Source organism: Rhincodon typus, chromosome 13 (assembly GCF_021869965.1).
Source record: "Rhincodon typus isolate 14 chromosome 13, sRhiTyp1.1, whole genome shotgun sequence".
NCBI classification, from domain to species: domain Eukaryota; kingdom Metazoa; phylum Chordata; class Chondrichthyes; order Orectolobiformes; family Rhincodontidae; genus Rhincodon; species Rhincodon typus.
In genome coordinates this window covers 60,938,236-61,004,832 of record NC_063344.1, presented here as the reverse complement: position 1 = coordinate 61,004,832, position 66,597 = coordinate 60,938,236, and the positions used below count along the sequence as shown (strand labels likewise).

The following is a 66,597-nucleotide window of genomic DNA, read 5'->3' as shown; positions in this document are numbered from 1 at the left end:
TTAACTGTTCTGAGGAAGGGTCACCGGACCCGAAACGTTAACTCTGTTTTCTCCTCCACAGATGCTGCCAGACCTGCTGAGCTTTTCCAGCAACTTTGTTTTTGTCCATGGAGAGACAGCAAGTTAACGTTTCAAGTCTAGATGACTCTTCAGAGCTAAAGTGAAGTGTAGAGACTTGAAAGACTTGCAGACTTGAAAGTACAGACAGTCCCACTGGGTGGGGCAAGGGAGAGAGATGGACGGAGAATGTAACAAGCAAAGCTAAAAGAAAGCGAAGGAATGGGCTCACAATTTGAAAGTGTTGAACTCAATATTAAGCCCAGAAGGCTGTAAAGTGCCTAATCTGAAGATGAGATGTTGGTCCTCCAATTTGCGCTGTGATTCACTGGAGCACTGCAGCTTGCAGAGGACAGACAAGTGAGCATGTGAGCAGGACGCTGTGTTAAAATGACTGGCTGCGGGAAGGTCGGGATCATGCTCGCACACAGACCAGAGGTGTTCTGCAAAGTGGTCATCCAGTCTGCATTTGGTTTCTCTAATGTATACTAGGTCACATTGGGTGCAGTGAATACAATACACAAGATTGGAGGAGGTACAGCTGAAATGCTGGAAAGACTGTTTAGGCTCTTGGATGGTGAGCAGAGGAGTTGGAGTGGTAGGTGGTACACATTCTGCGGTAACATGGGAAGGTGCCATGGGAAGGGGCAGTGGTGTTGGTGGTCGAGGAATGGACTAGCGTATCCCAGAGGGAACATTCCCTGTGAAATGCAGTCAGGGGATCAAGAGGAAGGTGTGTTTGCTGGTGGTGTTCTGCTGGAGTTGTCTGAAATGACAGAAAGTGATCCTTTGAAATGAGGGGGTTGGTGGGTGAAATGTGAGAACAAGGGGACCCGATCACCCTGCTGTGAGTGATGGGAAGGGGCAAAGGCAGAAGCACAAGTGACAGGTCGGATGTGGTTGGAGGGCTCTGTCAACTACAGTAGGCGGTAAACTATGGTTATGGAAGAAGGAAGCTACGTCAGCAGCGTTGTTTTGGAAGGTGGCATCATCCGAACAGATACAATGTAGGCAAAAGAACTGGAAGAATTTAATGGAATCCTTGCAGGACATGGGGTGGGAAGAGCTGTAGTAAAGGTAGCTATGGGAGTCAGTGGCTTTGTAGGATGACAGTGGACAGTTTATTCCCTGGAATGGAGACGGGGAGGTCAAGGAAAGGAAGGGAAGGGAAGGGAAGTGTCAGAAATCGATGATGTGAAAGTTATAGAGGGTAGAAATTGGAGGCAAAGTGAACAAGTTTTTTAGGGATTTTCAAGGATTTGGCACATTATTCAATGATTTGCTGTATTCAGTCTAAGTCACAGCACAAAACAAAAACCGCATTTGTGCGGCAATTCATGAGCTGAAGCTATTTGTCAGTTCCAGTGCGAATCGGGATAAATTGGCATACAAATAACCCAAATTAAACAGCTAAGTACATACAGAATCCACCAGAAAAAAAAACGCTCATAACAATAGGAAATTCTGTAATATCACAAACAAGCAATGGATTTCATTCAGCTTTTATGTTAAGGAATCACTGGGATGCCCCTCACTGCTGTAAACCTGGAGTATTCCATGGACTTTCAGCCCATGAAATGTTTCTGATCATTATATTGTGCAGCAGAATTAGAACAAATGGCCCCAAGGCTAGAAAGCAGTGAAGGAACCCAATTGTTTCCCTGATAGATCATTCTAGGACTTTGACTGCTACATCACAAATCCAATGAATGGTACACAGGATATATCAACCACTGAACATATAACACCAGGAAATAGTGCTCAACACAGGCACTGTTTCTAGAAAAAGTTTCCGTTTTCTCCGTGCAATATTTAGTTTCCTGTTTCTAACAACAAATAAGCACAATTCAATCAAAAATGAAAGTGACTGTAAACCAGTTTATTGCTGCATGAAGGTGGGTGGACCACATTACACACAGGAATGCATTTCATAAAAACTGAAATATTCTTCACAAATAATTGGAATCTGCCTCAATCTCAGAGTGATCATTATATCTAATAGATCCATTTTTGGAATATCTCGAAACACATATGAAGAGACCACACTTTATCTGAAACAGAATCATGACCAGCACTACATTAACTGTAAGAAAAAAAACATCTTTAAGCCCCCATCAAAATCTAAATTAAGAATTTGGCAATTCTGTTCAGGATCATGAGGTGACCAATACTTGCCTTTAATGAGCATTTGCTGAATTGTAAATTTATCTATTCTTAAGTATTCTTAATTGTATATTCAACAAACTACAAAATTTTCAGAAGCAATTAATACAAATGTCAATGATTTAAAATGTCCACTGCTTTGTCAAAGATGGAAATGAACACCCAGGAACAATGTAATCTTTTGAAGTCATTTTTGAACTTGAGGGTAGGCTTTGGTCCTATTTAAGTAATCTCGATTGTTTGCCAACTACAGCATTTAACACTCTTAAGACAACAGCTTGAGACTTTAGCATAGAGACAGGAGAAATCTCTTCACTTAGAGGGTCATGAGCTATACTCCTGTTCTTCTACTTCTTAATTCTATCGTAATTTCTATTGGAAGAAATTGCAATTTTCACGTCAATGCTGCAGCATCTCCAAAAGATAGAGCAGCAGAAATTTATACAACTGATTCAACAAAAATACAATGTCAGATGTGATGTGGGGTGGGTGGAGGAGTTAGGGACGAATTTTCTGAGCCCTTGCTCTCAGTGCAGAAACCTGGCCACATGCAGCATACACCAGAATTCCTAACATCCCCTTTGGTAAGAGCTTCACAGAATTGAATTTCCAATAAAATTCTACATATTATGTGGCTAAATAAATCCAAATGCAAGCCTAAAGAAATTACATCACCCTTATCATGCTTGCTTAACAAAAAAAAGGTTCAAATCTCTCTAGATAGATTTAAAAGGTTAAATCTATCTAGATTGCAAGAATAAAGGCATTGCATTTTCATATAATCATTAAATGGCTACAGGACAGAAAAAAAGATCATTAAACTCCTTTGTCCATACTGACTCTGCCTGCTTTTTCCCTATAGCCAAGCATTTTGTTTTTCTCAAGATATTTATTCAGTTCTGTTTTGAAAATCATAGCTGAAGCCAGCTTATGTTCTGCCACAGATTCCATTAATTCAATGCATATTTTATTTTTCTTTTATGTCACAATTAGCTTCTTTGACAATGATCTTAAAACAGTTTCTCCTGGTTTTCATTTCTCCCAAAATTATTGCATCCCATCTGCACTCTCCGGAACTCTCATGATTTTGAATACCTGTACCAACTTTTCAACCTCTCTTTTTTAAAGAGAACAGTCCCAGCTTCACAAGTCTTATCCAGTAACTGTAGTCTCTGAATTCCAAAACCATTTTTGTAAATCTTCTCTGCAACCTCTCTGATGCATTCACATCCTTCCTAAAGTGTGGTACCAAGAATTGGATGCAATATTCCAGTTGAGGCAGAACCAGAGTTTTATGAAGGGTCACTATGATTACTTTCATTTTGTCTTCCATGCCACTTAATGCGGAGATCTGTATGCCTTATTCATCAATTTTTCATTCTACTTTGCCACATTCAATGATTTGTGTACATACATCTCCAGATCCCTCAGCTCCTGCACATACTTTAGAATTACATCATCTGCTTTATATTCCTTTGCCTCATTCCTACTCAAATGTATCATTTCATACTTCTCTGTATTATGCATCTGCCAGATGTCCTCCCATTCCCCCATCTTGCCTATGTCCTTTTGAAGTCTTTCACTATCGCCTTCACACTGCTTCCAAGTTTAATGTCATCTGCAAATTTTGAAATGTTGGTCTCCATATCCAGTCCAGGTTATTAATACATATCAAGCAAAACACTAGTCTGTAGGCCATCTACAGCAGCTGAATTATACCCCAACACAATCTGTAACCTCATGCCCTAATGAAGGGTCCCAACCTGAAACGTTGACTTTCCTGCTCCTCTGATGCTGTCTGACCTGCTGTTTCTCCAGCTCCAAATTGTATTGACTCGACAATGCCAATTTCAACCTCATGGCCTGGCATATCCTCCAGTCAGAGGATCAACGCTGGCTTAATGAAGTGGGCAGGAGGGCTTGCCAGGAACAGCACCAGGCATAGCTCAAATGAGGTGTCACCTGGTGAAGCTACCAAACAGGACTACTTGCTTGCCAAACAGCATAAGCAGCAAGTGATAGCGATCCTACAACAAACTGATCAGATCTAAAGCTCTGCAGTCTGCCATACAATCATGTATGGTGATGGACAATTAAATAACCCACTGGTGGAGGAGAATCAACAAATATCTCCATACGCAATGGTAGAGGAGCCCAACAGGTCAGTGCAAATATTAAGGCTGAAGCTTTCACGACAATCTTCAGCCAGAAGTGCTGAGTGGATGATCGATCTTGGTCTCCTCTAGCAGTCACCAGCGTCAGAAATAGCGGACCTCATTCAATTTGATTCACTCTATATGACATCAAGATAGCGTTGGAGATATTGGATATTGTGAAGGCTATGGACCCTGTCTACAATTCAGCAATAGATCTGAAGACTCATGTTCCATAACTTGCCACTCCCCTAGCTAAGCTCTTCCAATACTGTTACAACACTGCTATTCAACTGACAATGTGGAAAATTGTCCAGGTGTGACCTGTACACAAAAAGCAAGACAAAACCAACCCAGCCAATTACTGCCCCATAAATCTACTTTCGATCATCAGTAAAGTGACAGAAGGTATAATCAGTGTTATGATGCAGCAACTGCTCAGTGAAACCCAGTTTGCATTCTACCGGGGCTACTCAGCTCCCGACTTCTTTTTCTTACCCGTTCCTTCTTTAATAATTCTCACTTCTCCCCATCTCCAACATTACAATTCAATCTCAGAATAAATGTGGAATTCTCATTTATCATCAAAGTGAATCATTTAATTATAACAAGACCTTAGGGAAAGGCAGATCAGTGGGTCCTGAACAGACTAGAAGTTAATAATACACAGCCAGAAGGCTGATGACATCACTCAGCAGTAATACTCAGTTTAGACAAAAATTTAACAAGAAGTAAATTGCACAGTGTTCTTGCTTTTTCTGACTTCACAAAATTTTCAAAGTGCAATATTTTCTAAGACACCTTGTGGTTTACAAGCATCATGCAGATACCTGTGAAACTCTAAATTATTTATTTCACCAATTTAAGAATTATTCACACCAAAGATGTTAATAGCAAAGAAACAATATTAGAGATAGAAGGTGGGGCATGAAAGTATCCTAACCTAAGCCTCAGGAGGCCAACAGGATTAGATGGAACTCCCTAAATACTATATACCAATTTACTCTGCCTAATGGAATAATTTTAACATATCTCACCAGTCAAAAAACCTGATGGGATTGGATACAATGTTGTTTTGACATCTCTTCCAAATTTACCCTTCATTGGAGCCAACAAATAATATTAGGTGAGAAAATTGTATGAGAAAATTCACATTTCACAAACTCATAGGTTTCCCATTTGTTTGTTTTGATTAAAATTGCCCCAAACATACCCAAACAAAATTGTTAACCATCACTCTCAGGGTTTGTGACATCACTAGAACCTCACCATATGACACTGAGCTGCTGTGTTCTACACTTACCAGTCCACTATTTGATATTTAGTACACATTGCGACAAAACATGAAGACAGGTTAGAGTATGTTTTAATGTCTGAAAATGTCAAGCAAAAACTTTCTTGTTGTTTCCTAGCAGGCAGATGAGCAGCAGATGATTTCCACTGAACTAAGGAATCCAGAAAAGGGAAACCTCAAGATAAGTAAACATAATAAAAGCTTTTTAAAAAAAAAACAACAGTCCAATTGAGAAGGAAAATAACTATAACTGATGTTGTTAGGTTGCAATTGATAAACCATTGTACTGCAAATTACAGAAGTGACCTCCACATCAACGTCTATGTGATGCATTATGACATCTTTTGCACATCTGTAACCCAAGTCAAGGGCTGACTCATGTAGCCCTAATGACGGTTCAGGTCTGTTTTATATCAATGTTGACTAAGTCTGATTTCCTAATCCCAACAATTCTGCCATCTAAATGTACAGTTGGGAGCCTAATATGGAAAATAACATCCATTTTGACTACGACAGAGAATGAGCAGCCTTTTTAACTGTGTCAGGTTGATAATAAATGCATGGGTGAGTGTTGTTAATGGGTAAATCTTTACCTACATTTGGAAAATATTCATTTTGATCTGTTATCAGTAGAACAAAATTTTAGGGGTGGTTACTTTTGTGAAGAGACTCCCTCAACACATGTATAATATTTCTTTAATTGTAACTATCCATAGAATTGCTATCTACTTAAATTGGTTACCATGGAAATGTATACATAAAAATACAGATAATGCAAGTTACTAATTATTACTAGAAGAACGACCCAAGCTGGTGCTTCTCATAGCAAAGCAACAGAACAAAGCAGAACACAGAAACATAGAAAATAGCAAGAGGAGTAGTCCATTCAGCCCCTCGACTGCTGCACCATTCACTATGATCGTGGCTGATTGTTCAACTCAGTACACCTGTTCTAGGTTTCTCCGCATACACTTTGATCCCTTCAGCTCTATGAACATGTCTAATTCCTTCTTGAAAATATTCAATGCATTCTCCTCAACTGCTTTCTGCAGCAGAGAATTCCACAGGCTCACCACTCTCTGGGTGAAGAAATTTCTCCTAGTCCTAATGCCCTACTCTGTATCTTCAGACTGTGACCCCTTGATCTGGACTCCCTCATTGGGAACATCCTTCCTACCAGAAATAAATCAGGAAAAACAAATGTCACATAAGTATATTTTCTACTTTATACTTTTGGAATGAGGGGAAATGGAACCAGGAGGTGGATTTGGTGTCAAAAATTTTCACTCATCGTATTTAAATATGCCCTTTCAATTGACCACTTTTGTTTTAAAGACAATGCAAAATGTAGTTTAATCAGAAAACGAACGATCAAAACGCATGCCCTTGAGTTTAGAAGTTCAGAAGTAATCAAATTATGATGTATGAAATTAAAATTATGAAAAAAGATTTGAGTAGCTTCAGAGGAATTATTTCTCTAATGGGAAAATAATCCAAAGGCCCGGGCTAATGGTCTGGAGAGTGGTGTTCAAATCCCATATGGAATTAAAAGTCAATTAACAAGTCTGGAATAGAAAAGCTAGTCTAAGTAATGATAACTATATAATTATTATCAGTTTTAGATGAACCCATCTGGTTAACTAATATCCTCAGGAAAGGATTTCTGCCATCTTTACCTGGTCTGGCCTCCATATGACTCCAGCCACACAACAATGACATTGATCTGAGCTGCCCTCTGACGAAAGCAATTCAGTTCAGGGGGAAATTCGCAATGAACAACAAATGCTGGTTTATCAATAATATCCTCATCCCATGAAGGAATAAGGAAACAAAAGGGCAATAGAAATAAGGGGCTTGTTTTCCAATGTCTGTAGGTGTGGGGACAATGAAAGTGTTCAAGACCAAGACCCCATTGCATTCATTGCTCTCATCAAAGGACATTCATTTCATCTCATGCTGCATCTAATTTTTTTTTGTGGTTTCTAGTGGCTCTATTTTTTAAAGTTACTAATTTTATCTCATTTTAATATGGTCAAATTTTTTATGTCTTCTCCCTCAGCTAACATTAATGTCTTTCTGATACTGTTGATTTGTTACGAGACGGTAAAGAAATGGGTACAGGAGTAGGCTATTGGTCCCTCGAGACTGTTCTGCCTTTCAATAGGATCATGGCTAATCTGACATTCCTCACATCCACTTTTCTGCATTTTCCTTAACTCTTGATTCTCTTACTGATCAAGAATCTGTCTCAGCCTGAAATATACATAATAACTCTGCCTCCTCATCTCTTTGTGGCAAAGAGTCCCAAAGACTCAAAACCCTCAGAAAAAAAAAGAAATTCCTCCTGATCTCAGTCTTAAATTGCTGTCCCTTTATTCCAAAACAATGCATTCTGGTCCTAGAGTCTTCCATGAGAGGAAACATCCTCTCAACATTTAGCCTGACAAGCTCCTTAAGAATCCTACATGTTCCAATGATATCACCTTTCACTCTTCAAGATTGTAATGAGTAGAGTCCCAACCTGTTCAGCCTTCGTTTATGAAATAATACCTACATACCCCGGAGATCATCCTGGTGAATCTCTTCTGAACTGCCTCAAATAAAATGATATCTTTCCTAAATAAAAAGGGAACAAAACTGCTCCAGATGTGGTCTCATTAGCTCCTTGTGCAGTTGCAGTCAGACTTTCATACTCTTATACCCCAAACCCCTTGAAATAAGGGCCAATATTTAATTAGCCTTCCTGATTACTTGCTGCACCTGTGTGCTAGTTTTCTGTGTTCCATGTACAAGTACTCTCAGGTCCCACTGTATTGCAGCTTTCTGCAATTTTTCTCTATTTAAATATTATTCTGTTCTTTTGCTCTTCCTTTCAAAATGAACAACTTCACATTTTCCCACATTACACTTCATTTGCTGACTTCTTGCCCACTTACTTAACCTATGAACATCTCTCTGTAAACTGTTTGTATCCCTCTTATAACCTGGCTTTCCACTTATTTAAGTGCCATTTGCAAATTTGGCTACTGTGCATTCACTTCTTTCTTCTGAGTCATTTATATGTATTGGAAACAGTTGCGGTCCCAGAACTGAACCTTGTGGAATCCCACTGGTCACAGGTCACCACCTGAAAAACAATCCCTTATCCCCACTTACAGTTTCCTGCCCATGAGCCAATTCTCTATCCATGCCAACATACTAATCTCTAACACAACAGGCTCTTATTAACTTAACCCTTTGTGATGTACTTTTCAAAGGCCATCTTGAAGTCTAACTACAACACATGTACTGGTTCCCCTCGATCCACTCTGGTTGAGACATCCTCAACAACCTCTAATAAATCAGTCAGACACAATTTTACTTTCATAAAGTCATGCTGACTCTGCTTGATTGGATTATGATTTTCCAAATGTTCTGCTATTACTTTCCTGATAATTAGTTCCAATACTTTTCTGACAGATGTTATGCTAATCCTACTACAGTTACGCACTTATATCCTGCCTACCTATTTGTAATCGGGTTGTCACATTAGCAGTTTTCCAAACCTCTGGTAGTTCTCCAGAATCCAAGGACTTTTGGAAAATTACAACAATGCATCCACTATCTCTGTAACCAACTCTTTTAGGATCTTAGGATGCAAACCATCAGGGTCAGGGGACTTAACTGTGTTTAGCCTCATTAGTTTCTCTAATACTACTTCGAGTGATGGAGATGATGCATAATTCCTCACCAGATGCTTTAGTATTAATGGAATGTTCGAAGTATTTTCCACCATAAAGAGTGATGAAAAATATCTGTTTAACTCCTCTGCCATTTCCTTGTTCCCCTTAATTATCTATAGATTCATTTTGTAAGGGGCCTATGTTTACTTTGACTGCTCTCTTCATTTTTATATATTTAAAGAAACTCTTATTGTTAATTTTCATATTTTTTGCTAGTTTGGCCTCATAATTTATTATCTTTTTAGTCCTGTTTTGCTGAATTTTCAATTAATTCCAGTCTTTGGCGTTACCACTGACTTTGGCATTTTTATATGCTTTTTCTTTCAATTTAATACACTCCTTAAACTTCCTTGGTTAGCCATGATTGGTTTATCCCTCTCAGAATCTTTCCTCCTTACTGGGATGTATTTTTGCTAAGTCATGACTTATCTCCTTAAATATCCACGACTGCTTGCTTACTGTCATTCCTGCTCATCTACCAGTCCAGTCCACTTTAGCCAACTCTTTCCTCATTTCATTGTAATTCCCTTTATTCAAGTAAAAAAATGAACCTGAACTCTGGGCCCTGGTCATTGGGCCCAATTTTTGACCCTGTGCTGGACCCTTTCTACACGTGGAACAGATATTGCAGAAAAATGTGGGGAATTAAAGAAATAGAGAAGAGTTGACCTGGTGTGGAGGTTTAGTAATTTTAGCAACTTGGTCAGATGGATTATTAAAATGTTTAAAATCTCAGACCCGACCTTCCATGCATTTCCAGTTTAAGTAGAAGAGGTTGGGATGATTGATAAACTCACTCCCAGGAGAGAAATAAGCCATTTAAACATTAAAATCAGGCTCTAGCTCTTCATATTTCACCTTCCAGTTTTAGCCCTTGATGGCCATGTTTCCTAAGCTTCTACAAAACTGGAAAACTGAAGGGAAACAATGACTGCTTTGAAGAAAAGTTAACACTTTTATAGCACTATTTGTGAACCTGGAGTAATTCTTCCTTCCAGCCAAATAAACTTTCTTTCTAACTCACTATCTATCTCACTCCTCCTCATTGGATGTCTCTGGAATCAGAGATTGGAATACTCCCGTGGAAATCCGAATAACTCCAAATCCACATCTAAACTCCTCTGAAGTCCCACTAATGCAGCAGCAAACCACCACGCTGTTCCTGGAACTGGTGATGACCTTGTGGTATTATCAATAGAATATTAATCCATAGATCCAGGTAATGTTCTTGGCCACAGGTTCAAATCCTGCCATGGCAGATGGTAGAATTTGAATTCAATATCAAATCTGGAACTAAGAGTCTAAATGATAACCATGAAACAATTGTCAGAAAAATGCATCTGATTCACTAGTGCCCTTTAGGGAAGGAAACTGCCATCCTTACCTGGTCTAGCCTACATGTGATTCCAGACCCACAGCAAAGTGGTTGACTCTAGGCTATAAGAGATTAGCAATAAATCCTAGTCCCATAAACAAATTGAAAAGAAACTAGAGTGTGGTGCAGAATAAAGCCAACAGCACAGTTTCAGTCCATTTGGTAGTTCTTGGTCAACTGGTTCCTCATCTAGTCTTAAACTTGTGGAGCGGTCACCCCTCAGTTTTGTGATAACCAATTGTCTCTCTCTAATGGAGAGAGAGAGAGATGCTTGTGGTCCTTTGTGGTCTATGGTTTCTTATAAATACTTATTTAAGGAAGTCTTTCTTTCTATTCTTGCAGTATGGGCAAAAGGAAGATGTAAGTGAAAACCTGGATGAAAGTGTTGACCAGATCACTCAATCAATAACAAAACCCGAAACTTTGATCCTGGAAACGTCAAAAGATGCTGTTGAGTCACACAATGACCTAATCATCTCTGAAATGCTCGCATCCTTGTCAGTATTGGAAGAGAAAGAGGCCACTGTAATGAAAAGGCACCGTGCCATGCGTCATGGCAACAAAATAATTCACGGGTTAAGTGAAGTCTTTGAGGTAATGTACAGATGACAAGTCAATGCTAACAATAACCACACATTGCCGTTTAATTTAAACATGATATTTTCCCAGCATCTTAGTTATTGGCCAGAGTATTAGAGAGTGACCACATGACAGTCAACTTTTGAAAGCTAATATTGAACGGAATATTTAATGATGACAGCTTGGAGGAACCACTCCTTGCTATTGGCCAGAACATTTTATAAAATGAAAACCGCAATGGAATTGTATTTTTCACCTCCTGCTAGCTGGAGCTGTTGATAATGGAATTGTGTTGACCCAAGGCATTTATAGTAGCTTTTGCTTCTGTTCCTGAAGCTAGATAGCAACGAGCGGGGAACGGTTGAACTACTGGACGTGACCCCAGAAGATATGCCACCTCTTCCACCTCCAATACAAGCCAAACTCACAGCACAAGAGAGAAAGAGAGGCAATATCATCCATGAGATCTTAAACTCAGAGCGGGACTATGTTAAAAACCTACGTGATATCTATGAGGTATGCCGTGGATGACAAGTCAAAAGAAATAACACTCATCAGTGCTGTTCAATTGTACACAATGTCAGAATTACTGAATTGTTACAGTGTAGAAGGAGGCCATTCAGCTCATCGTATCAATGCCAGCTCGCTGAATGATTATGTAACCCAAAGCCATTCTCCCAGCTCTTCCCATAAATATGCAAATTCTTCCTTTTCAAATAACAATCTAACTCTCTTGCAATGCACTAATTGAACTCATCTTTGCCACACAGTCAGGCATAGCATTCCAGACTGTGACCATCACTGTGTGATAAAGCTTTCGTTGTAATATTGTTTTTTTTTCTTTCACCAATTACTTTAAATCAGTGCCCTTTCGTTTCCAATCCTTTCTCAAGTCAGAACAGTTTCTCCCTGAATGGTTTGTCCTCATGATTCGGAATACAGCCATCATATTTTCTCTCAGTCTTCCCTTCTCCAAGTAAAACAGTCCTAACTTTGCCAACCCGTCTTCAAATTTGAAAACAAGGGAAAAATAATTTCAGGAGCCTGTGCTGGGAAATCATATCTGCTGGGCAACATAAATATATACACAGGAACATATGAAGTAGGAACACTTGACTATTTGGCTCCCTGATCCTATTCTGCCTTCTGATAAAATCAAAACTGATCTGATTGCACCCCCTTGTTGCATATTGGGTCATTTTCAGGTTGTCAATTAAACATGCTGTTTCCAGTATCTATAATCAATATTTTTACCCCCTCCAGGATGAACTTTTACTTTGTATAATAATTTTTGATGTCATATTTTGTCAAATACTTTCCATAAATCTAAGTATAACATACCTACATGTGCCCCTTTAACCATGCTGTTTGTTACTTCAAAGAACTCCAATAAATTAGCTAAACATAATTTGCCTTTCACTAAATATGATGACTCTGCCTGAATACATTGAAATTGTCCAAATGCCCTCCCACAACTCCCTTACCAATATAGATTCCAGCATTTTTTCAATGACAAATGTGAAGCTAACCAGCCTGCAGCTTCCATCTTATGGTCTCCCTCATTTCATGAATTGAACATTTGCTGTCTTCAAATCTGATGGACCTTTTCAAATCTGGGATCTTTCAGAAAATTAAAACGAATGCATTTACTATCTGTGCACCCTATACTAAGGTCCATTAGATCCTGGGGACTTGTCAACTTCCAGTTATCATAATTTTGTCAGTACTCTTTTGCCTGGTGATTATAATTGTTTTATGTTTCTTCCTCCCTTTCTCTGCTAATTCACAATTATTTCTGAAATCTTACTTATATCCGCTACAGTGAAGTCAGATCTAACATGTCAATACAATCCACCTGCCTTTCTTAACTTTCTGTTATTATCTCCCTAATCTAACATTCTGGAGCACCGACTCTCTCTTTGCTTACTCAATACCTGTAGAAACTCTTACTGTATTTTTATCTTTCTAACTAGATTTCTCTAATACTGAGTTATCCATTCTAATTAATATTTTAGTCATTATTTGTTGTTATTTATATTCTGTACAATCTTATGACTGCTGCAAAATGTTTACAAAATGATGTGTTTTTTATCCTCCTTAGCCGCAGGTGGTAGCTTCTTCCCTTAGACACATTTTTGGCCACTGAAAAGTATATTTTCTGAGTGTAATGAAGCATCTCATGCTGTGTGCCACTGCATGTCTACTGACCTACCCCATACCTAATTTCCCAAGTCAGTTCAGCCCACCGTATTTCCAGGTCCTTGAAATTTTCTCTATTTAAGAGCACAACACTCGTCCTGGATCAATTTATCATTTCCTGAAACTGAAAGCTAAATTCAAACCGACAATGGGGTATCTTCACTAAGACATTATTAATTAATCTGTCTCTATGCTTATTATTAGATCTAGTCTTGTCTACTTGCATCTAGGACATACTGCTTGAAGAAACTGACCTGAAAACACTAAATTTATCATTCAGGATACTTTTACCAATCAGATTTGTCCTATCTATAGGTAGATTAATATCATTCACTATAATCACTGTGCTTTTATCGTAGCCTTCATCATTTCTTCCTGTGCACCCCATACTAAAATGTGGTTACTCTTCGAAGTAAATAAACCACTCCTGCAGGTGAATTCTTGTCTTTACTCTTCCTTACCTCTACTCAGTCCAGTTCTATACTTTCATCTCCAGAACTAAGGACTTCTCTCTATTGTAGAAATCACGTTCCTTATTAATAAAGTGACAACTTCACCTTTCCCAAGCTTCCTGTCCTTCCTAAATGTTACGTACCTGAGATATTCAATTCCCAGTCTTTGTCATCTTCCATTCTTGTCTGTTATGCTATCAGATTTTATACAAGAAATAAAGATTTGTTCTTTCAATTCATCAGTTTGCTTTCATTTTTTTTAATTTCTGCCTTTTTCACTGTTGTTGTAATCACCAGCCTTATCTGTTGGTGCATTCTTAGGTTAGTGTGGGGATCTCTTGCTTCACACAATGGTTGGTCATCCTTTCCCTTGTTGCTACCTTACCTTGTTTTTCAACACAATTTATTATGTCTTCCCAAATGTGATCCCTTAGCCTATTGTTTAGTTTGAACCCCTGACTCCCATAGCCGTGGTTATTTGGTTTGCCAGAAAGCTGGCCGCAATAAAAGTTCAGAGAAAACTGTCTTAATGATAGACCTCTCACCTTGTTCAGTTCTGGTGCCAGTTCCCCATGAATCAAAACACTTTTCTCCCAAAACTATCTTTGAACCATGCGTTTAGCTTTCTCCTCTTCATTTGCCCAATTCCAATTTGCACATGGCTCAGGCATACATCCAAAAATTATAACCTTTGGACTTTTGCTTTTTAAACATAGCACCTAGCTGCTCAGACACCCTCAGCAGAACCTCTTTCCTAGTTCTACCCATGTGGCTCCTCTCACTCCAATTGCAAGTTACCCTCTAGCCCACAGAAGACCATCCTGAACTCTGGTATGAGGCAGGCAATGCAGTTTACTCTCTGTCTCAGAGAACTGTATCTATCATCCTAATTATATTTTCTGCTACTATCACAACATTCCTATTTAGTCAAAGGGGACGTGATAGCCTAGTGGTATTATCACTAGACTGTTAGACTAGAGACCTGCCACGGCAGATAGTGGTATTTAAGTTCAATAAAAATCTATTGATGATCATTGTTGACTGTTGGGAACAAAAAAAACAATGGCTTATTAACATCCGCTGGGGAAGGAAACCACATTCCTTACCTGATTTGTCCTACATATCACTCTAGACCCACAGCAATGTGGTTGACTCTTAATGCCCTATAGGTAATTAGAGATGGGCAATAAATACTGACCTAGGCAGCAATCATCTCATCACATGAATGAAAAAAATTCTTGCCACTTGAATAGCTTTGGGCATTGAGGTACCATCAAAAGTTTGCTCATCCATCCTGCAGCATCTTCATTTGTTGACAAATGTAGCAAGAGCCTTGTACTTGATAGGCAACTCCAAAGGCTGAAGCACCTCCACTTCTACCCTTCTGGGCCTCCCCTTATGCTTGAATCACCAGGCATGCCGATCCATCCACAATTAATTCAACTATAATACTGTGGGTCCAGACAGCCATGTAGGGCAGACCAGGTAAGCATTACAGATTTCCTCCTCTGGAGAGGATAATTGAAACTAATAGGGCTTTAACACCAATTGATTCATGGTTACCATGACTGAGACTAATATTTAATACCAGGTTTATTTATTGAATTGAAATTCCACCAGCTGCCATAATGAGATTTGAACACATGTTGCCCTGAGTATTAGCCTGGGTCTCTGAATTACTCATTGAATGTCAGCTTCCCTGCACCAAACCCCCAAAAGACAGCAAAGAGGTAGCTTTGCTTACCTTGCAAAAATTCAACAAAGACAGTAAAATTAATAACTAGGTGAAATTCAGTTAAACATTTAAGTAAATTAATATAGTAAAAGTGAGGGAATTAAGAATATTTCGGAATGCTAAGAACTGTAGAAAACTACAGAATTTCTTGATGTCGAGTTTGATGGCTGTTAAAACATTCCATGTGGTTTTTCTGGGTTCATCAGGTGATCACAGCAGCCAATTTGGGTCAACAAATATTGATAACTGCAATCATAACAATGCACATGTCAGGAGCAGGTCAGATGATCAGAGGGAGAAGGCAAATAACTCAGGGAAAGGAGAGATAATCTGGAACAATGGGTGGAGAGGGGAGAATGGGGTCAGGAACTCTGGGAAGTGGAACAAAAAATGGAGTGGGGATCAGGGAACAATTTAATCCACATCTAAAAGCAAGGGGTTAATGAAACAGACCTAGTAAAAATGTGGAACTGACACGTTTTGGTCTGAAAACCTGAAAATAAAACTCCAGTATGACCAGTACATTCATTTCCCAGTTTTATCTTATTTATTTTACTTTTCTTTTTCCTTGTGGAGCCAGCTGGTAAGATAGATCCTGTTGTCTTCCTTTCTGTTACATGCAGATCATGTTCACATTCCTGCTTACCATCTGGAACGTCAGTTAAACCATTGCTGTTTGTTTCTCTTTCTCCACTAGGGTTACTACAAGCAGTGTCAGAAAGCAAAGGATTTGTTCCCTCATGCCCGACTGAAAACGCTCTTTTCCAACATTGTGGACATCTACAAAACGCACAAGAAATTACTTCAGAACCTGGAGTGGCATTACAGACCAAACAAACCACACTTGAGTGAGTTTGGCGCTTGTTTCCTTCAAGAAGTGAGTGGTGGTGAGCTATACAAATTTTATTTTGACAAATGTAAATTGCTCAGAGTGATCCTGAATTTGACCACTGCAACTTTCAACTGTGTTGAAGGGCAGCCTTAACTCATTGGGAAAACATCAAAACATGAAACAAGACAAAATCATTTGGGCAATAGCAAAGCCAGCAAATTCTGAAAATCTGAAACATATATGGAAAGTGCTAGAAATGTATCTTTCAGCAGAAAGGTTAGAGCCGTGACAAGTTTGAAGCAAACCCAGGAGAAGTGGAGGTGGGAGGAGAGTAAGAAAGGAAAGGTCAGAGAGGAGTCATTTTAAAATGACAGAAGCTGACAATGGTGCCAGGGAAAAATCTGTAGCTTTCTGAATCAAATAGCAAGTTCAACAATTTCACATTACAACTATTGTTTCTATTTCTTCACTTCCCCTTTTCACACTATTGCAGACCTTCACTTTTTGTTCTTTCTTCCCATGCCCACTTCTCCTGGCAATGCACCTGCTTAAACCTCAATGAACACATCTCTAATTTTACCAGTTTTCAAGAAAGGTCAATCGACCTGAAAATGTTAGGCTGTATCTTATCTACACAAGTGCTGACTAAACTCCCAGGATTATTTGACTAATAAGTCTGTTAATAAAACCATAAGACATAGGAGCAAAAGTTGGCCATTTGGCACATTGTGTCTGCACTGCCATTCAAAGAGATCATAGCCAATCTGATAATCGTCAACTCCAGTTTCCTGCTTTTTTACCATAACCCTTGATTCACTTCCTAATTAAAAATCTGGAATTAAAAATCTACTTTCCCTTATCCTCAGGTAATCTATTTTATGTCTTGAATATATTTAATGAACTAGCCTCTACAGTTTGCAGAGGTAAGGAATTCCACAGATTCACAACCCTCTTGAAAGAATAAATTCCTCTCCATCTCTCTTAAATGGGCGATCCATGACTTTGAAATTCTGTTCCTCCCACAGACCATAAGAAATTTACCGTTAATTCTTATTCACCCATTCAGTCTTCTGAACAAATGCATGAATCTGAAAGCTGTGTGCATGCTTTCTCCAATTTGTGAAGAGAATCAAGTTATCAAATCAGTTTATTTTAATGGATGCGCAAACGACAAATCAGTCAGAACATGCCACCATTAATGCTCAGTGGCATGTTCATTAAATAGTATGAAACTAGCATAAAGCATTCTTGTTTCATTGGTCACCTGTGGAGTATGTAATATGATGAGCTGAAGTACAAGTGTTCACGTTGCATTTGGTAGGAGGGAATGTCAAAGAGTATATTCCCAATGACCAGAGGATATCTCAAACTGGGCAAATAGAACATCACAGGGTCATGCATACAAAATAATCTGACTTTAAGAAAATTGCCAACAGTAATATGATACCTCACAGCTCTCAATAGGAATATGGAGGTAACAAAAGGTAAATGTAAATTATAGAATCATAGAATCCCTACATTTGGCCCATCAAGTCCACACCGACCCTTCGAAGAGCATCCCACCCAGACCCATCCCCCTCACCATCCCTCTAAACCCGCATTTCCCATGGCTTATCCACCTAACCTGTACATTATTTGCAAAGGGCATAGACATGCATGGTGACAAGCTACTGTGATGTAGGATGTGAGATTTATTAATGTTTTAATGTTTAGTTTTAAGTTTAAGTATTTGAATTTTGAACGAGTGACAGATTTTTTCTGAGGTTTTTAATGATTGCATAAATATTTCTGTAGCCATTGTGATTTCTTCTAAAACAACATGATAGTGAGGTAGATTTCAGGAATTTTTTTTTCTGTGCATTAGAAGATAATGTGAATGAACAAGATAAACAATTATGCATCAGGGTTTCTGTTAGAAGGCTTTAAGCTTAGAGGAAACATCCATAGCTTGAAAAATAAAGTTTTTTTAGTTTCAATTAGGGGTAATTCTGCAGAAGTCTTCAATGCTAATGGATGTGTTAAGCAGTGCTCTTCAGAAAGAGAGAAGGTAGGAAATAGATTACTTGAGGGTAAGGGATATAGTAAAAGTCCTGGAGCAGAATTGTTTGGCTAAAACTTTGAAGAGGTTATTTGAAGCTAAGTATACTTAAACTCAGGGACATGAAAGCTGCAGGAAGAGGCTATCAGACTTCCCAGATTAGAAGTTGAAATCACAGTTAAATTAAACCTAATGGTGTTAGAGAAAAAAATTATTTTTTCTCTGGTGTGAGCAGTGGTCTTTTGGGATCTGTAAAGGAGAGTTTTTGCAATCAATGGAATTATAAAATTACCTTGTGTGTCAAAATCTTTTGGTTCATATTATAAGTTAATAGACTGAATTATCTTAATGTATCTTCATTTCTTTTGATTAATAAATTTCAGTTTCAGTTTTAAAACCAAATCTGCAACATTGTATGCTTGTGCTTCAGCGAGAGACTACCTTGTTAAAACTAAACCAAAACAAATATTATCTATTGAGCCAGATTGCAGTCAGGGATCTGATATGTCCAGTAATAACAGGGTAGGACTTGTACACTTAATGGTAAGGTCCTGGGGAGTGTTGCAGAACAAAGAGACCGGGACCACCAAGGACAGGTTCATAGTCGATTGAAAGTGGAGATCCACCTACAGTGAAGGTGGTGTTTGGTATGCTTGTCTTTATTGGTCAGTTCATTGAGTACAGGAGTTGGGGGGTCATGTTGTGGCTGCCCAGGACACTGGTGACACCACTTTTGGAATATTGCATGCAATTCTGATCTCCCTGCTATGGGGAGGATGTTGTGAAACATGAAAGGGTTCAGAAATATTTACAAGGATGTTGTCGGGACTGGATGGTTTGAGCTATAGGGAGAGGCTGATTAGGCTGGGGCTATTTTCCCTGGAGCATCGGAGGCTGAGGGGTGACTTGCCAAATTCCAAAACTAGAAGCGGGAGCGGTGAGAGCGAGGACCAGGGGGCTGCCGGGAAGGTAAGTTTCCCATTTAAATACTTACCTCATGGAATCAGTGGCCTCCATTTTTGCAGCAGCAGCGGGAGCAGTGAGAGCGAGGACCAGGTGGCTGCCGGGAAGGTAAGTTCTTTATTTCGGCAGCGGAGCTGAGTGGGAGTGGTCGAATTGCGCTCTGGGAAGGTGAGTGAACTGATATATTTGGGCAGTGGCTAAACCTGAGACACTACACACAAAGTGTCTCCCACCCACCCTCTTCCTCTAATCAAAAAAAACTCAGTGATGTGTTGATAAGGTAAGGCGTTTCTTTTTCTTTTTTTTTCAAAATCATGTGCTGGTAAGTAGAGTGATTGATAAAATTTTTTTCATTTCATTTATCTATTATTTGATATTATAGCAGGACTAAGCTAAACTTAAGAGTAAAAATGGCAGGAGATCCCAGACCTGTGTTATGCTCCTCTTGCTCAATGTGGGAGCTCAGGGATGCGGCTGATGCCCCTGACTCCTACACGTGCAGGAAGTGGGTCCAGCTGCAGCTCTTGTTAGACCGCATGACGGCTCTGGAGCTGCGGATGGACTCACTTTGGAGCATCCGCGATGCTGTGGAAGTCGTGGATAGCACGTTTAGCAAATTGGTCACACCGCAGATTAGGATTGCTGAGGGAGAAAGGGAATGGGTGACCAAAAGGCAGAAAGAAAAAAGTAGGAAGGCAGTGCAGGTGTCCCCTGTGGTCATCTCCCTCCAAAACAGGTATACCGTTTTGGATACTGCTGGGGGAGATGGCTCACCAGGGGAAGGCAGCAGTAGCCAGGTTCACGGCACCATGGCTGGCTCTGCTGTACAGAAGGGCGGGAAAAAGAGTGGAAGGGCTATATTGGGGAGTATTGTAAGGGGAGTAGATAGGTGGTTCTGTGGTCGAAAACGAGACTCCCGAATGGTATGTTGCCTCCCAGGTGCACGGGTCAGGGACGTCTCAGATCGACTGCAGGACATTCTGAAGGGGGAGGGTGAACAGCCAGCTGTCATGGTGCGTATAGGCACCAATGATATAGGTAAAAAATGGGATGAGGTCCTACGAGCAGAATTTAGGGAGCTAGGAGCCAAGTTAAAAAGTAGGACCTCAGAGGTAGTAATCTCAGGATTGCTACCAGTGCCACGTGATAGTCAGAGTAGAAATGAAAGAATAGGCAGGATAAATGAGTGGCTTAAGAGATGGTGCAGGAGGGAGGGATTCAGATTTTTGGGACACTGGGATCGGTTCTGGGGGAGGTGGGACTATTAAAATCAGATGGTCGACACCTGGGGCAGGACTGGAACCAATGTCCTGGGGGTGCTTTTGCTAACGCTGTTGGGGAGAGTTTAAACTAATGTGGCAGGGAGATGGCAACCAAATGAGGAGGTTAGTGGACAGTAAGGAGGTATTAACTAAAGCCTGTAAGGAACTAAATAATGAAGTCAGTGTAACTAAGGGGAAGAGTAGGCAGAAAGCAGATGATGAACACAAAGGGACAGGTGGTCTAAGATGCATTTGTTTTAATGCGAGAAAAGTGTACTAGGTAAGGCAGCTGAACTTAGAGCTTGGATTGGTACCTGGGAATATGATGTTATTGCTATTACTGAGACTTGGTTGAGGGAAGGGCAAGATTGGCAACTAAATATCCCAGGATATAGATGCTTCAGGTGGGATAGAGAGAGAGGTAAAAGGGGCGGAGGAGTTGCATTACTGGTCAAAAATGATATCACAGCTGTGCTGAAGGAGGGCACTATGGAGGACTCGAGCAGTGAGGCAATATGGGCAGAGCTCAGAAATAGGAAGGGTGCAGTAAGATGTAGGAGCAACAGGGTGGTGGTGATGGGAGATTTTAATTTTCCCAACATTGACTGGGATTCACTTAGTGTTAGGGGTTTAGACAGAGCAGAATTTGTAAGGAGCATCCAGGAGGGCTTTATAGAGCAGTAAGTAAATAGTCCAACTCGGGAAGGGGCCATACTGGACCTGGTGTTGGGGAATGAGCCCGACCAGGTGGTTGAAGTTTCAGTAGGGGATTACTTTGGGAATAGTGATCACAATTCCGTAAGTTTTAGAATACTCATGGACAAAGACTCTCGTCGGTCCTAAAGGAAGAGTGCTGAATTGGGGGAAGGCCAACTATAGCAAAATTCGGCAGGAGCTGGGGAATGTGGATTGGGAGTAGCTGTTTGAGGGTAAATCCACATTTGACATGTGGGAGGCTTTTAAAGAGAGAGGTTGATTAGAGTGCAGGACAGACATGTCCCTGTGAAAATGAGGGATAGAAAGGGCAAGATTAGGGAACCATCGATAACAGGTGAAATTGTGAGACTAGCAAAGAGGAAAAAGGAAGCATACATAAGGTCTAGGCGACTGAAAACAGACGAAGGTTTGGAAGAATATCAGGAAAGTAGGACCAATCTGAAACGAGGAATTGAGAGAGCTAAAAGGGGTCATGAAATATCTTTAGCAAACTGGGTTAAGGATAATCCCAAAGCCTTTTATTTGTACATATGGAGCAAGAGGGTAACGAGAGAAAGGGTTGGCCCACTCAAGGACAAAGTAGGGAAGTTATGCGAGGAGTCAGAGAAAATGAGTGAGATTCTTAATGAGTACTTTGCGTCGGTATTCACCGAGGAGAGGGACATAACGGATGTTGAGGTTAGGGATAGATGTTTGATTACTCTAGGTCAAATCAGCATAAGGAGGGGTGGGGGGCAAGTATTGGGTACTGTAAAAGGCATTAGGGTGGACAAATCCCCAGTCCACATGGGATCTATCCCTGGTTACTGAAGGAAGCGAGAGAGGAAATAGCTGGGACCTTAACAGACATCTTTGCAGCATCCTTGAGCACGGGTGAGGTCCCGAACGACTGGAGAATTGCTAATGTTGTCCCCTTGTTTAAGAAGGGTAGCAAGGATAATCCAGGTAATTATAGACCGGTGAGCCTGACGTCAGTGGTGGGGAAGCTGCTGGAGAAGATACTAAGGGATAGGATCTATTTACATTTGGAAGAAAATGGGCTTATTAGTGATAGGCAGCATGGTTTTGTGCAGGGAAGGTCATGTCTTACCAACTTGATAGAATTCTTTGAGGAAGTGACCAGGTTGATAGATGAGGGAAGGGCTGTAGATGTCATATACATGGACTTCAGTAAGGCGTTTGATAAGGTTCCCCATGGTAGGCTGATGGAGAAAGTGAAGTCGCATGGGGTCCAGGATGTACTAGCTAGATGGATGGAGAACTGGCTGGGCAACAGGAGACAGAGAGTTGTAGTGGAAGGGAGTTTCTCAAAATGGAGAACTGTGACCAGTGGTGTTCCACAGGGATCTGTGTTGGGACCACTGTTGTTTGTGATATACATAAATGATCTGGAGGAAGGTATAGATGGTCTGATTAGCAAGTTTGCAGATGACACTAAGATTGGTGGAGTTGCAGATAGTGAAGGGGTCTGTCAGAAAATGCAGCAGAATAGAGATAGATTGGAGAGTTGGGCGGAGAAATGGCAGACAGATTTCAATCCAGGCAAATGCAAGGTGATGCATTTTGAAGATCCAATTCAAGAGCGAACTATACGGTAAATGGAAAAGCCCTGGGGAAAATTGATGCACAGAGAGATCTGGGTGTTCAGATCCATTGTACCCTGAAAGTGGCAACGCAGGTCGATAGAGTGGTCCAGAAGGCATACAGTATGCTTTCATTAATCGGACGGGGTATTGAGTACAAGAGTTGGCAGGTCATGTTACAGTTGTATGGGACTTTGGTTCGACCACATTTGGAATACTGCATTCAGTTCTGGTCGCCACATTACCAAAAGGATGTGGATGCTTTACAGAGGGTGCAGAGGAGGTTCACCAGGATGTTGCCTGGTATGGAGGGCGCTAGCTATGAAGAGAGGTTGAGTAGATTAGGATTATTTACATTAGAGAGACGGAGGTTGAGGGGGGACCTGATTGAGGTCTACAAAACCATGAGAGGTATAGACAAGGTGGATAGCAAGAAGCTTTTTCCCCAGAGTGGGGGACTTAATTACTAGGGGGGTCACGATTTCAAGGTGAGAGGGGAAAGAAGTTTAAGGGAGATATGCGTGGAAAGTTCTTTACGCAGAGGGTGGTGAGTGCCTGGAATGCATTACCAGCGGAGGTGGTAGAGGCGGGCATGATAGCATCATTTAAGATACATGAATGGGCAGGGAGCAGAGGGATACAGATCCTTGGAAAATAGGCAGCAGGTTTAGATAGAGGATCTGGATCGGCGCAGGCTTGGAGGGCTGAAGGGCCTGTTCCTGTGCTGTAATTTTCTTTGTTCTTTGTTCTAGAGAGCATAGGTTTAAGGTGAGAGGGGAAAGATTGAAAAAGAACCTAAGGGGCAACTTTTTCATGCAGAGGGTGGTGCGTGTATGGAATGAGCTACCAGAGGAAGTGGTGGAGGCTGGTACAATTACAACATTTAAAAGGCATCTGGATGGGTATATGAATAGGAAAGGTTTAAGGAAGATATGGGTCAAATGCTGGAAAATGGGACTAGATTAATTTAGAATATCTGGTTGGCATGGATGAGTTGGATTGACCGGTTTGTTTCCATGCTGTGCAGCTCTATAACTCTATCAGCTGACAGCATAACACTTCAGTAAACAACATACCTTTACAAGCTATTTTCACTGTAACAGTAACCTGAATTACTCAAGTTACCCGTTCCAAAAAAGTACCACGGTAGTAATAGTTTTGAAATGAGTGGAAGTTTTATTCAATATGCTGAGGCATTTCTTCAACTTTCAAATTTGTAAAAGCAGGAGTAGACTTCAAATTGAGAATATTAGATCAATACCAAAATGTACAATGTATCTAACAATGCCCTTCTGCAACTGCAAGTTCTGTCTCTTCGGGGCAATATACATAAACAGACTAATTTCGTCTTGCTCTTCCTAGACAGAATGATATTTGTGAGCTATGACTCTCAGATATAGGGTTTCATACAAAATTCACACAATGACAAAGCTCTCTCCTTAGAACACTTAACAAGAACAAATGTGTTCCTGTTTGAAGTAGAATTTAAAATGATGCTGGGTTTCACAGGGAGTCTCTCTCACTGTACTTTAGTTTGCTGGAATGAAATCTGTGATCCTGATTTTTATAATGGATTAATGTATCTTTTATCAAGACTTGTGCTCACGTTGTAAACCAGTACACAAGTTTATTTTACACTGGGGCATCACATACCATAATTAGTTCAAATAATGTATTCAATAAACAAACAATTACAACCTTTACTGTTCACAAAATATCTTAATAAAGTTTCTTCTCTTGTATTAACTCAATACAAAATAAAACTGATTTTTCTCACTTAAATACCTATGTATTCTTATTATTTTCCTTATTAAGACGATTTGATGGTTTTCTATGTTTTTTCAGCACCAGCTTTAATTATCCACTGTTGTTGCACAATTTCTAAAAGATTGAAGGGTTTTTTTTACCCCACAGAATTCCCCAGTTAGATTTTCACAGGGACTTACTTGGCAAGTTCGGCAAGACTCGGCCTGGGAAATCACATTCCTGCTCTTTCAATTGGCATAAGCAAGGGTTTTTTGAGGGGCACAATCTCCATATTAATACACACGTTGTGACTGCATTAACTAAAAAGATCCGATAAATCTGAAGGTCTATAACACCCAATTTACTATCTATCCAGTACAGCTTCAGCACTTTATTTTTCCAAATCCATTTTTCAAGGGATGAATTGACAGCACATTTTGTTTTTCTGTGAAAATGCTCTACAACATTAATCAAATCCATGGTGCAAAGTCAAGATTTGGTTACGACATAAGGTTTAAATTCAGTTGCTTCAGGTACAAGAGAGGTAATTAAGACATTAAATTCTACCTTATGATTGTCATGCAATGATAGGGTGGCACAAGATTAATCATTCCCCTTATCATCATAAATTCTATACAGCTATTACCGACTTATATTCACTCCAAATGACAGAAAAGACACTGTGCAATCCCAAGGTTCATTCTAAAAATATTATTATTCAGTGACAAAGAATGGCATTCCTTAAAATTGATGGAAGTATATTTCAAACAAGAAAATACAATCATGAAAAACAAAATAAGGTGGACATATTCAATGAGTCTGGCAGTCCTTGCCAACGGCAAGGCAGAATTATTGCTTCAGGTCATGACTTTCCAGCCAAAGCAGATTTTTTTGGAACAAAATACAATGTTTAACTTCTATTATATTTTGAGCAATTTCTGAAAATAACAAGAATTGCTCCCTTCACAATACTTTTTTTTAATAGTCTTTTTAGTGGAATATTTGGCTCAAACTCTTCACTTGCTAATAGGCATAGAAATTAAAAACTTATAGATTGACAGAGAGAGAGAGAGAGGCAGGAAAGTTGGGTAACTCTGCAAACTAACTGCCTTGAAAGTGGCTTCTCATTTGGGACAGTAGTATTGGAAAATAATGTCTACAAAATCCAACTTCTGTGAAAAAGATTGGCTTAGAATAAGTAAATTCCAAACCTAGTCCTTTTCATTTCTTAAAAAAAAGGCCTCCAAACTTCAAGGGTGCCTATAGTGCACATTAAGTCGTGCATTCTCTATAACACTGATAATTAGCATCACGCATGCAGACATATCCAGAGATGTGATTAGATCTTTGATGAGAATAGATCGGATAAATTACAGAGTAGATAAAGTGGGTTTGATTTCAGAGGAGTAGAACACATCAGATCCATCAATGGTCCTTTGTGAGTCATACAACGAAACTTCAGTCAAGCTGTAGGAAAGGAGATACAATTACTCACTTTGATGACTATTTCATCCATCCTTTTCATGGGAGTTTGTTATGCAGCAATTCACTGCCTTGTTCCTTAGTTTATAAAAGAAGCCACACTTCAAAAAGTACTTCATTGGCTGTGAGATATTTTAAGACATCCAGAGGTTATCAAAAGTACAGTATTAATACAACTGTTTCGTTATTTTCTTTCATGTGTCTGATAAACAGATGATAGTGGTTTTGTTGGCAGTCATTGGCATTCAGTTTGTGATAATGAATGATCTCAGGCATCCTTGAAGTTACATCGATTTGATAACACAGAAACAGGCCACTCACCCCAAACTATCGAGGTGCACAGCGCAGCAAGGCAATGATCTATGTGGTGGCCCAGAATCTGTTCTTGATTACAGCTAGCTATGTATGGTAATATAATGAAAGAAGTGGGAAGTCACATGACACCAGGTTGTAGTCCAACAGAGATAGTAGGAATTGCAGATGCTGGAGAATCCGAGACAACAAGGTGCAGGGCTGGATGAACACAGCAGGCCAAGCAGCATCATAGGAGCAGAAAGGCTGACGTTTCGGGCCTAGACCCTTTATCAGAAAAGGAGGAGGAGAAGGGCGTTCTGAAATAAATAGGGAGAGGCAGATAGAAGATGGATAGAGGAGAGGATAGGTGGAGAGGAAACAAACACAGGTCGAAGAGGCGGGGATGGAGCCAGTAAAGGTGAGTGTAGGTGGGGAGTTAGGGAGGGGATAGGTCAGTCCAGGGAGGACGGACAGGTCAAGGGGGCGGGATGAGGTTAGTAGGTAGGAGATGGGGGTGCGGCTTGAGGTGGGAGGAAGAACAGGTTAGGGAGGCGGGGACGAGCTGGACTGGTTTTGGGATGCGGTAGGTGGAGGGGAGATTTTGAAGTTTGTGAAATCCACATAGCCCAATGGTATCATTGTCCGTCCTCCCTGGACTGACCTATCCCCTCCCTAACTCCCCACCTACACTCACCTTTACTGGCTCCATCCCCGCCTCTTCGACCTGTGTTTGTTTCCTCTCCACCTATCCTCTCCTCTATCCATCTTCTATCCGCCTCTCCCTATTTATTTCAGAACCCCCTTCCCCTCCCCCCTTTTCTGATGAAGGGTCTAGGCCCGAAACGTCAGCCTTTCTGCTCCTATGATGCTTCTTGGCCTGCTGTGTTCATCCAGCCCTGCACCTTATAGTCCAACAGGTTTATTTGAAATCACAAGCTTTCAGAGCGCTACTCCTTCGTCAGGCAAAGTCACTATAAACCTGTTGGACTATAATATGGTGTCATGAGACTTCTGACTTTGTCCACCCCAGTCCTACACTGGCACCTCCATATCATGGCTATAAAAATGAATGCAGTGTCGCTTAGTACTTGCGGATCTCCTTGGCATGCCTTGTTTAGTTTTGCAGCATCTCAAACAATAACTTCTATAACTATGGCCTTCCTTAATGTTAAACTTGACTTGTTAATCTCGCTGGAGGTACATACCTTGTCGTTTTGACTCATTTGGGTGTCTATTTTCGTTTCGGCCTTAACATTACTACGAGCAAAGCTGTAGCTGAAATTTCGTGTGGTGAGAATCTGAGCAGCTCGGGGTTAATTTTTTTTAAAAAGTAAGAAGAGGCAATAATCTATAGATTACAGACTGAACCTCAAATAAACAGACTTAAGGCAAATAAGAGTGGAAAATTAAATGTATAAATCATTACTGTGGAGAAATGGGTCTTGATTCCTGGAATATTGGCATGAGTGAGGTGGAAGGAGGAGGTGTACTGTTGAAATGGCCTTCAGCTGAACCTCTGTGGGAACAGTGTGCCAGTGAATTGTATTATTGTAGTTCCCTGAAGACCATATGCTGACAACTTTGTGATTGATACCATCTGAATGGCTTGCTGATCTCCATTGATTCTCTTCATCATTTCTCTTTCTCTTTGCAGAATGCAGGCTTCTTGATGTATGCTGAATACTGCAACAACCATGTCAATGCTCTTGCTGAATGGGCTAAACTCATCGTCGTCGAAAAATACGCTTACTTTTTTGAGGTTTGTCGAAGGCGGCAGAAAATGATGAGCCTCCCTTTTGATGGATTTCTCATAATGCCAGTGCAGAAGATCTGTAAATATCCACTACTGCTATCAGAACTGCTTAAAGCCACTCCACCTGAGCACAGGTAAGCCTTAAAATGATGTGTATCGACTTCAGTGGGAATGTGTTCAAAGAAGGCACAGCATCCATGCAACAGTCACTGCACATACAGAATTGGAGTGCAACATTATCTTAAAGGTGGAACATGTGGTGATCTATTATCACCTATAATTTCACTAACTATTCACTTCATCATTGCAACAGATTCCACAATCATTTTGTAATGTTCTTTCATGTAGCAAGTTTTCAGTCTCAGTCATGCTTTGTGATGCAGTGAACTGGGTTCCTCCCTGGGAGGCCAAGGACATGGAGTTACTTCCAGTCAGTCTTATTCAATGTAACCTAGATCAGGAGTGTCATTTACACTGTCCTGAGAAAAAGGGCTGGTTAACCTCTTGGCTAGAAAAATGGTGCACTGAGGGAGACAGTTAAAATAAATTCATCTCATCACTAATTATAATTGCTATCTTTGGGATTTATTAGGAACCGACAACAGTGTCTCAGTTGGTTTAGTCAGTTCCTAGTTGGACAATGTAGACCAGTAAAAGGAACAGATTTGACATTAGCTTGCTTAACTGCTCTGAGCCAGACTGGGAGCAAGAGCTCTTCAATTAACCTCAATGTTATCAACTAAACAGAGGAAAATTCTGTTCCCTGAATTTCTACTTCTAAACAGTATTCAATTACTTTTCAAATAGAGAAGTGTATCTATATCAACTGGACTGCAGTGGTTCAAGAAGGCAACTCACTACTACCTTCTCATGGGCAACTAGGGATGGGCAATAAATGCTGGCTCAATTAGTGAGGCTCATATCCTCTGAATGAAAAACAAAATGCACATGCATTGCTATCATTTAGGCTGTTATTGTGTCCCCACAGTTTGACAGTCTGCTGACCCTCATTGTTTCTGCATTAAAGGTCACAAATTAATATTAGTAACATTGCTGAAGCACTGAATGACAAAATGTCACTTATGGAGCTGAGTTCAGGAGTCAATGTCAAAACCAAAAAAGGGAAGTTAATAAATTAAAGCACACACGATTCATGATTGTCCTACACACAGAGGGCTTTCCTGGATGTCTTAACATTAGCTTAAGAACCAGTAGCTGTGCTGTTGAATAAACAGGCATCAGCACTTCAGTAGACTAAATGACTGCTTTGTTAAATAAGTGGAAAACCACCTCTCCTTAGCGATGAGGTGGAGGTATTAAAAATTGTTACCCATCATCAGACTGACTAATTTTGATATCACTTTTTTTCTAAACTTAAGGGGATTTTATGTGGCAACTTTAAATGTCAGGAAAGAAGCATTAGGTCGAGATTGCTTTTACACAAAGTTGCAATCCCCTTTATTGCTGCCAATTAAGCCAACTGGAGGAGAACAGATATTAAATATGGAAATGTACATCTTTTTATTATGTGGTAGAGGAAAGTACCAAACAGGTTGGTAAACTTTCAACTTCATCCCCATGGGCAGTATTATTATAGGGCAGATTAAACAACCATTTGTGGAAGCAGTCCAATCTTTCCTTCACCGGTTTCAGTGGTGTCAAACACTGCGCTGAAGGTAAAATAAAAATCAGGTTGATTCTGCAAAGGATAAGCGCACAGGAGGTGAAGTCAAAATATTTTCCTCATATTGTTCATTTGAGTGAAGACAAATTGGAATTGCTATTTCATTTGCTACTGTGGGATACAGAGAAAGCACTAAATCACACGAAAGGTCCACTTGGAAAATTAAACCCCCTTGCACTGTGGTCATGTTTTCCGCCAGGTGTTTCAATGTGTTTCCAAGTGTAACATGTACACCATTAGTAACAGTCTTATTGTTTATTCATCAAGGGATTATAAGAATGTGGAAGCTGCCATCGTTGCCATGAAGAATGTTCTTAATAGGATTAATAATCAGACGGCTGATGATAACGAAGACAAAATCACAAGATTACAGAACATCATTTCAGGTTGGCAGGTAAAAACTGGAATTTCCAAGTCTCTGATTTATTGCTGAATAAATCCATTGCCTCCTCTTTCTACCCTCCTTCCCCATTCCTTGCGATTTAAGATAAAATCTCTATCTTTTTCAGTATTGCCTTTCAGAGATTTTGCTGGATAATAATGCAAAATGTACATAAATCATGTTAAAACATGAAATTTAGTTTGTTTTTTTTTTCAATGAATAGTAAACATAGCATTTCATCTCTTGCTCCTTTTTCCTCATTTGTTGTTATGCCCCTTGAATAGAATCATATGTTATATAATGGCAGTGATTCAAGACCAGAAAGGTCTGCACCTTTCAGGCAGAGACATGACATTACAACATTGATGTTGCATCAATCTCTAAAGTAGTGTGTTCAGTCCATCAGCAATATATGTATAGTAATATCAGTAAATACAGAACCTCAGAAATAATGTCACAGAGTTACATACATAACCATGTAAGTAGTTAGTGTTGTGAATAGGTTTCAAAACATCTGTCTCAATAAGAACTCAACTCTCTATGATATAACGTTACATGGGCTACCATATAGCAAAACAACAAAATATATCCATACGGTTCCGAAGGATGGTTAGAATGTATTGAGATGCAAGTCAACTTTAGCCCAAATATTTTCCAAGTCTCTGATCTATTGCTGAATAAATCCATTATTTCCATTATTACCAATAACCTCAATCTAATGAGGCCAGACTTCATCCCTGATTGTTTCTATCATTATACTTGCAGATTTCTGGATTGTTTTTAGGCAGACAATTTGGCTTGTTGATGTACCAATGTATTTGTCCATTCCTGCTGACACACTCAGCACAACATTTCTCTCATGTCCTCACGCGTTCAGCAGAATTTTTGTAGCAAAGAAAACTTTAATAAGATCCACATTTCTCAAACTCACACTTCAAGGGAGAGAAATTATTTTTGTACTAAAAGCAGGAGATGACTCAATAGGTAAATTCAAGGACGTCTCTTTCCTTCCCCATTTGCGGAACCTCCATTTGTTTGGTTAACTGGAGCTTCAGCTGAATTTCCATCCAGTAAATCAGGTGTGTTTGACTGGATGACCAGTGATCAATAGAGGATCTAACTCATCTGTAATTAATGAAAACAACCATCTGAATTTTGTGGGAATACTAATGGTGAAACCAATGTTCGCTGTCATCCACCAAAAAAGGATAATAAAACTTTGGGAGGCTACACATGCACAAAATACTGCAGCATTCACTTTCAATGATTCTCTCCACCAGAGGGTGCATGGTTCAGGTCCCATCAGAAAAAGAAACACTTTTTGTCTGAGCATTTTCTCAGCAATACTGAAGTTCTGTACTACCCAAAGACAATGGTCATTAATTAACTTGTTGGGAACTTCATGTCTTAAACAGCTAGTCTCACTGTAAAAATCCTTAAAACACTGATGAATGAGGCATTACTAGTTTTTTATTTAAACCCAGTACTAACATTAGAATTATTGAGGTAGACACCATCACTGCCCCGAAATAATTAATTCTATGATTGTAAAATGTCAAAAGTACCCCATAGTTAAAAAACCGGTTTTCTTTTGTAAACTTCATCCATTTTTTTAGCTTCTACCTTAATCCATCATCATAAGTTAATTCAACACCTGAAAAATTAATTTTAAAGTGAGGAATATTAAGCACATATGACTTGCTGGTTTGCTGTGTGTGACTAAATCAATGTGACTGGCTGCTAACCTGCTCACTGCCATCACTGCTGCTGCATGCCAAGATTGTCAACTGATTTGGCACCAGAGTTAAGCAGATGTTGGAAAAGGGAAGAAAAACACACTATAACTCATGCACAAATTTATCTTAGCTGTTTTAATGACTCACTGACCTAAGGACTGATGCAGGAAAGCATTGAGCATATATTCCCCTGCTACAGGATCTCCTGCTACTTGGTTATAATCTACATTCAGGTTTTGTTCATTTTCTTCAGTAAAATTCATATGCATCGTGCATCAAACAGAAATAAAATGGGGCTTCTCCTCATGGAATCTTTCTAATTCTTAGGGTGAAGATCTCATAGTCCTCAGCACTCAACTGATCCAACGTGGTGATCTAATTGTTCTCATGCGTCCACGTGCCAGGGCAAAGCAATTTCTGGCATTTCTCTTTGACCATCAGATGATTTTATGCAAGAAGGTAAAATCACAGCTAAGGGGTTGCTCATTAATAACTGACATAAAATGATCTCATGATCAGTGTTATTAAATAAAATTTATTTGCTTTTGTTTTCTTCTTTTGGTTTGATAATCAGTTACATCAAAAATGAGGTGAGGATGTTAATTTAGGACAAGATTATAATGAAACTGAGCTAACAATTATGTTGCTTCAATTTTCTCACATTCATCTCTACCTTTCAACTTAGTGTCAAAATTGAGACAGACATTCTTACATCGGCTTTCTCATTGTCTGCCCACAAGCTCCTTTCTTCAACACTTCACATTCTCTGTGTAGTCATTTCATTCATTCATGAAAAGCCCAAAACTTATCCCTGACTGACCTTCTGATCATCCATCATTCCCCTCCTCAGTGATTTCTTCAGGGTGGTAGTGTCATTAGATGAGCAAGCTTGAATCCAAGACTAACATTCTGGGGATGTGAGTTCAAATCCCACCATAGAGCTGAATTCTATTCACAAATCTGGGTTTTAAAAGGTAGTTTCAGTAGTGGTGACAATGAAACTACCACTGGTTGTTGTAAAAATTGATCTGATTAACTGATGCCTTTTAGGGAAGGCCATACCAGGTCAGGCCTACATGTAACTCCAGACTCATGTGGCTGAGTCTTTAGTGTCTCCTGAAATAGATGAACAAAACAATTATGTATTGCAACAAATTCTGGCCCTGCCAATGTTGCCATAAAAGAATAAAAGGAAGAAAAGAATTCTGACACTCCCTACCTAATTCAATCAGCCCCCATTCAGGAAGCTGACTCTTAGAAGTTCCAAATTTAACCTTTCAATTTTCCCAAGCTTACATACTTGGGGCAGAAGACTTAAATCTGGCTTCTACCTCACTCACAACACTGGGGCACTTGTCACAACTGATGTTTTGTACAAGTGAGTTTCAGGGCTGAGTTCTCATATTGAAGCTATGAAATGGAAATTGGAACTGTTTCTCAGTCACCAACATGCTCCTGGGTGATGTAGATTAAATTCATGTGGGACAACACCTTAATTAGTCTGGAATCACATTTGGCAGTCAATTAGTGACTGTGTGGACAGGACCAAGACAGGCCTGATGTATGCTCCTGGTAAAAGAGAAATTGCATTTGTTATATACCAATGCTGCATCCTTGGCCCTGTCCTCCTCTTCATTTCTATGGTTTCCATGGGTTTAGCTTCCCATTGTAAACTACCAATACCCAACTATTGCCTCTCTACTTCATGAAGTCAAAAGTTGTTGCTCCAACAATCTAGTAAGCTCCATGGAAAGTGAAATTTCTTCCAGATTAATGTCAGAAAAGCTAAAGCCACCTCTTTTTATGATGCATGACAACTTCTTTGGTGACCACGTTAAGTCCAAAGGGACAATACTTTGAAATAATTTTTGTTGCTGACACTAAGTTTCCTTCCTTGAACCTCTTCCATTGCAAAACGTAATATTCTGGGGATGGGAGTTCAAATCCCACCATAGAGCTGAATTCTATTAACAAATCTGGGTTTTAAAGGTAGTTTCAGTAGTGATTATAACCTCAAAAATCAACATTCCAGCCTAGCCCTGATAAACCTTTAACCCCTTGTTTAACAACAATCTATCCGCAACAAATGCAGAATATGCTGGAGAAACTCAGCAGGCCTGGCAGCATCAGTGGAGACAGAAACAGAGTAACAATGTTTTGAGTCTGGTATGACTCGACATCAGAACTTGAGGGTTAATATTGCAATGTTAATAGTACTTGACTACTTTCACATTCCATCATTATCATCATGTGTGACTTGTCAGTTCATAGTTTTATTGACGGCTCCAGGAGGCTATTAAGGGAGTAGTTATCATAGACATGTGGCTATAATACAAATGTTTGTCCTGTACAACCTCAACATGACATTCTAACTCCTATACTCCAAGGTTTGAGCAATGAAGGCAAGCATGCTAAACGCCTTCTTAACTACCCTGTGATGCAAATTTCAAAGAATTACTTACCTGAACCCCGAGGTCTCTCTGCTCTGCAACACTACACAGGGTTCCACCCTTAATTGCATAAGTCCTGCTCGTTTGCTATACCAAAATGCAATACCTAATATTTGTTCAAATTAAACTCCATCTGCCACTCCTCAGCCCATTGACCCAGTTGATCAAGATCTTTTTGCAATCTTAGATAACCTTCTTCACTATCCACTCTACCACCAATTTTGGTGTAATCCGTAAACTTACTAACTATTCCTCCTATATTCTCATCTAAATCATTTATATAAATGATTAAAAAAAAAGTGAACGCAGCTCCGATCCCTGTTGAATACCACTGGTCACAGGTCTCCAGTCCAAAAAAAAAATCCTCCACCACTACCCTACCATAAGGCCAATTTTATATCCAATTGGCAAACTCACCCTGGATTCCATATGATCTAACTTTACTAATTAATCTACCATGCAGAACCTTACCAAAGGCTTCACTGAAGTCCAAGTAAACAATATCTATTGCTCGGTCCTCAATCTTTTTGGTTATACCGTTAAAAAAAAAATCAAATTTGAGAGACACGGTTTCTCTTGCACAAAGCCATGCTGACTATCCCTAATCATTCCTTGCCTCTCCAAATGCACATAAATCCTATCTTTCAGAATCACCTGCAACAACTTACCCACCATTGATGTCAGACTCACAGGTCTATTAGTTGTCCGGCTTCTCCTTACTGTCTTTCTTAAGTAAAGGGTCAACATTAAGGCTCCCCCTCCAGTCATTAGGCACCTCAACCGTGATTATGGATGTTACAAATATTTCTGCTGCAGGTCCCGCAATTTCCTCCCTAACTTCCTACAATGTCCTGGGATATACTTGATCAGGTCCCGGAGATTTATCCATTTTAATGTTTTCTAAGACCTCCAGCACCTCCTCTTCTGTAATGTAAACTGTTTTAAAAAAGTATTTATTTCCCTGAGTTCTCTAGCCTCCATTTCTTTCTCCATAGTAAAAACTGAAGCAAAATATTCATTTAATATCTCTTCCATCTCCTGAGGTTCAACACAAATCATCACGTTCATCCTTAAGGGCCCAACTCATTCTGTACTTACTTTTTTGCTCTTAATGTCCTTGTAGAATCTCTTTGGATTATCTTTAACCTTATCTGCCAAGACTATCTCATATCCCCTCTTTGCCTTCAAGATTTCCCTCTTAAGAATGCCCCTACACTCTATATATTTTTCAAGAGATTCATTTAATTCCAGTTGTCTATGTCTAATATATGATTTTTATTCTTGACTAGATCCTCAATGTCTTTACTGATCCATTCTTCCCTATCTTACCAGCCTTGCCTTTCACTCTAATAAGAACATAATATGCCTCTGAACTCTTATCATCACACTTCTGAAAGCCTCCCACTTATCTGTCATCACCGAACTGGTTGATGGAAGATCTTACATTCAGTGATGTGAAAATAACTAACTGGAAACATTAACCAAATGTAAATTGAGAAAAGTAGTGCAGTTTTGAATGCAATGCATGGCTAAATTACTGCTTGGGACAATATCAAGTTTGGATGAAAATGTGACAGCAAAATGGATTGAAGTTGAGAAAATGTGTTTTAATGAGTTGTGTTGTGGCACTGTTCACAGGACCTGCTACGTCGTAATGCATTGTACTTCAAAGCAAGGATCGACATTGACCAAAGCATAGTGAAGGATGTGGAAGATGGAAGGGATGAAGAATTCGATTGCCGGGTCAGGAATGCTATCAAACTTAAAAGCAAGTTTGAGGATAAACCTAGCAAACTTCTTTTTACAAAGAATCTCGCAGACAAGCAATTATGGCTTCATGCCTTTGAGGAGGAAAGAAAAATATCTGAAGGCGAGCTAGAAGCAGGTATGATGGTACATGTGGAATTAAAGATGTGGAAAGAACGGTGGAGGGAAGATGATGAGTGCTTCTCATTTGAAACCTTTCCCTTAATCTCCTCATTAGAGCATTGTAAGGAACTCATATGCTATAATTCACATTAGCACAGGGGATATTGTCCTGTGGCCCTGTGTTCAAGCTTTGGGATAGTCATTGCACTGGAATTACGATCCAAAAGTAATGTTAGGCTTTGAGACCTCCCTCATCCATAATTGGGTGAATGTTAAGTACTAATGTAAGGAAAAGAATCATGGGACCAAGTTTCATTCATTAGTTGGCAATCAGAACTCCAGTGCATTCCTATTTCCCCATCAGGTCATAGCTTTGCATGGAAATAATAGAGCAATAACATTAGCTAATGCATTTCTTTTACTGTAACCAGTGCAGTGTTCATTAGCTGCACTGTACTGGAATGTGGCAGAGTAATGTCCCTCTCATCCAAAGCATCTTGAATGACCAATAAATAATTGAAAATGTTCTTATCATTAAAATCATTCATTCACAGATGGTTGCATTCCTTTCTGTGTGTAACAAAGTTGAAAACTGACTTAAGATGCATTTAAGACAGAGATAGATAGGTTGATTGATTGATTGATTGATGAGGAGATCAAGTGTTATGGGGACAAGGCAGGAGAATGGGATTAAGCAGCTTATCAGTCATGATCAAATGATGGAACAGGCTTGATGAGCTGAGTGGCTAAATTCTGATCCTGTGTCTTCTGGACTGATATGGCCCAATACCAGGTGCAGATGAACCTTGACCACCACATCCTACACCACTAAAGGAAATAAAATTTATCACAAGCACAGTCAGTCAATGTCATCTTCAACCACACTGAAGTTTTATCACTTACCCGATGTTGCAGTGTCAAAGAATTCTTATTTAGAATTTGACATTTCAAGGCAGCTCTCTCGATTGAAAAGCTTATTATCTCCTACTGTATTGGATCCCAAACTGTGGTCTGCAGAGAACTCTGCATTATTGAGTGTCTGTGATAGAGAGATGGCATAACCGATGATCAACCACCTAACACACCAGGGTCAAGAGGAGGGAACTAGATATCTGATGGAGGCATGCTTTGTCCTCCCAGATTTCCATTTTCCTCTACTACTGTACTTGTGCTCTTGATCACTCCAGATTCCTACTGTCTCCGTACTCTGTTTGTACAATGATCCTGCTGAACCACTACTTTCTCCATGTTCTGATCTCTTCGTCTTCCTTTCCCCTCCATTTCGTCAGCTCTCTCAAGACGCTTTCCAAATTTGCAAATCCCAAGGACGTTAATCTGGAATTTCAGTACATTTGTGCTGCCTTTCACTGTCCTCTCCCGACTCCTGACAAGGACGGGAAAGAAAAAACATCCATCTCACTAATGTCTGTAAAATACAAATACTCTTTATGTAGTACCTTCATATTTTGAACGATATGCGCTTGGGATGTATGTCACATCTGGACTGAACATAGCCTGTTGTAGCAGTAGTAGCAAACATGCGAATATGAAATTCCTTCTGCAGCTGAAACACATGAAAAATGCTGGCCTGGACATCTCCCACCACAGATTCAACCAGACCTGCTGAGTTTCTTCAACAAATATAAAACTATTCCTGGTCAGATTTAAGTATTCCATAATTTAAAAAAAAAATTATTCTTTCATGGGTTGTGAGAGGGTGGTGGTGAGGTAAGGATTCCAGGGTTTTGATTAAGTGACGCTGAAGGAACAGCAATTAATTTACAAGACAAGGAAGGGTGACTGGCTTGGAGAGGAACTTGTAGGAGGTGGTGTTTGCATGTACTTGCTGTCTATTCCTTCTAGATAGTTGTAGTTGAGGGTTTGGAAATTGCTGTCTAAGAAGCTTTGGTGAATTTCTGCCATGCATCTTGTCAATGGTACACACTTCTGCTACTGAACTTCAGTGGTAGAGAAAGAAGAAACTTGTGGATGTTGTGCCAATGAAGCAGGCTCTTTGAGCTGGTTGGTGTCAAATCTTGAGTGTTGTTTGAGCTGGCAGTATTTCCATCACACTCCTGACTCGTGCCTTGTGGATGATGGACATGCTTTGGGGGAAGTCAGCAGGTGAGTTACTTGCAGCAGGATTTCTAGCCTTCGACATGCTCTTATAGCCACTGTGATTGTAAGGCTAGTCCAGATCAGCCTTGGGTCAATGGCAATCCATAGGATGTTGATAGTGGCGGCGATGCCATTGAATTTCAAGGGACAATGATTAGATTCTCTCTTGTTGGAGATGATCATTAAAACCGAGATAGATAGTTTCTTAATCAGTAAGGGAATCAAAAGTTACAGGTACAGCGCAGGAAAGTGGACATGAGGAATGATGGATTTGCTATGATCCTATTGAATGGTGGAGCAGGCTCAAGGGGTTGAATGGTCTAATCCTGTCCTAATTTTGAAAAAAAAAATCATCTGGCACTTGTGTAACATGAATGTTACTTGTCACTCAAAGCCTAAGCCTAGATATTTTCCAGGTCTTGCTGTATATGAACATGAACTACTTCAGTATCTGAGAGGTTGTGGATGAACATTGTGCATTCATTGGAAAACATCCCCATTTCTGACCTTACGATGATGGGAAGGTCATTGATGAAGCAGCTGAATGCTCCCCTGATGAACTCCAGCAGAGATGTCTTTGAGCTGAGATGACTGACCTCCAATAACCACAACCTTCACACCTGGTATGACTCCAACCGGTAGAGTTTACTCCAAATTCCCATTCATTCTAGTTTTGCTGGAGCTCCTTGATGCCACATACAGTCAAATAAAAACTCGATGTTAAGGACTGTAACTCTCTCATCGCCTCTGAAATTCAGCTGTTTTGTTTGTGTTTGAACCAAGTCAATAATGAGACTAGGAGTTGAGTTGGCCTTGCCGAATCCAAGCCGAATGTCAGCAAGCAAGTTAATGTTAAGCAAGTGCTGTCTGTAGCACTGTTGATGACACCTCCCATCACTTTACTGATGATTGAGAGTGTACTGACAGGGCAGAAATTGGCCAGGTTGGATTTTGAGTACAGGACATACCAGGACAATTTTCTACATTGTCAGGTAAATACCAGTTTTGTAGCTGTACTGGAACAGCTTGGCTAGGGCCATGCCTAGTTCTGGAGCCCAAATCTTCACTCCAGAATATTGGCAGGACCCATAGCCTCTGTTGTATTAATTGCCTCCATCGTTTTTTGTTATCATGTGGAGTGAATTGAGTTGATGATCTGTGATGTTGGGGACTCCAGAAGAGATTGATATGGATCATCTGCTCTGCAATTAGCCTCATTAAAAAACAAGCATTAGAAACCTTCCAATTTACCTGTTACGTATGCGAACCCAACATTTGCAGCTTTTCTGAGGCTTCCCCTAAAGCTTACAAATGAGTACAAATGGTGAAAACTGCTATTGATAACAAATAATACACCCTGGGAATTTGGCCAGTGCAATGTTTTTAAAACAATTACAAATAATATGTAAATTTGAGTTTCTCCGAGTGTCATTTGCTCTTAAAATTCCACTATCTTTTGTACCATGCTTGAAATTTGCAAATCACAGAAACAACATTAGCCATGTTTGTTTTGAATTTACTTTGGAACCTATAAAGTAACAATATTAGAAAAAGGTGCTTATTTTTCATTTTATAAGATAAAGCTATTTGTAATTGAAAAACTGCATCAAGATTATGATTTTGTAAATTTTCCTAGCCATTAGGTAGCTATGCCCTCAAATCACCAGAATCGCTATTTCCTCTTACTTGCGTTTGGATGGGTACATTACAGAGCCTTATAGAATAAACACAAAATTCTGAATCCAGTGCACACAATCAGATTTGATCTAACACCTCAACCCTTTGATAACTAGTTTGCCACATTGTTGGTATCCCACCAATAGGTCAGCTTAATTGCAAACAGAGAAATCAAGCTTGCAACGATGGTCTTGGGATTTGTGCTGGTGCAAGAGCTGGTTAGCTCAACTAATTTGGGTGGTTCAGAATAATACCATCTGTACAGGTTCAATTCCCATTCCGCTGAGGCAGACTTGGGACCCGCCTCCTCACTCCTTGCATGGATGGCAAGGGCACGTTACCACTGTTAAGGAACCGACAAGGGAGTGGCTCCGAATGAAGCAAGAACAGACGATGAACTGAGAATCTCCCTTTGAGCAAAACACATACCCTTACATAACTGATGTACCGTTAAATTAAAGTAGCCTTCTTTTAGATTGGAAAAAAAAATCCCTCAATGCTTTCAGTTGGGATCATATTGTAATTTGAAATCATATTAATTTTACTTAAGCCTTAATTTTGTGCAGTATATTATGTATCTGTATGGTTAAAATACAGATAGTCAATGAGCTTAAAGAGTTACTGTGGCTAGATTGCAAAACTGGAAAATAAATTACTGTAAAAATTTGAGAGCTTCCGGTATCATGTAGAAGGAGTAACATTTGCAAAAATTTTGGGATGGGACATAGTCCATACAAGAGATGAGTCTGACTCTTGTCTTTGTGCAGGCTTAATTGAGAGAAGAGATTGAAATCTTATCATTAAATCCTCCACTTGCATAGGCAAGTTTTGTTAAATGTCTTGAAATACAATGGTCACTAAAACAACAGACGAGAGAAGACATTTTACTTATGTCAATAACAAGAGGGATCTATTGTCCACAGCCAGGTACAACATCATGCCATAACCACTGTTGTTAGCAATCCTTTGTAACTGTTCTCCATGACATTCCTAACATTTCTCCTTTTTCCCCTATTGCAGAAGAAAGCTACTATGACTTTCCAGCACTGAATGTTTCAACAGTCACCCAGGAACAGATGTCCTTTTTGGCACAACCCAAACGCAGGCAATCGAGCTTCTGGCGCAAATTTGGGAATAAACCAACGCCAATTAAAGAGTGACCAGACTATTCCAAGGAGCAGTTTGCCAGCCTGTTCCATTTGCAAAGAACATTTTGCTCAATCTGCATACCAGTGAAGGCCATGGCATAATGGTAATTTCAGCAGGAACTGGGCATGTTCTGTGACCAGTGCACCTGCCGATGCAGCCTGTTAGAGTTAGAGCTTGTTAGAGTCTCGTCTGTTCAGAGGAAATTTCCACCTGTATCTTTAGAGAATATAGATTTTTATTGGACACTCTCCAATGTTTGTAAAGGGTCATCCCTGGGAAGCAACAAAGCAACTATAGACATGGTCACCACAAGACTTCCACTCGTTGCTGTTTGACACGCCTTTCGTTGGAATCAAGTCCTATATTATGATAATAACTTTTATACCTAAATGTTGCTTAATCAGGCACTGAATTTGCATTTGGAACTACAATGTAATTTTGTCAATTCTTCAGGAGATATCGGTCAAATGTATTACATTAAATTAAATTGTACAGGATTCTTAAGTTACAAAGGGAAAATTGTGTTGTCCTGAGAGGTTATGAGACGTTATGTCAGACATACACAGAAGAAGCTGCAACTAAACTTAACTGCTGGTTATTAAAAATTTATAGGGAGAAAATTAACTTCCATAATGTCACAAAATAAAGGTCAGAAGAAGTGGTGCCCATTATAAACATTTATTGCTTTTTCTTTTGACATTAGTGGATAGGGAAATTGTGAAGGATGCATAATGGGTGCCAACCTGCCACCAGCTGAACCTATTTTGCAGTCTTCATGTAATGAGTTCTGTTGTGTAAGACAATTAGTGCCTGAAATGGTTAACTAATATTGTGAGATAAGGTCCACCCCTCCAGATATCAAGAACTGATTACTGGCGAAGCTAACCAACTGGGTACCAGTGTTGCGTGATTGTTACCAAGTTGGTGTGAAAAATGTTTCAGCCACATTAATGGGTACTTACTATGAGTTAAGTCTTATAGTCTCACAATGAACGATTACATATCTCAGATGTAGTGTAAATGGCTATTAAGTACAATGTAATAAACTTTAAATTTGAGCCTGTCTTCTGCCAAAGATTTCACTTACATATATAAGTGCCTTTAATACATTAACACATCCTGAGTATTTCACAGATGCAGAACAAGAAAACAAATGGGTTTTCAGAATACACTTAAAGAAGAGGAAGAAAGGAAGACTAAAGGGGTCAAAGGAAGGATTTCTTGAGTATGAGATGTGGGGCGTGTGTGACATATCACATTGCTGTGTCAATAAATGTACATGCAAATTACACTGTTTCTGCACATTGAAATTCAATGTTTGTGCTTTCTACTTTTATGCTTTCCTTGCAATATTGAGCAATGTACAGACTTGAGGTTTATTTTATGATATAGGCATTTTAGATTGAAAATATTGAGAAAAATGCCCCAGTTATTTAAGCACTCTGCACAAAGCCAGCTCTCCATTCTCTGTAAAGATTGCTTGATCTTTATCATAGTCTTTCATTTGCTGTAATATTCCTTTTGGAATTCTAGTGGATTGAGTACTATCTGGCTGAAAATTGATTTTTAATACAACTGTAGATTCCAAATTGCTTTACATGCAGGTTATACTTCTCATGAGCATTGAAAAACCTGTCGTAGGGTGTCAAAGTCTCCAAAACAGCATAGCTTGGCAGGTTGGCATGCCCAGCAAGGCTGGGGGCACTACCATCATGAGGAAATCAATTGGTTTGAACCCCTAACCCAGGCTGAATTCTACCTTAACCTCTCAAACATTCCCGCCCTCTGGAGATAGTTGGAGATCATCCACCTAGACAGAAGATAGCCAAGGGTGCCAGGACAAAAACCGAAATTGCTGGAGAAACCCAACAGGTCTGGCACAGAGTCAATGTCTTAGGTCCAGTGACCCTTCATCAGAACTTGCTGATTTTCAGCTTCCACAATTCTATCTGTCCCTTAAAAATATAGTGCTTTCCTAGCAAACTGGTAGAGGGAGTATTAGTGAGCAAATCGGAACACAACTCTGGGTCCAAAAGGGAGTGCAAGCCCAATAATATTGTGATCAATATTGCAATTTGAAAATAAAGTTAAAAATCAGATCATTGCATAGGAAGCAAATATGACACTCTCCATTTCTAGGTGTGTAAATCAGAACAGAATATATCTCGCACTGAAGTTCTACTTCTTGCTATTTGCTGTCTCCACAATATTTCAAAACATTTTCACTTTCCTCAATGAGCAATATAATTGATTCCCCTATGCTTTTGATACGATTTTATATGATATTACAAATTTTATAAAAACGTCACACGATCTTGAACAAACTGAGAAGGTGGAATTTGAACTTTTTGAATGCTGGCTTTGGGAGAATGGTAACATGTGGGGAACTTGGAAGTGTCCGAGTTCCTTTGTCAATGGCAGTTTAGCCCAACCATGTGTTTGTATCTGATATCCAGGTGACATATTGGTAATGTTGCTTGACTAATAATGCAGAGTTACAGGTTAACATTCTAGGGGTATGGGTTCAAGTCCCCCTAAGTTCATTGGTCAAAATTTGAATCCAACAGGAATCTGGAAGTTGAAACAGTGTGTAACCATGGTGTTGGTTGTCACTATAAACCCAACTGGCTCAGTAATACTTTTGGGGAAGGGAACTGGACATCCTCACCTGGTCTGGCCTAATTGTGAACTCAGATCCACTGCAATGTAGTTGACTCTTAACTGCCATCTGAGCAATTAGGGATCAGCAATAAATACGGGCCTGGCCAGTGATGTCCATATCCTGTGACTGAATTTAAAATAACTGCCTCAGATCCCAGCATCTATTGTCTGCGTTTATAATAATTGTGGCTCTGCTCCAGTCATAATTTTATAAAAAGTACAAGTGCTGGCCTAGCCAGACACACACACATTCAATGAACAGATTAAAAAAAAAATTACATCAGCTGGCATGATAACACCATTTCATTTTGAACTATTTAAAAGGCAATTCAAACCTGTTCCATTCATAGATTACACTCTAAACCCGAAAATATATTACATGAAGGAATATACTCTTCCCCGTCCAAAGGAGAAAATACCAGTCAAAGAGACGAGGAGGGTGTGGCTGGAAACCCCCAAGAGGGGTAACAATAGAAGTGTGGAGTTACTTGGAATCACAACATTCATTCAAGATCTTCCAACCTTGTTAATACTAAATTCATTTCTCTAATCTCCCATAGACACATGAAGACTTCCAAAAGACGTGGTGCAGAGGAGGTCAAAGACTCAGAGGAAGTCACACATTCGGAATGCGCTATCACAGAACTTATTCAGACACCACGCACCAACTAAGTCAAATAGCTGTGTTTTCAACTGCTGTCACACACATGACTGTAATTTTCAATTATTGGATATAAGAGTTAATGTTAGCATGATATGAGACATTGTTAGGCCATAGCTACAGGTTTTGACAATGAGTTACAGGAAGGATGTGATCACATTTGAGGGAGTGCAGAGTAGATTTATGAAGATTTATTTCAGCTTTGGAGGGGAAAAAAATTAGGGTTGTTTCCTTTGGAACAGAAGAGGCCAGTGGGATTTAATTGAAGTTTACGAAGTGTTTAGAGGCTGTGATAGAAATATAAGCAGGAAATACTTCCCTTTACAGAGAGATCAATAACCAGAGGGATAGATTTGAATGAATTGGTAATATTAGGGAGGTTGAGATTTCTTTCACACACATGGTTGTAGAGACCTGGATTTCTGGATGAATTTGAAAAGTGGTTAACAGGTTTAAAATTTGATTGCAAAAGAATTTGAAGTGCTTTAACTTTCAGGGTTTTGGGCTAAGATTTGGTAAATGCAAATTAAGCTGGATCACTCTTTCCCAGCTGGGGCAGACAATGATAGGCCAATGGCTTCATTCTGTGCTGCTAACTTTCTGTACATAAATGTACTTCTACATAACTTCTGCATAAATGTTTTGCTCCAGCCTCTTGTGTTATGCACGGATTCAATAGTTGAAATAATGGAAATTCGCATATATTTAATGATCAGAAAATCTGTAACATTTTAAGCTTTTGTGCAGTGTGCACTGCAATTTAAAGGGAGGGAGGCTGCATTGAGAAAGAATGGATTGAATTAAGAGTTATAGAAAGGAATTAATACAATTCTCACTACATATTACAATGACAACAGAGACAGTGGTATATTGATAATATCACTGGACTAGTAATCCAGAGATTGTCCTAATGCCAAAATCTGGAATTGGAAGCTTGTCTCAGTAACGGTGCCATGAAGCTGTTATCAATTGCCCTAAAAAATCCCTCTGGTTTACTAACCTCTTTGACGGAAGGAAATCTGCCATCCTTGCCCAGTCTAACCTTCCTGTGATTTGAGACCCACAGCAAGGTGGTTAACTTGTACCTGCTGACTGAAATGGCCTGGCAAGTTAAGCAGTTGTACCAAACTGCTACAGATACCATTTGGACTGTGTGATTCAAGAAGGTGGATCTCCATCCACCTCCTCTAGGGCAAGTAAGGATGGACAACAATTCCTTAATTACCCCATCCCAACAAGGAATATAAAAAGAATGCAATCAATAGGGATAGAGATGGTGATCTTCAGGTACACTAAAGTGATATTTAATAAAACAAAGGGGTGATAGTGCGAGACAACAAGGTGCAGAGCTGGATGAACACAGCAGGCCAAGCAGCGTCATAGGAGCAGAAAGGCTGACGTTTCGGGCCTAGACCCGTGATAGTGCTGAGTGATATTAATGTTCTAAAAATTAGACAGAAAGCACCAAAGGGGTATTGCTCGCTGGAAGAGTAGTCGATTCAGATCTGAAGTTCCTTTGGTAATTTGAGCCAGCTCTGCCATATGACCTGCTCCTATTTCTTGTTTCCAGGTCATGTATGGAAAAAGCTTTTTAGAATGAGGCCAGCATTCAGATCAGAGGGGCTAAAATGGAATGTATATTTTTATAAAGTATAGACTTTCATTTCTGTATCACTTTTTCCCAGCACAGGCCTTCACATTAAGTGTAGCCATAATTATTATAAATATAGAAAACATGTCAGCCAGAATGTGCACAGTAAGCTCCCGCAAACAGCTATGTGAGAATGACCAGTTAATCTGCTTTTATGATGTTGATCAAAAGGATAAATATTAACCAGACACCAGGGGTAACTCCCCTGCTCTTTTTTGAGCAGCGTCATTGTATCTTTCACATTCACCCGAAAGGGTGTATAATATTTGAAGATGGCATTTCAAACAGTGCAGCACACCCTTAACCAGCTGACTCAAATAAAAATAAGAATGCTATTAAGTGAGTCAATACTGACAGCTGAAAACGAGGTAGAGGGCCATTTTGTTTCTGGCCCAACAATAAAACAAGCATTTGATTTAGTTCTGAGATTTAAAATGGGAAGAAATAACTAATGTGAAAATAAGAGAATAGTGAGGAAATCGTGATTACCTGAACACATGTCTTGCAATAGCATAACCAGTTGAATTGTCAGGGAAACAAATGTGCTCATCTCTTTGTTGCATTTATATCTTGTCCAAGTTTGATACAATCAAGCAATGCTATTGCAGTGAAGGCACCACTAGTTATACTGCCATGTCTGAGATATTTCAATTCAATTCAGACAGGTGGATCAGTACTGAATGATCTATGTTACAGACATAATAATGTGCAAATGCATAGACAGGGTAGCTATATTCTGAGAGGTGAAAGAATTTGTGACTGATAAGAGGAAACAGGAAATATATTTTCTTTCAGTTAAAATATGGAATATTATTGGTGCTGGTATTCTGAAAGAACAGAAAATGCTGCAGTTTGGATGAAAATTCCTACATATCAAAAGGTTAACTGTTTCTCTTTCAGATGCTGCCTGACCAACTATTTCCATCATTTTCTACTTTCATTCCACGTTTTAAACTGAACCTCAGAATGCAACAAAACTTATTCTATGTTTGCTGTACAAATCCTATCTACTGACTGCCACCCAAATACAAATATCAAAAAACCCACAAAAGAAACACCTTCTGCTGCTTCCTTGACTTTGATTCATCCAGCTCCAGCCCAAAAATAGAAAGGATTATGTTTGCCAAGAAAAGAATACTCCACCTGCAGCTGTATGAAAACAATCATGTGAGATTTGCCAGCAAACATTTACAATCTTATGTCCATTACAACATACAAATAAACTGTACAGAAGAACTTACAGGAATGTCAGGCTATAATCCATCTGGTTCGGTTTCTACCAACTGGGAATCACATGATACAACAATAATGGAGAAATAGAGTACTTATAATAATCAAATTCTGCACCACAAACCCCTCTTTACTGTTGGTTGATCTGCTTAGATTAGTTCTGAATCAGCTACATAGCATTTAAGACTTGAACCCAGACAGGGAAAAATCACTACATCAAAGAAAGCATGTTAGAAAACAGGGTAAAAGTCACCTTTCTCCCACCAAGCATGCAGCAGCTGCTCCTCACTATGTCTCTAATGAGAAAAAGTTTGCAATGATCACATTATCTACATTTAGAATCCTGAAAGCACCAGTGACATCATCTCTCAACCTTCCCAACACAAATAGAAGTTGATTAATTTATGCCCAATAATCACTCAAGACCAGCTAATCCCCTCAATTATTCTGTGTGCTCTTTAACATGCAGAATTCAAGGATTAATGGCTCCTGTGGCGTAATGGGAGTGACCCTACTTTTAAGGAGAAGGCCCAGGTTTCAGTCCCACCTACTCCAGAGGTGTCTATTGCATATTCATACAGGGTGATTTGAGAATATTTTTCCAAAAGCTCCAATTTTTTTTCTTAACTTACCTTCAAGATTTCAATGATTCATTTTGGTAGATACTGGACAAATCAGTGCATTTCCAAGTTGATTTGATTTTACCTCTGGCCAATGTGACATCTGTTGGAGGGAATGTAATTTCTTGCCAAGCAACTGTCTCTTTGAGGTGATTAGGAAAATTAATTCTGCCTCCTGTAGTGCCACCTCCCAGGCTCCACTCCAAACCCCACGACCTACCACTGCTTCCACCCCCACTACAACACCCACAGTTGCATGTGACAAACTATTAGGCTGGCAAGCTGTGAATTTAATTTATTTCATAAGTCATAGAACTGTGTGGCCTGGAAGCAGACCCTTTGGTCCAAATTGTCCATGCTGACCAGATCCATTAAACCCTACAGGATGAAAACAGGCCATTTAGCCCAACAAGTCCACACCGACCCTCTGAAGAGCATCCCACCCGCGCCCAGGCCCAGGCCCATCCCCTTGCCCTATCCCTGTAACCCTGCATTTCCCATGGCTAACACATCTAACCTATACATCATTGAACACTACGGGGTAATTAAGCATGGCCAATCCACCTAACTTGCACATCTTTGGACAGTGGTAGGAAATCGGAGCAAACCCACGCAGATGCGGGGAGAATGTGCAAACTCCACAGACAGTCGCCTGAGGCTGGAACTGAACCCCTGTGCCTGGTCCTGTCAGGTAGCGGTGCTGTGAGGTAGCAGTGCTAACCACTGAGCCACCATGCTGCCTTATCCTAAATTACTCTCAACCAGTTTGCTAGCATTTGGCCCATATCCCTCTAAACCCTTCCCATTCATGTACCCATCCAGATGTCTCTTAAATGTTGTAATTATACCAGCCTCCACCACTTCCTTTGGCAGCTCATTCCATGCACGCACCACCCTATGCATGAAAAAGTTGCCCCTTAGGTTCCTTTTAAATCTCACCCCTCTCACCTTAAACCTATGGCCTCTAGTTTTGGACTCTGTCACCTTGGGGAAAAGACCTTGGCTATTCACCCTACCTATGCCCTTCATGATTTTAAAAACTTCTATAAGATCACCCCTCAGCCTCCAATGCTCTATGGAAATTAGCCCCAGCCTATGTAGCTTCTCCCTATAGCTCAAACCCTCCAACCCTGGCAACATCCTTGTAAATCTTTTCTGGTCCCTTTCAAGTTTCACAAGAGACACTGGGGGTAGGCGATGGCCTAGTGGTATAATTGCTGGACTATCATTCCAGAGATCCAGATAATGTTCTGGGGACCTGGGTTTGAATCCCACAGCAGCAAATGGTGGAATTTGAATTCAATAAATATCAGGAATTTAGAATCTAATGATGACCATGAATCCATTGTCAATTGTCAGGAAAAACCTATCTGGTTCACTAATGTCCTTTAGGGAAGGAAACTGCCATCCTTACTTGGTCTGGCCTACATACAACTCCCAAACCACGGCAATATGGTTGATGCATAAATGCCCTCTGGGCAACTGGGATGGAAAATAAATACTGCCTAGCCAGCAATGCCATCATCCTGTGAATGAATAAAGAAGATTTTTCCTGTAACAGGGAGACCAGAGTTGAATGCAGTGGCCTAACCAATGCCCTGTCGAGTTGCAACATGGCCTCCCAACTCTTATACTCAATGCATTGACCAAAAAAGGCAAGCATAACAAACGCCATCTCCACTATCTTGTCTACCCACAACTCTACTTTCAAGGAACTATGAACTTGCACACCAAGGTCTCTCTGTTCAGCAACACTCCCCAGGACCTTACCATTAAGTGTACAAGTCCTAACCTGAATTGCCTTTCCAAAGTGCAGCACCTCACATTTATCTAAATTAAACTCCTTCTGCCACTCCTTGGCCCTTGTCAATAAACAAAAAATCATGAGACTGCAGCAACTTGAGATGTGCTCCCCACAGGTGTCCCTTCCAATGAACTGGATGAAGGGACCAACTATACTGTAATCAAATTTGCTGTTGATCTAAAGATTGGCAAGGAAGCAAATTATGAGATGGATACAAAAAGCAGAATTTCACTCCCCAATTAGGTTACATACAGTCTATCAATTTCTATTTGTGTCTTGAATGATCTGATTTGCATTTCAGATGTAAAGACGCTGCTAACTGGAGTTGGGAATATCCCCACCAGCAACAGTGTAGAGTCTGGCAGTTACAGGGCCTGGCAGGTGTGAAGGTGAGCTGGATGAAAGCCCTGCTTTGATATTCTAGGACTTCATCCCTGTTGTAATCAAACCAACAAACCAAAAAATGTACTCATGCCATCACCCCTCACACTTTGTCACCACCCATATACTCTCCATGACACCCAGCCCCCATGCCAGCTCATGTCATCTCACGCAGTCTACACCAATGCCCCCATGGTCCCTCATATCCTCCATCCCAATATATCCCGCTCAATCTACCCCCTATGGCTTCTCATATAATCTATGCTAACTTAGTTTCAGGTTATACCCACCCATGAGCCACCATTCATCTTGTGGCCCTTATAGTGCTTATAGCAGTAATGCCAGCTCATGCCAACTTGTGACACCCTTTGCCATTACATTCTCCATGTCACCTCATCTAGTATACACCTCAGAAGCCATGACAGTTTGCTATAACACAATAAAATATTCTCCCTGATAAAATATAAACAATAGATTTAATTTCTTTCAAGTAATCATTCACTTTTATAAGTTCCTTCGAGTACTTAAAGTCATGTAAAATCAAACATTGTACTCATGGCCTACGTCAAAGATAGACAATCTATTTATACCCACATTGATATGTTTTCAAATTTGAAAATTTAACTCTTATTGTGAAATTTTCAGGCTGTGGAGAAAGTCAAACTGCACCAAATCTTAAATAGTAACTCATACTTATGTCAACACTATTTTTTTCAATTCTAGCCTTTTTTTTTCAGATTTTAACTTGCTCAAGATTTCAATGGCCAGATACTTGTCAATTTGACACAGGTTTAATCCACTTTTAATACATGCCTATTCCTAAAAATCCCAAAGGGGTGCAAAGAATATCTAACATCTCCCAAAATACAGCTCACCTTTCTCAAAAAGATACCTGATTTCTCGTGAAAGGGTACTTGACCTTTCTCAAAACGGGCACTGGGCACTATCCAAAAGGATACCGTACATCTTAAAAGAATGCTCATAGGTTTAGACCCGTTTCTGAAATGTCTAAAACCCACCAGACCTGTTTTGGAAATCCTAATGATGAAAATTGATAGCAGAAAGCTGGCGGGAGGATAAATGCATGCAAGGGAATAGGGAAATTCCTCCCACTCACATTTTACTCCCTCCACTGCATCCTACTGACAAAAATCGTGGGTTTCAGGTTGGGGAGAGAAAGGGGAGCCCTTCCATCCTCATGAAATGTCAGGTCAAAGAGCCTGGAAAGGGATATAGGTAGCTTAAATGGGTGGGTAGAAAATGTGCAAATGGAGTATAATGTGGGAATATGTGAGGCTGTCTGCTTTGCAGGAAGGATAGAAAAGCAGAATATTGCTTAAATGGAGAGAGCTGGGTGTCCTTGTACATGAACCACAAGAAGTTATATTAATGAAGTAGGGAAGTCTTAGTGTAGCTGTATATGGCCTGAGTGAGACTGGATTATGACACACAACTTTGTTCTCCTTACTGGACAGGCAATAAATTCTGGCCACCCAGTGACACCCACATCCCACAAGTGAATAAAAAAAAACATTAAAGAGGGACATGCACCAGTGGAATTACTCCAGAGAAGGTTGACGACTGTGAGGAAGCGGTTGTCTTTTTGCAAAATGTTTTAGTAGTTTTGGGCCTAGACTTGTTGGAGTTTAGAAGAATGAAAGATGATCTGATTGAAACATCTAAAACTGTGCGGGGTCTTGACAGGGTAGATACTGAGAGGATGTTTTCTCTTCCGGGTCATGGTAAGTCAGGAGGTACAGCTTAAAAATAAGGAGTTTCCCATTCAAGATGAAGATGAGAAGACTCTTCTTCTCTCAGCAGATTGATAGGCTGTTAAATTCTTTTGCACAGAGAACAGTAGAGATCAGGTCACTGAAATATACAAGGCTTATTTGGACAGATTTTTGATTGACGAGGGAGTTATCGGAGATAGGTTGGAAAGTGATATTAAGTCCACAATCAGATCAGTTATGGTTCATAGGATGGCTGAGGAGGCTTGATGGGCCAAATAACGTTTATTTTTTATAAGCTCATGGTATTAAGTTTAACTATACACCAGCCATCAATGCCATTGATAAAGTATCTTTATTGAAGTGCTTAAATAAAGCTTCAAGGGGAAATATAAAGTCTTCTGGTTGGGACATCACCTGCATTGATTTCAAGACTAGGGGCCATGAGGTGAGAGGAGAAAGATTCAAAAAAGACATGAGGGGCAATTTTTTTACACAGAGAGTGTGGAATAACCTTCCAGAAGAAGTGGCGGATGCGAGTACAGTACAGTTAAAAGACATTTAGATAAGTACATGAATAAGAACTATTTAGAGGGATTTGAGCAAGTGTAGGCAGGTGGGGCTAGTTTAGTTTGAGATTATGGTCACTATGGACTGGTTGGACCTAAGGGTCTGTTTCTGTGGCAGTATGACTCTATGATTCCGTATGTTTATTAAAAATGTAAACGGTACAATATTCATAACAGCATTTCTTAGGAAAAACTGGGGACAAACCTTGAAAAAAGTATCATGGTAAAATTGTATTATTCATGGATCCTTACAATACAAGATCATATTTATGTTTAAAATGCTGAAAATAAAGATGGGCAAAGAAATTTCCACATTCTGATTAAAAAAAAGAGAAATTTCCACATGTACATTCTGCACTGTGTTTAGGAAGCAGCTGCTTTGACATCAAAAACATTGTGGTAGGTAAATAGCAGTAGCCATGCTGCTGTTTTTCAAGAATCAGACAGCTCAGGATTGGCTGTCTCTGCATCTAAGATGGGCAGATTGCAGCCTGCAGTTATCTGGACCACACGGAAGAGAAGAAAATCCAGTGGTATGTCTCAACACTTCATTTCCCACTTTGTCAACCACCATCACACTAGGTTTCATGTAATGGGATAGCAGATAGAAATCCAGGTCAAACTTTATTCCATGTTAATCTGGGCATCGCTGTGATTTTACCACCCCAAGTTGGTTAGTATTTTGAAGATAAAATCAATTTTCTTCTTGACCTGGGATCAATCTATTTTTGAATGTATGCTACAATTATTCAATAGTATTTGAATAATTAGTTTTTGGTGATACTGAACGAGAGGATTGCTGAACAAAGACTCATTTTGTCAAAGCTTTATATCTTGCAATCATCAGGACTTTGCAAGAATGCTAATTTAAAAAGGAATAATGTTTTATGCTAAATATGTTGAGAGTGCAGACTAGTTGATAAGTGGACTCTGATTGGTAATGCCTTATCATAAGAATACACAAGCTAGATGACAACTGACAGTTAACTGCCAAGCTTTGAATAAAGTTGAACAAGACAGATGAACTCTAACTGTTGCAATCATTGCTCTAAGCAATGAATCAGAGAATTTCTATCACCAATTTTCTTAACTTGAAACAGACATAATGAGTGTACATATTCTTTTTGTCTGCAAAGAACAGTGTGAACCCCGTGAATTAATATATCCAGTTTCTAAAGCTTTGCTTCTGTAGTTTTTTTCAGCAATGCTCTTGGACTTCAATACTTGTAAGCTCACGTTACAGCAGACATCATGCTGTTTAGTCTCAGCCACTGAAGATGCCTCAAATTTCCTCAAGTATCATTTCATGGATACTTTCCTCACTGAGCTGCATTTCCAATGATTGCTGCCTTCACTCCTCATGTGGCATGTGGATCAATTTGACATCCTCCAACGCAATGTGAATCCCTTGATGCTGTTTAAATAATCACTGTTCAGACAAGAAATATCACCAAACCTGCCCAACCTCTGTGATGTCACAAAGTACACTCCATCTCATACGTGCATGGTGTGATGCAGGACAATATCACAGGCAGTTTCCCTTCATTGGTACATTGTAGCCCAAGCAATACAGCTGAGAGGGTTTAACACCACGTGTGGAGTATCTCTGCTGAGCTTCTCTGAACATCTACCTGCTCCTAATCATTCTGAACAGATTTAAAGTGCCACATTCTCTTTCATCTGTTTGATACTGGAGGGACTGTTGAACCATTCACAGAAGAAGGATTTTAGAGGTCATCAGTCGAAAGATGACAATTCAGATTAGTTAGGAGTAGGCAGAAAAGAGTGTTGAACTTAGGCTGAACAGAGTAATTGGGTGCTTTGTGCAATGCTATCTTGCTGCATGGCTTTGGCAACACTGACATTGATGGACTAACTCCTGCCACACTATAACTATGGACAGATCGTTGTTAGCTCTATATCTTCAGTCTGACAGGATGTTTCTCACTGTGATATAGCCTGCAACCATCGATGTAATTGAATGGTGTTTCTACCTATATCCTCTCCTTCCTCTTAATGGGGTCACTACTCCATCATATCAAATGTAGAGTCATTGACAAAAGGAACTGTCAAATGAGGAAGAGATTATGCTTTATATTTGCAACTTTGCGCACTCTTCAGCTTTTTCAAAGATCCATCTAGTGAATCCCATTCCTATGCTCTTTCCCTACATTCCTGCAATTTTTTGTGTTTCACCTGTTTATCCAATTTCCTTTTGAAGACTGTTATTGATTACATACCTGCCACCCTATCAAGCAGTGCATTTCAAATCCTAACCTGCAATAGGGTTAAGGTTAGAGTTAAATAAAAAATGTTTCCTTCATGTTACCTTTGATTCTTCTGCCAATTCTCATAAAGCTGTGTCCTTGTGATCAATCCGACAGTTATTGGGAAAAAAGTTTTATCTCTATTTTCCAAACCCTTTTTGATTTTAAGGCACTTCTGTCAACTCTCCTTCTTTATCCTAAGGAGAACAGCCCCAGTTTCTTCATGTTATCCACATATGTGTAATCCTGTCATGCTTGAAATCATTCTAATATATCACTTCCGTTAATTCTCCAAAGTTTTCACATGCATTACAAAATATAGCTCACCGAAATGGACACAATACTGGTGCTGAACTATTGTTCTGATGACGAATCCTTGATCGAAAACATTAACCTCATTTTGCTTAATTGCTGACAGACCTGTTTTGCATTTCCAGACTTCATCGGTTTTCTTTCCAGATCTGCAGTGCTTTACTCAAATACTAGGATATTATATTGGTTTAGTATAAATTCCTGTTTTTGCACTCTTTATAAAGTGCAGAATCCCATATTCTTTATTGTTTTGTTAATCTGTCCTGTTTTTTGCACAAAGAACCCAAAGTCTCTGTCTCCTTACAACCTACAATATATTGTGGACAAATGCTGTTCATTATAATTGTAAACACACCTTTTGCCTTTGTATTTTCTCTGATGCTCTGTAGAAGTTCAATGAAGTTCCGGTTAAATTGGTGCAGAAGAAAGAAATAATTTATAAAGATGGATGATGATAACCAGTGAGCTAAGATCAAGGCTTAAGGGTCTGCTAGTCAGATCAAATTCAAACGATTTTATACCACATTCATCCCCAATTCTAAAGCAACAGTATTAATTTGCTCAGTAAAACCATTTTCATATTGATTGAGACATATAGTTGCTATAAAATGCTCACAAAAATAAGATCATTGAATGTCACTGCAGCTATGATCCTAGTTTCTGCTCAGTTTATCTTCCACTCAGTTTGGCACCTTTATTATCTATCAATTGAGTATCAATCGTAACAGTATCAATCCCCTACACACCCCGGGACCTGACACATCCTTCCCCAACCTCAGGACTTGATACCTGCACTCTACCCACCAACATACCCCCAAACAGCGTCAACACCCCTACTCCTGTCTGATCCCAAATTTTCCCTCTGCTGACTGACTCTATTGGCTGGGTGATGAGATTGGTTTCTCGCTAGGCAGTGACGATTGGCCAATTGACTGAAGCCGTTGCTTGTTAAACACTTTACAAACTGAACAAGTCACCTCATTAATATGCAGCTTCCCATCTTACCAAAAGTGCTGAACAAACCAGGCGCCAAGAATTCTCAGTGTGAAAGTCAGAACAGGTACCAGATGACTTCAGCTGGCCGCTGGCTGTGAAGAACCTCTATGTTGCTTGGCAGTGAATCGCATATCGGGACACAATGCATGGGCAGCGGCTGCTCACAGAGATTGGCACCTGGAGTTTGCCAACCTCTTGCAAACCTGATCCGCTTACACGGTGCTTAGAAAGCACAGACCTGCATTGAAAGGCTGTTGCGAGAATGTTTTGTGCACAGGGACAGGCAATAGAGCTCATGGATTAGACCAAGCTGTACCTCAGGGCTGCTGATTTGCTGTTCGCTCGCTTGATGTCAGTTTACAGCATCCATGACTTGATTGGCCTTGCTGTGCTGTGCTGTACCTGTTAGCACGTGGACACTTACAGTCAGTACTGCGGTATTGGCGTGCATTGCTGCACAGACAGGCTTGTCACCGGACCCGAAATGTTAACTCTGATTTTTCTCTTCACAGATGCTGCCAGATCTGCTGAGCTTTTCCAGCTACTTCTGTTTTTGCTCCTGATTTGCAGCATCTTCTTTCCGTTTTTACTTAAGCTGCTTCTCAGTATGGATCTGTCCAGGGTGGACGTATTGTTGTTAGGGGGTGGCGGGTGGGTGGGGGTTGTCATCTTGCTGTATGATACACCGAGATGTCCATCTAACTCTTAGAGTGCGTATCGGCTGCCTGTGCAGTAAATGCTGTGCACGTTTATTCAACCAAATGACCAGGCCAGAAAGTAGGTGGGAGTTATCCTCAGTCCAGTCAAAGTGTGGGCTGTTGTCAGTAAGTTGGAACCAGTACCATCAGCATAAACAAAATCTGCAGAGAATCCAGGGGCTTGGCCATGTTCAGTTGTCCACTGGACACAATCAGGGGACATGGTTAGTTTCTGTAGGGCCATCACATACTGTCAGGAATATCACTGCAAAGACAGCAGACAGGGCCCTGATCAATCAATCAAGGCTGCTTGTTGACATTGGTCAGAAGTCTAGAGTAAAGACAGTCGTGGGGGTGCATATGTTGATCATTGTGAAGGATCAGAGAATGGGCTTAGGGGCACAGAGGACACTCCCAAAATGGGGTGGGGCAATCAAGGCTAGGGTAGGGGGAAACGGAGGCTTGTGGGGACAAAAACAGTGATGGGGAGGGGCAACTCAAGGTATATGTGGAACAGCATCAGAAGAATGGTCAGGCAGTGGAAGGTGGGGGTGGGGGTCATTGACAGTGACCACCATTGTGGCCCCCACAGGGGGAGCAGAAAGAAGCAATGGAGCATCACTTAAGTTGTAACGTCAGGGTTCAGGAGTCAGGGCAGACAGTTAGATGCTAAATTCAATGGCTTGGGTGTCCATATAGGGGAGGGTATTGGTGTGATCTGGGCAGCCAGGATAGAATGAGGTAGAAGAGGACAAGTGTGTTCTGGGGTGTAAATACTTGACGAACTGGGTAGTGTCCTGTACTGATAGTTTCCATTGCAAACTGCGTATCCTGCTATACTTACCAATCTCTAGATGTGAAATACAACTGGAAACGATCTGGGACAAAGCCTAGAGTAAGCAATGCCAGTGCCACTTGATAGACAAAAGTACAGGATCCACTTCTGCTGGTTGATAGGATACTGAAGGGGCAAAGAGCTGAAGAATGCATTTGCGAACTCCAGTTACATTTCATGTACAATCATTTTTTCAACCATTTGCAATGCATGCCAAGTGAACACACTTAGGGTTCAAACACTGGTTGAAGGCAATTTGCACCATGCCATTGGTGCTTGCATATCAAACATTGGCATCTCAAGGATGCCTCCCATCATATGTGAAATGTCTAAATGCTGTTGGATGACAGGAGCATCATTGTATCACATGTCATGTAAGCATGATGGTGGATCGTGCTGATTACAATGATAATCTTTGTTGTAGATGTGGCTGTGAGATGGGAAGTGGGGTTGAAGCATAACAGGCATTCTATTTTGGATGCGGTGTGTTGATCGCTCAGCTAGCATGGCACCTTCACTGGGACAGTGTGTGATGTGACTTGTGCCATGATGGAGTAGATGATGGGGCTACTGAACTCCAGTTCCACAGCTTGGACTGGTCGGGGAGGGGAGTCCTTCAGTACTGCCCAAACAGAGTGTGCTGCATTATCCTGGCATGCTGTGCTCTGTCCAATTGAGCTGGAGGGATTGGAGCAGCCCTCTAAGGAAGGCAAGGAGAAGGACAAGGACACTGGGGAGGAGGAAGCCTTCCTTGTGCATGACAGAGCTCAGATGCAATGGGTCCCACAAGCCAGACAGGAACTGATTGACGCCTGGCTGCAGTGGATGAGATTTGGGTGCAGCAGGCCGCCATGGAATGTAAAATAGTCATTAGTCATGATGCCAGCATTTGGTTGGCATTGTGTAGGTGAACTGTGGACTCTATTTGCTTTGTTTCTGTTCACATTTGCTGTCTGCAAATAAAAAGCTTATGTTTGGAATTGTCCCATTACTTGCCTGTAGGTGATGTTCCCTTCTGAACAACCACAACTCAAGTGTGATTTAGGGACAGAGAGGTGGTGGCATAGAGAGGGTGTTCATATGGGATATTACTAATGACAAGTAAACTGTGTGGCCTGGTGCTTAAAAAACAACCAGGGTGAGAGAATGGAGTTATATGTATGAAGCAGTATCAGCCATGCCAACTTTGTGCTGTGAGCAGCAGGCATTGTATCTGTATACCGTGAAAATTGGTGAGGGGCACCAGGCAGCTTGTCTGGGTACACAGTGACCTTTTTTTAAAATGGCACAGGCACAAGGGATGCCAGTCTTCAAACAGATAGACAGTAAGTGGTGTGTTGTCCTGGGATAGCTCATGGTAAGATGGGGCTAGAACCGGGATGCGAAATGGCACTGTAGGTAGTTAATGAGATAAGTTTGTAAAATATGGTAAGAAAACATGCCAGGCCTAGTGAAAAACCCTGCAAAAAGTTTAACATAATTGATACTTAGCCGAAATGACTACTTCAGCTCATGGGGTCTGCATTCATAGATCTGTATTAAAATCACATGTCTACCATAGTCTAGAATTCATGCTTTAAATGATTACTCAATTGTTTATTTTTTATTCATCCTTGTGTTGTCGTGCAACCCAATACCTTACTATCTCCATCAACAATGCAACTTTGGAATATCAATCTATTTGCAGTTGTGTTAGCAGATCTGCTTCCAAAACCCTCTTCCTTCAATTTCTTACCAAGTTATAGACTTAACTGATCTATTGGTCTCCTTGCAGGCATCCTATCTTCCACTCTGCATTGATGGTAACTCATCCAAAGTCGTATTGTCCTGATCCTAACTTGTACCAATTCCACTTCAAATAACATCCAGCCACTTGCTGACTTACTGATTTTTAATCCAGCAAATACCTTGAGTTTGAATTGTTCATCATTGATCTCAAAGCCTCCCATGGCCTCGAGCCTCTATCTTGATAAACCCTCCAGCCCTGCAAACATTTGAGACTCGTACACTCTCCTAATCTCTGTAATGACCTCCTGCTCGCTGCCTGAATGAATGCCTTTTGAAAAGTCAGATGTACTACGCTCTCTGGTTGTCTCTCATCTAATCTGTCAGTTATGCCGACCAATAAATCAAAAATGTTTGTAAAAGACACCATTTCCCTCGCATAACATGATGCGGCATCCACTTGATTACATTGTGATTTTTAGAGTCGCCTTATACCTCCTCATTCACAATAGATTCTGTTTACCTCCTGGGGATCTCCGGCTACCTGCACTTCTACTATTTCTACTGGAGCTTCTTGTTTTCTTTTCTTTAACAACAGGGTTACCCTTGCTGTCTTGAAATCCATAGGGACTTTTCTCAAATCAATTGAAATGCAAGTTGTTGTAATGAGTGGAAAAAAGGCTATAATAGACTATCTGTATTAGACCAATCAGCGAGAGCCTTTCAAGCACAAGTTCAGGCATTGTTTTTCATATCCTGTCAGGCTCTTTACATGCTACTGTTTTACTAATATCAATAGCTCACAAAGTACATTTTTAAGGAGCAACTTCAAATCCTATTAAATAATTATTACTTGGCAACAGTTCACAAAAGACTCCAATCAATTCACCAGTCATAAAATGTGAACAGTCCGATTAACCAGTTGGGGACAACAAAGTTATGTGCAATGTTAAAAGCAGCTGAGGAAAGGAAATTCACCTCTTATCATTTAAAACCACTCTCAGTTGGCCATAACTAATATGAATACTTTTTAGCATACAATTGTGTCACACTTTGATTAAAAACACAATTAACTTGATCGAAATGAAGGAAGAAATTAAAGTCTTGCTTTCATAGAATAGATCATCACAGACAGAGGTGATAGATCATCACAGAATCCCAACACTGTAGAAACATGTCCTTCGGCCCAAAAAGTCCACATTGACCCTCAGATGTCATACCCAGACCGATTCCCCTATAACCCACCTCATCTACACATCCCTGAACACTATGGGCAGTTTAGCATGGCCAATCCACCTAGCCTGCACATCTTTGGACTGTGGGAGGAAACCGGAGCACCCAGCGGAAACCCACACAGTCATAAGGAGAATGTGCAAACTCCACACAGACAGTCACCTGAGGTTGGAATCGAACCTGGGTCCCTGGTGCTGTGAGGCAGCAGTGCTAACCACTGAGCCACCGTGCTGCCAAATTTTATCACCTATTAACCTCAAGAAAACAATAATAATAAATAATTGGATTAAAAATTGTGAGAATATCTGGTACTGACAGGGAGAATAAAGGCTACATTGCTTAAAAGTTCTTAGAGTCCTACATTATGAGCTTTTTATTTTCACAGTAGCCTTTCAAATGTCACTTTGTCAAATTGCTTCTGGAAATCTAATGACAAGCATGCCTGCAGGCTCTTTACATGCTACTGTTTTACTAATATCAATAGCTCACAAAGTACAGTCATCCACAGCACATGTCATTCCCTCAAAGAAGTCTAATAAATTATTGAAACATGATGTTGCCTTTCACAAAATCACACTGATTCTTCCCAATTACCTTGGGATTTTTGAAGTTCCCAGCTATAATTACGTTAATGATTGATTCTAACATCTTCCCCATTCCAGACACCAAGCTCAAGCAAAAGCAGAAATAGCTGGAGAAATTCAGCAGGTCTGGCAGCATCTGTGGAGAGAGAAATGCAGTTAACAATTCGAGTTCAGCGACCCTTCTTCAGAACTGCAGCGTAATGCTTCTTGTGTTTTTTTTTATTTGTTTGCTTCTCTATTTTCTTTAATTATTGCATGTTCTTTTTTTTATAGTTGCAGGCTTGAGTATGTGACATTCATGGAAAAAAGACACAGTGATGACATTACACTTGCTGTTCGTTGTTATTTTCATAATATTTTTGTAAAAGAAAATGTTAGAATCAACTGATAGTAGGAACTGCAGATTCTGGAGAATCTGAAATAACAAGGTGTAGAGCTGGATGAACACAACAGGCCAAGCAACATCAGAGGAGCAGGAAAGCTGACGTTTCGGGTCTAGACCCTTCTTCAGAAATGGGTTTTTGAAGAAGGGTCTAGACCAGAAACATCAGCTTTCCTGCTCTTCTGATGCTGCTTGGCCTGCTGTGTTCATTCAGCTCTACACCTTGTTATCTTATGTTAGAATCAACTGATGTCTGCATACAGGTAAGGCTGCATTCATATGGAAAATGTTTGTTTTGTTCTGTTCGCTTTCTGCACTTTGTTCTTGGGTTCCTTTCTTACACTGGGGCTGTCCCTCAGCACATGTCAGCTGCTGTATTTGTTTCTTAATCTGTGCTACCCTGGGCATCTTGTAGACTGCCATTTTATTTTGAATGAGAGATGGAGGTAGAGGAATATAATTTAACATAGGTCCATGGCCTTTAGTTTTGATTGTAACATTTCAGTCTAATTCGTATTTATAAGAATAAATCTCTGAACTCAAACAGATTGATGGGTGGCTATTTGGAGCAGACTTTTCACAGCCGCCACACTGTGGTGAACCTTTCAGCATTTAGCACTTACTGCCCTCTGCTTTTACTGCCCACTTTCACATAATGTGGTTTGTGGTTCTCTGCATGTTAGTCGACACAACACATTCCACAAAGTCAACAACAACAAAAACAGAAACAGAACTTTGGTTCTTAGGAAGGGCCACTGGACCTGAAATGTTAACTCTGATTTCTCTCCACAGATGCTGTCAGACCTGCTGAGCTTTTCCAGAAATTTCTGTTTTTGTTTCTGATTTACAGCATCTGCAGTTATTTTGGCTTTTATGTAGCACAAAGTGTCAGGTTCTTATTGAAACTGATGTCTTGAAGTTTATTTACCATGTTATTTATATGGTTAAAATATGATAGATTTAAACATATGGTGTGTGTTCTGTCCTTACTAAAGTTACTGTGCATTGCATAGGCTGACTGAACACATCTCACTGACTCCATTACATAGACAGAGTGACTGAAAGTAAGGTGGGTACCTTTATACTAGAATGTCACATGTCTTGATCATGTAGCTGCCTTAACAATACAAATTTGCCTAGTCTGGAACCTACACCAGAATAAAACAATTTAAGAGCTACTTATTTATAGCTTTCACTGAAAAAGACAGGTGTGGAATTTGAGCTCCCAAACAACAGGTGAAATATCCAGAATATTGTGCAATAAGTTTGTTCAATTTCCCTGATAATACATTATGCTCTATGTTTGTAACATCTGTCTTATTATCTAAGTGTGTTCTTTGAAGATCCATGAACAGCCCTATGAGAATCCTACTGGACTATAGATAAACAGTGTGGGCCCAGCAGTTCAATATAATTATGGTCCAATTGTGTTCACTGATGACCTTTATCGCTAATAATACCAGACTATCAGTTATCCTTGGGAAATTCCTCCATTTAAATATTTCTATTGGTATCTAGGTATACTGCTAAAATCAAAGCACAAGCCAACTAAAATAATATAAAAACAACTAATCGAGGCACAGCAAATCTGACATAGAAATAAAATCTACTGAAAATGCTCAGCAGGTCACACAGAATCTTTGGAGAGAGAAACAGTTATCTTTTTAGGTCGATGATCTTTCATTAATGTAATTTTGACCAAAAATCATTGACCTGCAAGTGAAGGGATAGTGTTTTTAACATTGACAACATTGAATCGATACAAAATCACTCTGCTCAGTCCACTGCTGGTGAACTGTTGTTCCTCAAGTTACAAATATGACCTTCACAATAGTGTTTGTGTGAGGCATTGTGACACAGAATGTTCGCAACTGCAACCCTTGAGTCAATGGATTGCCCAATTGTCTTGAGATCACTTCCTGTTGGTATGCTACTAGAATGAATTTTGCACCTCTAAGTTGATCACTTTAGAACTCAATGTGTAAAACTGGGACCTCTTGAATTATAACAAAGAGTTAAAAAATAAATTAACTTGGTTTAAGCAAGATTAACTTCATGGGTAAGTTACAAGTTGATCTTCATGTGGTCAACTTCTTTCTTGCCCTTTGCATTGTTTTTCATTGTGAATTGGATATTCAGCTATTGCTACGAAAGGCATAGGCAATGGAGTACATGATTTGGAAAGAAATTTTGGAGACATGTATTCAGGGAGAATAAAGCATTTATTGATTATTTCTTAGCAAGTTTATATGGCATGTAATCTATCAGGCATTTTAAACACCATGTAATATTTCATGACATCTCTGAGAAGAAGAGCAAATATGCTATTCCTTTGCTCTGTATTCAATTTTTGTCCCAATCAATATCTTAAACTATAAAAAGCTAATTCATAGCTGAGTGCCAGTTGTTGAAGACATTAAAATGACTCACTGGGGATGGGTCACATAGTAGCAGACCAGGGCCAAACTGCTTGGGTAGTGATAGAGAAACAGGGAAAATTCCTGAAACAGTATATCAGGAACATGCAGCAAGGGCAACATGAGACCCAGTGGTGACAAGATTGCACAGTGGATCCTTTAAAGATTAAATAATCCATTGCATTCAAGAGAATTTAAAAGAATAAAAGCAATAATGAATTTTTAAAACTTCATTCAAGAAGCTTGACACCATCCAGAATAAAGCAGCCCACTTGACTGGCATTACATCCACAAACACCACTCCCTCCACCACTGACACTCAGTAGCAGCAGTGTGTACTATCTACAAGATGCACTGCAGAAAGTCACCAAAGATCTTCAGACAGGCAATTCCATGACCAGTTCCACCTGGACAGACAAGGGCAGCAGACATATAGGAACACCACCACCTTCAACTTCCATCACTATCCTGACTTGGAAATATATCACCGTTCCTTCACTGTCACTGGGTCAAAATCCTGGAATTCCCTCCCTAACAGTATTGTGGGTCAACCCACAGCAGTTCAAGAAGGCAGCTCACCACCACCTTCTCAAGGGCAACTAGGGACAGGGAGTATCTGGCCAGCCAGCCGTGGCCACATTCCACAAAATGAATAAATTAAAAAAAAAATTCAAGTGCAGGTTTAGATTTGGCAGCGCCACAGTGGTATTTTCCCACACGACCACTGCTAGCACCTTGTGGTATGTGGAACTGGGTAAGGGTTGTTACAGGTAGTTCATTCCCATCCTCTTTTGTCTTTGCTTGTTCTTGGACCTATGTAAGGATAGAGAACACACTACTATAGACTATCTTACAGAGGTAATAGGAACTGCCGATGCTGGAGAATCTGAGATAATAAGATGTAGAGCTGGATGAACACAGCAGGCCAAGCAGCATCAGAGGAAGAAGGGTCTCGACCCGAAACGTCAGCTTTCCTGCTCCTCTGATGCTGCTTGGCCTGCTGTGTTCATCCAGCTCTATACCTTGTTACCATAGAATATCTACTGTTATGGACCTGATCAGGCCCCCTCAAAATATTTTAAGAATGTAGGCTAGACCCTAACTTTTTCTTATTTTTAAAGGCAATTGAGAAGTGCCTGATTCAGATGTAATGCAACTGGTCAAACTACTTGATGCTAAGCAAAACACAATTTATTTAAACACTGTATTTAAAAATACAACCCAAGAAACAGGAATTTAGAATAACAACTCTATTAGAAATCTTAGTAGAATAATACACAGTAACTATCACTAATTAACTGTTCCAATATAGTAACATACCATAAACACACCCCTTGGCGAAAAAGACAGACATAGACTCTCATATGCAGTTCTCCCATTCAAGCGTGAAAAACATTAAGAGAAAATTCAGAGAGAGCAGCAGCCAGAATAAATCACTGACACTGCCAACTCTGTTGAGACATCAATAGCTCTGATGCAACTGAAAATACCAAAACTTGGAAATCTGGAACTGTGAGAGCTGGCCACAGCCATTCAGGCTGTCAAAAGAACTCAAGGCCTCCCAAGCTGTTTACTCAAATGGTCTTATCTGGCCAGTCCACACTTCTGCCTTACAATTGCTTTTCAGAAAAATACAGGACAACATACCTGTTAAAGATACAGCATTGTCACACCACAGAAGGGGCACTGTTTTTTAGAAAATCATTGCCCGATTGCAATGTAAAAAAGTACATTTGGTCAGGCATGTCACTATAGGCTCTTAATGTAGACGTGTCTATTCCTTCCAAAAGCTAGAGATGAATTCCTTGTCTCCATTCACACAGCGTGTGTGACATAAGTAGAATGGGTGGAGCCAATGCATTAGGGACATTAACTCTTTCAGAACCATTACCTTAAACACATCCACCTCAGGTATCATTGGCTTCCATTGTCACTGCAGTAATAATTTATAGGAAATTAGTTGTAGCAATACCTTAATCAAGAAGTGCAAATCATATTAAATGAGAAATAAATAATTAAAGGTAGATTTATTAATAATCAGGGTTGAAAACTGCATGTTTAGCCATAACAACAGATACAAAAGAACAGGCATGATGGAAATAATGTGACAGGAACTGGAAAAGTACATGAAAATTCTCATGAAGAATGCAATGGAATTGCAGGATTTTGATAGCCTGTCTTGTTCAGTAATACATCCAGTGAATCAGACAGTATGTTATTGAAACCAGTCTCTTTGACATTGAAATTGATGGTGACATTGCACTTTGCTGTGATCCCAGGACCTGGTAGCCTTCACATAAATGTGATGCTGATTCAACATCCTTAATTTCAGAAGAAAGTCTGAGACATTGTAGCTGACAGTTTGGACCTGAATGAA

At 40.0% G+C, this 66,597-nt stretch overlaps 1 protein-coding gene across 1 annotated transcript; it reads left to right on the top strand.

Annotated features, from left to right (window-relative positions):
- The first annotated feature begins 6,056 nt into the window (after positions 1–6,056).
- LOC125484638 (rho guanine nucleotide exchange factor 4-like) lies at positions 6,057–41,475 on the top strand. The gene is made up of 9 exons (XM_048604127.1): positions 6,057–6,068; positions 11,107–11,358; positions 11,680–11,859; positions 16,427–16,606; positions 28,301–28,533; positions 30,351–30,477; positions 32,529–32,660; positions 36,290–36,536; positions 41,336–41,475. Exons 1-9 carry the CDS (start codon positions 6,057–6,059, stop codon positions 41,473–41,475), a joined length of 1,503 nt encoding a protein of 500 aa, XP_048460084.1.
- Positions 41,476–66,597: the final 25,122 nt, after the last annotated feature.

What these genes read in the sequence shown, in the direction of transcription:
- LOC125484638 (XM_048604127.1), top strand. An exon ending in ACCTACGTGATATCTATGAG is followed by an intron (nt 11,860 to 16,426) that starts GTATGCCGTGGA and finishes TTTCTCCACTAG; the next exon opens with GGTTACTACAAGCAGTGTCA. An exon ending in TGAAGGCGAGCTAGAAGCAG is followed by an intron (nt 36,537 to 41,335) that starts GTATGATGGTAC and finishes CCCCTATTGCAG; the next exon opens with AAGAAAGCTACTATGACTTT.